The sequence below is a fragment of the Vigna angularis genome, chromosome 9, assembly GCF_016808095.1.
Source record: "Vigna angularis cultivar LongXiaoDou No.4 chromosome 9, ASM1680809v1, whole genome shotgun sequence".
Taxonomy (NCBI): Eukaryota; Viridiplantae; Streptophyta; class Magnoliopsida; order Fabales; family Fabaceae; genus Vigna; species Vigna angularis.
Window position 1 is genome coordinate 7478021 of NC_068978.1, and position 60494 is coordinate 7538514.

General features: G+C 30.4%; 2 protein-coding genes across 27 annotated transcripts; one reads left to right on the forward strand and one right to left on the reverse strand.

Moving 5' to 3' along the window:
- Positions 1–17931: 17931 nt before the first annotated feature.
- Positions 17932–40710, forward strand: LOC108346442 (uncharacterized). Of its 4 annotated transcripts, none has more exons than XM_052868972.1 (14): positions 17932–18066; positions 18182–18272; positions 20455–20575; positions 24955–28008; positions 28092–28340; positions 28471–29184; positions 31308–32120; positions 32957–33565; positions 33813–34616; positions 36353–36826; positions 37206–38018; positions 38798–39538; positions 39793–39985; positions 40344–40710. In XM_052868972.1, the coding sequence occupies exons 4-13, from the start codon at positions 24994–24996 to the stop codon at positions 39838–39840; spliced, it is 8280 nt and encodes a 2759-aa protein (XP_052724932.1). In that variant the 5' UTR covers positions 17932–18066; positions 18182–18272; positions 20455–20575; positions 24955–24993; the 3' UTR covers positions 39841–39985; positions 40344–40710. The 4 variants fall into 4 exon arrangements, with proteins under 4 accessions (XP_052724932.1, XP_052724930.1, XP_052724933.1 ...); XM_052868970.1 differs by having other exon boundaries at positions 39793–39890; XM_052868973.1 differs by having other exon boundaries at positions 36365–36826; positions 39793–39890.
- A 1644-nt stretch (positions 40711–42354) lies between these two features.
- On the reverse strand, positions 42355–47907 carry LOC108347023 (ERBB-3 BINDING PROTEIN 1). 23 transcript variants are annotated; one of them, XM_017586123.2, is made up of 7 exons: positions 47743–47904; positions 47530–47653; positions 47241–47336; positions 46802–46969; positions 45803–45969; positions 45530–45642; positions 42355–42535 (listed from the first exon to the last, which is right to left on the reverse strand). In XM_017586123.2, the coding sequence occupies exons 4-7, from the start codon at positions 46816–46818 to the stop codon at positions 42527–42529; spliced, it is 306 nt and encodes a 101-aa protein (XP_017441612.1). In that variant the 5' UTR covers positions 46819–46969; positions 47241–47336; positions 47530–47653; positions 47743–47904; the 3' UTR covers positions 42355–42526. The 23 variants fall into 23 exon arrangements, 14 of the variants coding, with proteins under 14 accessions (XP_017441612.1, XP_052724844.1, XP_017441613.1 ...); XM_052868884.1 differs by having other exon boundaries at positions 46802–46972; XR_008245436.1 differs by lacking the exon at positions 46802–46969 and having other exon boundaries at positions 45803–45911; positions 47743–47907.
- Positions 47908–60494: the final 12587 nt, after the last annotated feature.

Below are 60494 nucleotides of genomic sequence, written 5' to 3' on the forward strand. Positions count from 1 at the left end.
AAACACAAGATTATCACCTACTACTCATGAGATTAATCTTTCAAACTTGAGACCAAAAGTTCAGGGTGAATACCTCCTATCATTCTCTCCCCCCACCTCATTCATCTATATATGAGTTGAATGGTTGGTAGTATATAGGGATACTTCTTTTCTGAATTTCTGTCTGTCAAACATAAATGAATACTTCACCAAGACATAAAATCTCTATTTGGGATTTTATCTCATAATACACATCATTCATTATTACAATCATATTTACATCCCATAAACACCAACAATTCATAGTTAACACATGAAATTAATTTACATGAATCACTTTAAACAGTAAGAATCAGAAAATCACAAAAACACTTACATTGGCTTCATTCTAGGAAGCACTCAACGCCAAGGGTGGTGCATAGCGAATTAGAATTAAAATGGTTCTAGACTTGTAGTGAAAACTAATGATCAGTGGTACCTTGCTACCGTTCAATGCCAAAGCTTTTGCGAAATGACCACTTTGCACGACACCAACATTGCTCAACGACACATAAAAAACAAATACACTTCATTCAATGATTTTGAAGAAATAATGACTTCTCCGGATGACCAAATTGATATGCCTGAATTGAGGTTTAGTTTAAAAAAAATTCAATGTCAAATTTGGATACCAATGCTCAAAATCAAATCTCATTCCTTGAATTCAATATCGATTCAAACAATTACAATCCACATGCAACCAATTAAATCAACACAAAGTTAATAGGTGTAACCATCAATATCATAATTTCAATAAATGTTAGACAAACTAAATATGCAGTTCAAATTATCAAAGCATCAGAACTTAAAAGAAGATAATTAGCTTCCTTTACCTGACAGATGACAAAAATGTTATAGAAACCTTAAAACAGCTCTAAAACACACAAGAAGTTTTATCTACTCCTACAAACAACAAAAATACGATTAGGATAGACCATTAGAACCACTGATCAACAAAGACTCAAACTTGTCAGAAGCGGCTGCAGCGGAATGGTTAGCGTGGAATAACAAACCAAGAGGGTTTTTAATACTAACTTGTGCCTTTTAATTTCTACTCAAATAAACTTACTTAGCAATTAATAAAGACAAATAAAGCAAGAGTAAGGTTGAGAGAAATTTGCACAGATGATTTTATCCTGGTTCGGATCTTACCAATCCTACGTCCAGTCGTTTATCTCAAACAAGATAAACCTTTTCACTAACACAAAACAATTACAAATTACAATCACAAAGAAACAATTTGTAAGAGTTTAGAAAACACCTCTCTTGATACCACAAGAGATGAAACTACACCTCCTTTGAGTCTTCACAAAGGATGAACACCTCCTCCGAATACTTCACGAAGGATGATTCTCTTCCGAACACCTCCTTAGACACACCAAGGATGAACCGGCTATTTCCTCTGTCACCGTAGCAGCACTTCACCAGCTCCACAGACAAGAGTTTCACAAGCCGAACAAGAACACACAAGTCTCAAGAATTTCTAAGTATTTGAGCACAAGGGAAGAGTTTCTGTGTCTCTGGATCTTTTTCTTGAGAGGAAATGAGAGTCTATTTATAGACTCATCCAAAGACTCTTCCATTTTTCGTTTTCAGCCTTTCACACTGTGTTAATCGATTAGCTACAGTGGTTAATCGATTAGCACCCCAACGGATAGTCCAACGGCTCTTAAAACGGCTAGTTTTTCAAACGGCTCCTGTGTTAATCGATTAACAGCCCTTGTTAATCGATTAACGTTAATCGATTAACACCCCTTGTTAATCGATTAACAGCTCAATGCAGGGCTTCTTCATGGCGCACTGGAACAATCGATTAACACCCTCTGTTAATCGATTAGCACTGCACAGTTTTTGCTGTTTGGCTTATTTTTACATCTCTTTTGAATGCAAACATAAAACCACTCATAATCTAAGTCCTAGATGCTAAACTATAATTATTACAAAAGCTTTCCATAGCAATACAAGTCTTCATAATATCTTGAATCTTGATTTCTCTTGACTTGATTTGGACATCATCAAAACTTCATCTTCATCATTTTGCTAACAATCTCCCCCTTTTTGATGATGATCAAAACCTTCTTGATTTAAAGCTTTTGGTAATAATCTGTATTTAAAATATAACTAAAGGAAGAAACAGTTGTTAGTAAACTTAGAAATAAGTTTAAGACTTTAAATATTTCTCCCCCTTTTTGATCATTATTAAAAAGAGATGTATAATTGCTCCCCCTAAATTTATTAGAAAATATACTCCCCCTTAATAAAAGCATGTATGCATATTAAGGAAAAACAATATATATTTTATTGAATTTTTAAAGAGGTAAGCATGCAATGAAATATAAAGGGCATACACTAATAAAACATAGAAATATAAAGTACCCCTTTAGATATCCCTCTAATTTTGTAATGAGAATCCTCTAGGTTGTTTTCACATTTTGTTTAGATCTTCATCTTGAGGATTGACATCATTCTTCACTTCATTTGTTGTCTTCTTCATTATTGCCTGCAAATAATTTAAATGACTCAAGAGGTTTTGCCTCAAGGTCTACAATTTCATCAAAGACAACATGCACACATTTTTCTATTTCAATTGTTTTCCGTTTGAAAACTATATATGCTTTGTATAAAAAAAATTGTTCCATCTTCCTTGGAATAAAAATTAAATATTTAGAACAAAAACAATTTTTAAAACAAAAATTTCTCAAATATTGTTTTAAAGAAATTCTAAATTTTAAACAATAGGTACCCAACAATTTTGTATGGGTCCTTTGGGTTAGTTTGAAAATTTGAAATCATTTTACAACCCAAATATATCTACCACTTGGAACACCATAATGCTTAATTTTACATTTGTTATATGTATGACCCTTTTTCATACAATAAAAGCATGATACAACATTTGTGTTCCTATAAGTTGTTCCTTTTTCTACCCATGTTCTACGGGTTCTATTATTATGTTTATTTTTAATTTTAGGAACATACTTATTGTTAACAACCTTATTTTCATTATTTTTACTACATTCTCCTAAGGTTGTATGTTCTAGTAGTTTCTTAAAATTTTCACAAGAAGCACATTCATCACTACTAGTAAATTTACCCTTTTCAAGAAATAAAACTTTATTTTTCAAATCTTTATTTTCTTCAAAAATATTTTCAAAATTTAATTTTAAATTTTTATTTTCTTCAAGAATATTTTCAAAGTCTGATTTCAAATTTTTATTTTCTTCAGAAATATTTTCAAAATTTAATTTTAAATTTTTGAAATCCTTTTTCAATTTCTTATGAGCTTTATCTAATTTTTCAGATTCTACTATTAAAGCAGCATAAGTTTCATGCAATTCATCTTCACTAATTTGACTATAATTATCAGAATCGCTAGATGTACTTACTTGGCTTCCAGCGTCGTCGTTCACCACTAAACATATGTTTGCTTCTTCATTAGATTCGCTCAAATCGGAAATTGTTTCGTTGTCATCGTCCCATGCGATGTAGACTTTCTTTTTCTTTTGATTTGGGCAGTCTGCTTTTAAGTGCCCCCTTTCTCCACAACCATAACATTTATAGTGTGAGGAAGATCCTTGATTTTCTTTCTTTTCGAATTTTAATCTTCCTTTGTCTTTTGATTTCATGAACCTGTTGAGCCTTTTTATCATGAGTCTCAAATTTTCTTCATCTTCTAAATCTTCATCTTCCATTTTGCTCTTGCTCTTTTCTACCTCAGATTTCAAGGCTAGACTCTTTTTCTTAGTTTTTGCTTTTGCTTCTTCTTTATCTAGTCTTCCGAGGTCAAGTTCATGCTCTCTCAACTTTCCAAATAATGCCGCCATAGTCATTGTGTTGAGATTTTGTGACTCCGAGATTGCAGTCACCTTTGGTTGCCACGATCTGTCTAAAGACTTCAAGATTTTTATATTAAGCTCATCAGTATCGAAAGACTTACCTAGTCCAATAAGATGGTTTACAGTGTTGGTGAAGCGTTTCTGAACATCTACTATTGTTTCCCCTTGCTTCATCCTGAACATTTCGTATTCCTGGATTAATGTATTCTTTCTTGCTCTCTTAACATCATCTGTACCTTCGTGGGTTACTCTAAGTACTTCCCACATTTCTTGTGCAGTTTTACAAATAGAAATCCTGTAAAACTCATCAACAGTTAAAGCAGATGAAATAATATTACGAGCTTTTACATCATTACCAAATTTTCTCTTATCTTCAGCAGTCCATTGGTCACGGGGCTTTGGTTCCTGCATATTGTTAATTGGAACAAAAGAACCAGATACAACAGCATCCCAAATATCTATATCAATAGATTCCATAAAAATTTGCATTCTAACCTTCCAGAATGCGTAATTTTCACCTGTGAATAGTGGTGGTCTATTGATAGAAGCACCCTCTGCAAAGGTTTGATGTGATCCCGCCATTTGAATGACTATCAAAGCAAGCTCTGATACCAATTGTCAGAGGCGGCTGCAGCGGAATGGTTAGCGTGGAATAACAAACCAAGAGGGTTTTTAATACTAACTTGTGCCTTTTAATTTCTACTCAAATAAACTTACTTAGCAATTAATAAAGACAAATAAAGCAAGAGTAAGGTTGAGAGAAATTTGCACAGATGATTTTATCCTGGTTCGGATCTTACCAATCCTACGTCCAGTCGTTTATCTCAAACAAGATAAACCTTTTCACTAACACAAAACAATTACAAATTACAATCACAAAGAAACAATTTGTAAGAGTTTAGAAAACACCTCTCTTGATACCACAAGAGATGAAACTACACCTCCTTTGAGTCTTCACAAAGGATGAACACCTCCTCCGAATACTTCACGAAGGATGATTCTCTTCCGAACACCTCCTTAGACACACCAAGGATGAACCGGCTATTTCCTCTGTCACCGTAGCAACACTTCACCAGCTCCACAGACAAGAGTTTCACAAGCCGAACAAGAACACACAAGTCTCAAGAATTTCTAAGTATTTGAGCACAAGGGAAGAGTTTCTGTGTCTCTGGATCTTTTTCTTGAGAGGAAATGAGAGTCTATTTATAGACTCATCCAAAGACTCTTCCATTTTTCGTTTTCAGCCTTTCACACTGTGTTAATCGATTAGCTACAGTGGTTAATCGATTAGCACCCCAACGGATAGTCCAACGGCTCTTAAAACGGCTAGTTTTTCAAACGGCTCCTGTGTTAATCGATTAACAGCCCTTGTTAATCGATTAACGTTAATCGATTAACACCCCTTGTTAATCGATTAACAGCTCAATGCAGGGCTTCTTCATGGCGCACTGGAACAATCGATTAACACCCTCTGTTAATCGATTAGCACTGCACAGTTTTTGCTGTTTGGCTTATTTTTACATCTCTTTTGAATGCAAACATAAAACCACTCATAATCTAAGTCCTAGATGCTAAACTATAATTATTACAAAAGCTTTCCATAGCAATACAAGTCTTCATAATATCTTGAATCTTGATTTCTCTTGACTTGATTTGGACATCATCAAAACTTCATCTTCATCATTTTGCTAACAAAACTGATGACTCAAAAGACACATGTAAGCTAAGTGGGACCCACATGCAACAAATATAAGAAACAACCAAAGAAAAAGGATTAAAAATCAACTTACTCAAACAAAGAAACTTATTGGTCCAAATTGAAGATCTCATCACAAGGATAAATCCTATGATCCCAGTTCTTCAATCACACGAATAAAGGATAAGAACTCCTAGAGAAAAGTTAGAGAACTCTAGAAGTGGTTTCCAAAGAGATTATGTGTTTTAAAATAATGAAACATGTTCATAACGAAACTATTTATATTAAAAATATTTAAATATTAAAATAGTCGAGTCTCACTAATTGTAAACCACTACCACTTATAAAATTTCATTTTCTAGGTCTTTACATTCTCCCAAACAAGAAAATTTTTGTCCACGAAATGCACTCATTAGGTAGAAAAAAAAGTATGCTTTCCTCCTTTTTCTCTTATCACAAACACTTAAACTTGATCGAGATACCACCTCCAACACTTTAATTGATTGAAAACCTTGTCTTTGTGCTAACTGATCTAGTGTTAAATAGTGTATATTTGTTTAGCCACTACTCTCAAAGCAACTTCTCAACCTCCAAACCTAAGCTTTAATGATCCCTTTATGCTTAACCAACCAATTTGTATCTGCTAAACTGAACTAACCTCCCATATGTCTTCCACTACCTCTTTGTTAAGACTTCGACAATATATCGAATCGTATCAAATAATAATAAATGGTAAGACCAAGTATCGTTTTCCAAGAGACTCACGACACTAAACAGTTATGTGATTACTCAACTAATTAAGACTCTAAAGAACATATTTTGGGGTTTTTTAATGCAAATGCAATAAAATAAACATGAATGCAATTTGATCAATTGAGGCTAAACACAATAATGAATGAATGAAGTTGATGATATTGTTGTTGGGTTTTAGATTGTACCTAGTTTACTTTGATGAATATATGAATTCGTCTTCTTCATTACTGTGAATGTCACTTTCTAATTTACCTTAAACCCGATGTCTCAGTGAAGAAAGCCTAATCCTAATTACTACTTCACAATGTCTTGTCTCCTTAGCAATTAATCATGCATTACAATCGCATAGAAGCTTAAAGGCAACCAACCCTTCTATCCTTATGTCTAGGTAATATTGCTTTTAGGAGAATTTTCCCAGTTCTAGATTTACCTATATGTGTCCATATCGATAATATCAATGATCATGCAATTAAATTAGTTAAACAAAGCATGCATAGAGCGTAGAGGAATTAAATGACTCCATAGTGAGCATGCATTATCGAGATGTCTTCTCAAGTTAGAGATGAGTCTACCTAAAATTTCATTCAGATTTGTGTTTCTATTCTTTTCTTTTTATTATTTCTACTATGTGTGATTTCAATTTTGTAAATGGACTCTGTTTTAGAATTGTGAAGGAAAACATACAAATTTCTACATATGTTTTGGATGTAATATGACCCCGAAGTGGGCCTAGAATTTTAAGAGGTCTTCTTGAGATATGTTAAGCTTCATAATTGTTAGACTAATTCAAATTTCAGTCTTGTATTTTCGTTTCTTGTGAAATCGTGCATTTGCCTATGACAACAATTTTTCTTTTGAGATTGTTATCTTGCTTTTGATTAGTTAGAATTTAGGTACTGATATTGCTTTGTTTCAATTTTAAATTTTGTTCTCATTTGCTTTCTGATGATAGTTGGACTATGTTAGATTTAATTTTTGGTGCTAAATTACTTTCTCTCCAAGTTATGGATTTTACATTTTAATTACAATTGTGTTTTCAATTCAGATGTTATCATTTTGCTGTTTTACCTTAGGTTTGATGCATTTTTCAATTTCTAGTTTGCTATTACTATGTGTTAGGGTTTAGATTCCAATTTTTAATTCTAATTTCCATTCGTATATGTTTCTTTTGTTTTAGCATTTAATTTTACATTCTTGAATTGAGTTGTTGAATCCAGTTTTAGTGTAATAGATATTTTCATGTTATAGATATTTTCATGTTTCTAGCATGTAATTTTGTTTAAACTGTTAGGTAGTTGTTGCTAGGTATTTGTTTTGATCAGAGTAGGTTAGGTTATAGACGTGTATAATATTATAGACGTCAGGGCCCCTCCACAACGGATGTTTAAAAGGCTGAAACAATTAACTCTTCAACTATCCTGTCAGCCGCTTCCAGGTTTTGGCAAACCCTTCAGAGTGAGATGGGAAGCAGACTATAGATGAGCTCGGCTTATCATCCCCAAACGGATGGACAATCTGAGAGGACGATCCAGACATTGGAAGACTTACTTAGAACGTGTGTCTTGGATCACTTGGGAGCCTGGGATGAAGTGTTAGCACTAGTAGAGTTCACCTATAACAACAATTATCAGGCTAGCACCGGTATGGCACCATTTGAGGCATTGTATGGGAGACGTTGTAGGACGCCTCTATGTTGGTTTCAAGAGGGAGAAAGAGTGTTTACTGGGCCAGAGTTGATTCAACAGACTACTGACAAAGTGAAGCTCGTCCAGGAGAGATTGAAAGCCTCTTAGAGCAGGCAGAAATCTTATGCAGACCAGAGGCGCCGACTGTTAGAATTTGCAGTTGGGGATCACGTTTTCCTCCGAGTGACTCCTACTACTGGCGTAGGAAGATTCATTCGGGCTAGGAAGCTGTCCCTTAGGTATCTTGGCCCCTATCAGATCCTACGACGTATAGGGCCGGTAGCTTATGAGATAGCCATGCCACCCAGTTAACAAACTTGCATCCGGTGTTCCATGTATCTCAGTTGAGAAAATACGTGTCTGATCCTTCTCATGTGCTTGAAGTTGACGATGTTGTCAGTTGAAGTGCAACCAGTAAGGATTGAGGAGAGCCAGACCAAACAACCTAGAGGAAAGACTGTTAGACTAGTCAAAGTTATCTGGGACAGTAGAACGGGCGACTCTACCTGGGAGTTAAAGGACGAGATGAGAGAAACTTGCCCCCACTTGTTCTCTGGTAAGCGCAATTTTTGAGGAAGAAATTTGTGTTGGGGAGAACGTAAGGACTTAGAGAGAGAATCTCATTTTTTTCTAAAACCACTTTCCCTCTCTAAAAAGCCATATCCTCTCTCTAAAACTTCAACCCTAACTTTCTGTGTCTTCTCTCTACCAAATCTTGAAATTGAACCAGTGTATTGTCATTTAGGTGGTGATTTTGCGTTCCCGGAGTCGACAGCTTCGACTTGAACCGATCGGTTTTGCGTTCTATAGTTGGGTACTATAGCTGCGGGTCTTTGAGCTGAGCAAAGAAGTTTCAAGGTAAGGGGAGCTAGAGTTTGGTTAAAATTTGTTGTATGCTATGTATGATGTTTTGCAGGAATTACGCTTGTTGATGTAGGTTGCAAACTGGTTTGAGGGTTTTAAAGGATAGAAATGAAATTGGGCAACTTGTAGAAGTGAATTTGGATTTTTAAAGTGTCAAAAGTGGTTTGATACACATAGTCTTGGATCTAGTGATCAAATGGATGTTTGTTTTAACTTATAAACGTGTTTTTTCATCAATACAAATGTGTAAAGAACCCCTTTAGTCATTAAAACAGGTTCCAAGTGCATCAAATGTCAAATTTCATGGTTGCTGTCAACTGGTATGGGCTGGGCGCCCTTTGGTTCGCCCCCAACGCCCCCCGAGCGCCCCTGGGCGTACCAGCATGTTGTTGTCTTTATTTTTGATAGTTTTTGGGGTTCTGGATGTCCGTTTTAGACTTTCCTTAGGTCGTTTTGGGGGTTTTGGACCTGTCTGGAACTGTTGGTGATGGTTTCAAAGCCATTTTCTTTATCTAAGTATGAGTTACGGGGTTTGTGTTGTTTAGTGGTTTTCTTGAGACTGTTATTCTCTGGTAATGTGTATTGGATTGATTAATGTTGTTTGCTTAACAGATTGTCATGTACGGTTATGTATTTGAGTACGAATTGGACATCTCAGGGTGAGATGATTGGAAGTGGTTGTGGGGGTTTGTTGTTGTTCTGTATAACTGTATGAAGCTTTGAACTGGTATGTATATCCCTACACTCAAAGCACTGTTCATGCTCAAATAGAGAAGAACAGTGTGAGTGGTGAGAGTAGAGGGAGGTCATCGTCTATAGTCTTAGAGTTTAGACATAGACAGATTGGGGGATTTACCTTACATAGTGTTGGGGAGGGCCAGCTGAACTATGCAAGTGCAAAGACGACCAATAGTTCGACAGTTATACCAATCTGGATGAGTTGTGTTGAGTGTTTGAGTCATGGTTTAAAGGGTATGCTTTAATTGTTCTTTTATATGTAACTAAGCATGATGACAGCGATTGATTATACTATATGTTTATTGCTTGTCTATCTAGCTCATCCTTGCTTCTATGTTGTGTGTTGCTTGTGTATGTTTTCCTTTGCGATGATCATCCACTTGGATGGGAGCAGATGTTATTGAGGATGTTTCCTTGGAGCAAGAGTTGGAGGATGCTGATGTTGGAGTATAGTCTTTTTAGGATTTCTAAATTTAAGTTGGTGTTATTTTGAAATAATCTAAACTCTCTAAGTTTTAAGTTCTATCCTTTATGTGGATGAGTGTAGTATCAATGGAACTACTATTCTACCCTGTTTTCTTTATTGAAATGATGACGTCTTTATTATATAAGTTGTTATATATTTGAGGATGTCACATACTTGACTTTCTTTGATTAATTTAAATTTTTATAATTTGACTTATGAAATTATTAGAACTCCACGTGTAATTTATATAAAGACGAAACGAACTTTAAACTCATACAATAAATTCATTTATTTAATTTTAAACTCATAAAAAATATTTTAATTAGATTTATATTATGAATGATATTTATTAATGAAATTGATTAATTGTTGAAAACTGAAACTTCAAAAAGTTATTGAATATTTACAAGAAAATGCAATTGAATTTTGTTTCGTTTTATGAGAGTGAAAAGGTAGACGGGCAGAGGCTCCAATCCAACAAGTTACGTAGCTTTGAAATTGAATTTCCTGAAGCATTGGACAGTGACAACACGTGCTTCATTTATTATTATTAATTTTTTTCTGATGGCAATAATTGCAGCGATAGCATTGTTTGTTCCTCTTCACCATTATTGAGATTTTTTTACCCAAACAGCTATGACCCATTCAAATCCAACCACGTTCCCTCTTCATTGTTTGTTCTTTCTTTGCACGTTTTAAAAGTTTTGTTTTGTTAAATAAACCATGTACAATGTGATGACGATGTGACTAACTAACTATTTTACTTGTGAGGGTGAAAACGTACACAAAACATTGACTCCACAACCTTTCGCATTATATTCTCACCCAATTATGTACCTTGCAATTGAATTTTCTGAACCATTGGACACTAACACCACCTGTTTCAATAGTTACTTTCTTTTCACACACTCCTATAATAAATAAATAATACTTCAAGTGCATTTATTTAAATATAAAAACATTACAATTAAAATAAACGTAAGTTTAAAATTTTGAAATATATGTTTATCTAAATCTAATAATAATAAATATAACAACTAAAATATGAAAAACTTTAATTATTATCTTTAAAAATAAGTGTTTTGCGAAAAAAACATTTATGCATGTGATGAATTAAAAAATTTAATATTAAAATTTAAACATTTATAACAAACAAATAAAAATAGAAAATAAAATTATAAAATTTTATAACTGATAAAATGTAAAATTTTGATATATACATTTAAGTAATCAAAATGTTAGAAAGTGAATTCATATTTTAAAATTTTGTAAATAATAAAAATAATTAATAAAAATTAAATTATTTAATTACATATTTTAAATTTGGTAGCTTAAAAATAAATAATGAAAACAATTTAATTGATAAAACAAAATATTTTAAAATTAAAAAATAACATATGGTCTTAAACTATAAATATATAATATTAATAGAGTTATTTTAAAAAATAATTATACTAACAAAATATATATGAATCAATTATAGACAAATTATTAGACTAAGATCATGAAAAATTAATATTTTTCATAAAAAGACTTCAACACTTCTCTTTGTTCTCACTAATAAGATGATTATTTTAAAAGAAATAAACTAACATACAAGATATAACAAAAGAGATAACAAATAAATTTATGTTCAAAAAAGTTTTCATGAAGAATTAAATCCATATAAGATATAATCTAAACATGAATTAAATATAATAGATAATATAAATATACATAAATAACTCACATTATCCTCAATTATCCAGATACATGTTTTTGACATTGGCTTTCAATGTATGTGTCCACTTATGATAGTATTTATACTCTGCAAAGTCATAAATAAATGGATTATCACCCTATAAACTCATAAAAAAATGAGTTATCACCCTGCAGAGTCATAAACAAAGTGGTTGTCACCCTACATAGTCATAAACAAAGTGGTTATCACCCTACAAAATCATAAACAAAGGAGTTATCACCATACAAAGTTATAAACAAAAGAGTTATTATCCTACTATTCATCAAGTTAGTCCTCTTTGTGTCTAAGACCGAAACAACCCAATGACTAGGACCTCCTCCCATTCTCTTCCTCATCGCATTTCTCTATGTATGAGTTGAAAGGTTGATAGTATATTAGGATACATCCTTAAATAATCTCCAATGTCAATGCATACACAATCACATCATTACAAAAAATCTCTCCTTGAAATTCTCACAACATCGACACCACACATATTGAGAACCTTGTTTTCAATCCATAATACATATTAAACATATACATTATATCCATAGTAATGCATTTTAAGCAAATAAAAGCAAAATGAAAATCACAACATATACACCGAAGCTCAATAGTGATACTCAACGCAAGACATCTCATAAAAGAGAGCGCTTAACGATAGACTTTGCGTTCAGCACCAAACCTTTTGCAAAAGGTGACACTCAATGATAGTCCTGACACTCAACGTCATTTTTCTCACAAAATGTTTCGCTTACTAACACTATATGTTGCTCAATTACATGGAATTAACTTTTTTCATACCTATAGTGAAAAGTGACCTTTAGCAGTGCCTTGCTTCCGCTCAGTGCGAGAGCATTCACAAATATATGTGCTCAGCAGTACAAACATGACGCTCAACGGTCTGAAGCTAAAAATGCTCTCAGACCTGCATAAGGAACTATCACTCAGTGCCAACTCATCACTTCTTAACGTTATACCAGAAAATAACAGATTCAATTATGTGATTTGGGAAAAAGGGGACCTGATCAAATCAGTATTTCCTACTTAGTACTTGGTTCAAAAATAATTTTCAATGTTGGAATGCATACTAACTTGTTCAAATGATCAAATCCTAAGTGAAATTTAACAAAAATTCGTACAAAGTAAACAACACATAAACATTGTATCATATTCAAATTTCAACAACGCAACACCAAATAAGCAATTTAACATACTCACATAAACTAGAAATGCAATATACCATATTCATCACATTTATGACTTTTTAACAAAATAAGTAGTTTTTCTTACCTGACCAATATCTCATAAGATCCTAATCAACGAAATTCCTCCCAACTTGTAGGATGCATTATGTATCCATAAAATCATTACAAGAATGATAAGGATATATCATTATGGTCATGAGACATTGAATGACTCAAAAGACGAATGCAAGTAAAACAAGGCTTCACATAAAACAAAAAATAAAAAAGATCAAGGAAAATGGTTTAAATTTAACTTAAATAGATAAATTAATCTGTCCAAATTGAAGAACTCGTCGCAAGATCAATTCTATGATATTGATTATTCAATTAAACAAAGGATAAAAACCTCTAGAAAGATAATACGTTTTAAAATAATGAAACTAGTTCATAACAAAAAAAATATTTATATTAAAATATATTAATATTAAAATAATTAAGTTTTTTTTTTCTTTTTAAACTAATATCATTTTTAAAATACCAACTTTTAGTCTTTACAAAATACACTAAAAAAGCTAACAAATTCAGTTTACCATTTAGTTGGAATTAAGATTAGAATAAAATCTAAACGCAGTTAGAAAATTCGTAAATTTAAAGAAATAAAACATTTTTAAAAATTGAAAATAATTCCATTTTAGATTATACATAATGTTAACATCTTTAAAATTATTAAAAAAATTATTTTTTATGTACTCTGAACATAAAGCGCGTAAACATAAAAATCGTGCGATTATTAACTTAAAAAAAGTACAATGTTTATTTTTAGTAGTTTGTATTTTAGTGTTTTGTTTTGTTTTTCAATTTTCAATTTTATGTTTTCAAACAAAGAGAAAATTTGTTTGATTTTTTTCATTAAAACAGGTGTTGTAGGTTAACACTGATATGTTTACTAACTAGATTTTAAAAACTTAGTTTTAGTTCATGTTTTTAAAAAGGTTTATTTATGATACTTTATATTGTAAAATAATTCTTTGTGAATTTTTTTAACTAAAACTTTAAACAAGTTAAAAAAATTATCTACCAAACTGATATGTATAATATTAATAATGAATGTTATTTTAGGATACAAATGGTCTCATATAATTCAAGAATGAAAAGTAAAGATAATTTAAATATCAATTTTTCTTTATTATGAATGTTTTTTTTAAAAACGAATTATGATAAAGACAAACTATAAAATATATAATATTTCACAAGATACATGATTAACCTTAATAATATCATTTAACTCTATAATAAAACCAAACTCCAAAACATACAATATAATTACAATGTAATTTATTAGTAAAATTTAACAAAATAATATCATATTAAAACTAAAATTTAAACTATTTATAAAATTTATAAATAATAAAATATAAATTTAAATTAAATCAGGTATCCATAAAATTTAAACTTATTATTCAAAATTAACTATAATAATTCATTTTATTTATTTTGTATTATCTGCTTATTCAATCTAATTTCTTGAAATGCTCAAATTTACTTAGGCCCTGTTCTTTTGAGTGGATTTGAGAGGATGGATTTGAGGGGATTTGAGATGATTTGAAGATAATTTTTTTTGTCGTTTATTTGAGTGAATTTGGAGGTAAATGAAAGTGAATTTGGAAATAAAATTTGTGAGAATTAGTATAGAATTGTATGGACATGACAAATTAAAAAAAATTATTTTCAAATTCACTTTTATTTACCTTCAAATTCACTCAAATAAACGACATAAAAAATTATCTTCAAATCCCCTCAAATCCATCCTCTCAAATCCACTCAAAAGAACAGGGCCTTAATATTTTTCAATCGGATCCAATACCTTTTGTTCCCCTAATGATGACATGTGACCTTTTAAATTATATACAGCCAGTCAATTTTGTGAATATGTAGATTAAATCTACATAATTATTTTAATTTTTGTATTTCCATTTAATCTTTTTCTTTCATCATAAAATTTTTATAAATATTAATTTTTTTGTCAAAATTTCAGTTATATTAAATTCTAAGTTTTCGTAACTTCAATAATATATTACTTATTATATTTAAAGTATTTTTTAATTTTTATGAGTTTTAAAATTGATACATATTTGTTAAATTTTTTGTCAAAAACTATATAGATTTTACTTTCTTTGATTAACTTAAATTGTTATAATTTGACTTATGAACTGTAACATCTTATAATTCTCACACTTGGAAAATTTATAATTTATATATTGTAACATTACATTTACGGTAATATCCCGTAATCTCATACTTAAAAATTCATAGTTGATATATGTCTATACATATATTTTAGACTCAGATTTCAACTACAAAATTATGACTTGAGTTCTTCTATTTTATTTTTCTATCTTTCTCTTCATTGACAGTAAGTCAGACGACATTCCTTCATCTGCTCCCGTATAACGAATTATAGGATCATTGCACATACTCAAACACAAACACAAACAAGTAGGGTGACCTAACATGCAACCAATCATTTATAAAACATGCATATTCACTCAACAAACATCATATAATAATTATGTCACACACACTCATACCATGATACAACAATCGCATCATGGATACTCGTATGTTCCTTTGATACACTCAATAGACACTCCTTTCACAATACCCAATAGACACTCATTCCACGATACCCAATAGACACTTATACCGACGATATGTTGATGAGCGATCAACGGGAGGTTCTGCACTTGTGATGCCATTCTTAGTCCCCTCACTATGTCCAAAACCGGCACATAAACCAGAACATCCGGCCCTCCATACCATCCAAAAGGTTTGTCCCCTCACTATGTGCAAAATCGGCACATAGACCAGGACCTCTTGCCCCTCTTACCACATAATTCATCCTTCTCTACTTGAGACTGGATGATTATTAGAGTATCAAGATAACCTCCAACTTCATGACCCTCAACATCAACATATACACACATACCATAGCATTACAGAATCTCTTCGCGAGACTCATACCATGCTCACATTCCTCAACTCATATTATACCATTATGAAATCTCCCATAATCCTCATTTTATGTTCAGATGCATAAATTCAAATCCAATATAATAAATTACAATCATCATAGAAATCATACAAACTGAATATATCACAAAATAAATTAACAATATTAACATATCACCATAAATGGTCACCGGAGAAGAATCAAATGTTTGACGAATCAAACTCACCATAAACGCTAGTACATATGACTAGTCACAACTTATTGGATTGGACCAGGGCTGCTCTATGATCAGGGATGTATCAACTCCGGTTTTTAAGATTCCTCTATCCTACCATCACAATTATAATTCATAATTCCATATCTACCACATTAACATGAATCCATCCAACATTTTCATTCCAACGAGATATATTGCATAATAATTTAACAATACTCAATCTGTACAACAAGATTTAAGTTAAAAACATATCGAGTAGATTTCCAGGAAAGAGAGGTGTGTCACAATGGACAACTTAAGTACCAAGTCTTTCTTTAGCCAAAGTGTTCCTCAATTAGTTTTTAACAAATTTCTTATTTACATATTCAAAACAACAACATATAATATTAACACCGAAATTCAATATAGATAAATATACAGTAAGCATTAACAATATTCACACAAAATTTCAAGACATGAATAGTAATAAAACAATACTAAATCATAATATAAAAGCTTAGAAAGGTTAACTCCCCTACCTCTATTCCAGACTTCTCTTGCTCCGAATTTGTTGTCCCCGAAAACCCTCAAGAGCCTCTATTCTTCTTACAACTAAAAATTTCTTCCTAACTCTTTCTTCTCTATTTTTCAAGGTTTCTTACTTGATTTTTCCTCTCTTTGTGCAAAATAGTCTCCCCTCATGGCTATTTATAGTCCAAAAATTTTACTATTCATCCCTTTTTTTAATATTTTTTTTATATTAATTTCTTAATTACCACTTACATAATGGATCCATAATAAATTCATTATGGATTCCTCAAAAAATCTGAATGTTTTCTCTATTATAAATATTTTAATTTTTTTTTATTTTTTTTTTATTTTTTTTAAAAAAGGTAGAAAAGAGGTTGAACCCATGTTCTTGAAATCACCACAATTTTCTACTATTTAAGCTACCAAAATTTCTATATTTAACTTATTAATTATATTTTTTATTCACAAAGAAATTTATTACTACTAGTAATAAAATTTTAAGGTAAATATTTTTCATGGATGTTACTTAACATTATTAGAACTTCACATGTAATTTATATATAGAGAATAAACAAACTTTAAACTCAATAAATAAATTCATTTATTTAATTTTAAAGTCATAAAAAATATTTTAATTAGATTTAAATTATGAAAGATATTTATAAATTAAATTGATTAATTATTAAAAACGGAGTCATTACAAAATTATTGAATATTTGTAAGAATATTGAATTGAATTTTGTTTGGTTTTCGAAAAGGTACATGAGTTACAGGCCCCAACCAGTTATGTCCTTTGCAATTGAATTCCTGAACCATTGGACAGTGACAAGACGTGCTTCCGACACCAGAGAAAGATTAATCGGTTTTTACCCAATAACATATATTAGCTCTTATTTTTAATTTTTTTTCTGATAGCATTAATTACATCCAAATCCACTCTTCATTGTTTGTTCTTTCTTTCCACGTTTTAAATGCCACTTCAAATTTTGCTTTGTTTTGTTATTGTAAAAAGAAATCAATTAAATTAAATCTTATTCTCCTTTTTAAAAATCCAAGAATTTATTATAAAGAAAAGTAAATAATACAAAATTGTGGTGGGTAAAGTAAAATACTCTAGCTTGTGTTTTTCTTCTAACTCTACTGCTACACTACTGTATTATTTGGTTACAACAGTTCAAACTTTCAGAGAAAAGTGAATATATTTTTTCCGTGTATGCTTTCCCCATTTCCTTGTCCGTGTGCCATTTTCAGTTTTCTTCTTAGCTTTTCCTCTCTTCATAACTTTCAGTTTGTTGCTTACGATTTGGAATAGTGACGAAGTAAAGACATATCACAAATTCTGGATCATCCAATTCTAATAACACAGGTATATGTTTTCTTACTATATACCCTCTTTTTTGTTTCTTCCTCACTTGAGATTATTGTAAAAAAGTTTGTTGGAGGAAATATGTTTGCTGCAATAATAAAGTTGAACACTGCAGCAGCTTGGAAGAAGTAAAAAATGGAGTACTTGGTCTGGTGAAGACTAAGAACATAGCTCTCCTCATTCTCAGTTTCTGCTACACACTCAAGGTATGAGATCCTTAATTATAACACCCTTCCCAGTTGCTTCCACTGCTTTAATCACCCATTTCCTCAAATGAATACACAAAACAAATATATTTGATAGATGCTAACATTAGAAATAAGTACTGATGCACACTTCATTATACAACTTTTAGTTTTGAAGTCTATCGAAATAATATTTATAAAAAAAAATAACTTTTTAAATGTTATATATCTAAACCATATTCTAAACGCAATAAAAAAATAATAGATTTAATATCATCTTCGGTCTCTAATTTTGTTGGATTATATCAATTCAGTTTTTATTTTTAAAAGTGTTTAAAATATTTTTGATTAATAAAATTTGTGTCTAATTTGTCTCTTCCGTAACGGAATTAGTAGATAATCTGACACAAATTATTGGCAACGTGTTAATATATTGTTTTGTGCGTGCTCATGTTTATTAATTAAATTTTATAATATTACATTCAAAAATCATAACTCAAATTCATCTATCCAAGATCAAGGAAAATTGCTTCATTCTTTCATTTTCCTACCTCACACAACCGAAATTTATGTATGTATAATCAACTCAAAAACATCAAATTCATGCACAACAGAGGTTTGAGTCTCATTCTCATCTTAAATCAAAAGATCTTATATCATCAAATCATCAATAACTTCCAAAAAGAAGAAAGAATCAATTAATATGATCACACTTGCATCGGATCTTCCCCCTTCTCCTTGTTTGCACATTGAGCAGACTCAACTTCTACATCGCCGAGGCAAAGACCCTAAAGAACCTAGTTTGATCCTTGGTGATGCCTCCAGGAATGGTCTCATAACAGGGTCACTGTACAAATCCTAAATCAATTTTTTCCCAAATATAAAAACCTTATGTTTAAAAAACCTTGATATGGTGTTTTATTAACACGCCAACACGCACAAAACAATATATTGACACATTGCTAATAACTGGTGTCAGATTATCAACGTACTAACTTTGTTTGATTATATTTAACTGAAGGGACAAATGAGATGCAAATTTTAGTAACTGTAGAAATATTTCAAACACTTTTATAAATGGAGACTGAATTGATATTATATAACGAGAGTGAGACTAAAGAGGATATTAAACCAAAATAATATCCTAAACAGATTATCATAAACGTAAACCTTCCTAAATGCTATAAGTAAACAATCTAACTTTTTAAATATGAAGTGCGAATGTTCCTAAACTATTTTTTCTTAACACATAATTCTTGTTATATGACTATGAAGGTTCTGTCTTCGAAGTTATTTCACTACTCGGATTTGAGTTAATTGATTGGAAATTAACCTATAATGAACTCAGTGACAAATAATTACTTTCACTTAAATATTTATTGGGAACCAAGTGACGGATTTACGAAATTTTTGGATTCCTTCTCGATTGTGAACGGTTTTTTATCTTTTGTATTACGATGTTGTAGACATAGGCTCTCTCAATAATGATTATCTATTTATCAAAGAGACAATAAAATATTTACAGAAAAGAATATTGATGATGGAGATTGTCTAAAGGAGATTTATATAAATAAAATCGAAAAATCTAGAGTTATGACTAAATTTTAGACTTACATAGATAACAACATTTTATCACAGTAAAATTTGAACTGTTGAATTAGAATTTATTTAAAATTTATATTTTAAATCACAAAGGTTGATGAATTTGTAATACATCAACAAAATTAACATCAACATCAATTCAAGTAAATATTTAAACAATTATTATGATTTAGATTATAAATAATTTAAATAATTATTAAAAATAAATAAAACTAAAGTCAATTTACATTAACCTTAACTTCAATAATAGGCCTATTAAATATAAACAGGTCTTCTTAATTTAAATATATATATTAATACTAAAAACAAATGTCTAAATATTTACTAAATTAGTATTAGATAAGATATTCTAAACTTAAATAAATATAAATGTTAATACATATTGTTCCGGGAACCACTAATTTTAATGAATATTAAAATTAAATTACATTAAAGTTAACTATACAAATATTAGCTTAATAAAATTAAAAAGAAGTAAATGCTTTTTTAATTTCAGATTAAATTAAATAATTAGAAATATTAAAATTAAATAAAATCAATGCTAATTATAACAAAATTTTGACAAAATACATTTAATCCAATAAGTTTTACAATGTTGCAGGCTCTCGACTAGTAGAGTATAGAGAAAGAGTGTGACAGACGCAGGAGATGGAGCTTTTGGTAATGATCTAAGTATTTTCCTCAGTGCTAGTTTGTCTTATTGGTGAGAAGCAAGGAGAGAGGTAAGTCCGTTTTATATATGATTAGTAAAACTGAGCTTTTTATATATATTTTGTTATCATGTTTTCTTATTTTAATCAGATAAAGGTTTATTTATATTAATTTATAAAAGTTTAAATAACAGATAAAGGTTTATTTATATTAATTTATAAAAGTTTAAAGTTATTTAAGTATAATATTTGTATTATTGTTTTTTATATATGATATGCGTATGTGTAATTCGAATAAAAATAAGAGTAGATAACATGAAAGAAAAGAAAAAGAGAAAATATGTTTTCATAATGACTACAAACTCTACCACAAGTGTACGACATAAGTTGCAACGCAGAGAATTTCACCTCCAATATGTATGAGAAGCGTTTTATTAAAACAATATTTTATGAATTATATGAAGCTGCCAAGACTACTATCAGAGTATATGAGATGTACACACTTTTGGGATATTCCAACATGGGTGTGGAATATTCCACATAAATGTGTAACAGACCCACATTTCGTACGGATTGGAGGGACATTGATTTTTAAAATTTCATCATATACGTGAAAAGTTTATTAATAAATGTTTAGTTAGAGAATCTTTAGAAATGAGAAAATAATGTATGTATCATAGGATTTCGTTCCATTTTTTTACGGAAAATTTCTAGTTGATATGAATATCAATATGGATAACATTATATTTGATTTTTAATTAGATATGGGAACGAACAATATGTATATATTGGTTTCCGTCTTTATATTTGTGACAATATATTTCATCTCTATTTCATATTTTTTAAATTACTAAATTATTTATAATTATATATATATATATATATATATATTTTGATATTTCAAATTATTTGACTTATTTTATATCTATAAAATTGATATATACTTTTAAGGTATTTTTTTATTACAATCTTGATTATATTTATTTTTTTGAGATATTTTTAAATGATGTATTATAAATTTTAGTACTTTAAGTCTCACATTTAATTATTTTTATTTTTTTAATATTTTTATTTATTGTTTATATTTTTTTTACGAAAAAAAATTGATTTCCAATTTTAAGTATAAAATTGCCTAAATCATTCATTGATTTACTATGTAATATAAAAACTTACTTTTTTTTATTTATTTTCCTTAATCCTTAAGTTTTGTTTTATTTGAAAAGTTTTGTTTTATTTGAAAAGTTTTGTTTTGGTAAAACAAGTTTATCTATCAACTCTTCAACTATTTTTATATTTGGGAAGTTTTGATATATATATATATATATATAAGGAATTTTCCTTCTAATCATAAGTTTAATTATAATTTTTTTTTCTGCGATTTTATTTAATCATGTATTAAATAATTTTTTTCACATTCTTTTTAATATTTTCATTCATTGTTTATATTTATTTCGTAAAATTTTGTTTTGATAATTTTTATATAGTTACCTTTGTTATATAATTATTTCTCATAAGTGTAATTTTACCACCAATTCAATGAAAATAGTTTATTTATTATAATATAATAATTTAATGTTATTTTCATAATTTCTTTTACATTATTTAACATTTAACATGGAAGTTCAAAAAAGTTAAATATTCATGTTTACATTTAATTTTTTATTTGTTTAATATTTTTTCTCTATTAAATTTCGTTCAATATAATATTTACTGGTGAATCTGAAAAGATATTAGTAAAAATATTTATATTTATAATATTACTAGACTTAATATTTGTTCTTTTTTTATAATTTTAAAAAAATACTTTTTAACTTTATGCACATTCTTCCATTAGTATTTGCAAAATTTATAGGTGTTTTAGTTGTGAAATTTTATTTCTGTTAATTGTGTAATATTCTATATAATTAATTGGTATTCTGATTTTAAATTTATATTCTTATAATTTTCTTTTCTAAATTTTTATAATTTTTTTAAAATATTTGATATTGAAGATATTAAAATATGTCTTTTTGATATTAAATATTTGATAATAAAAGATTATTTTTACATGATTTTTATTTTTTTTATAAAATATAATTAATTGAGTAAGAAAGCGATAATGGTGACAAGTAAAGGATGTATCTGTTATCTACAAAAATCTTATATCTTATGATGATGATATGGTTGAACTTTTACATTTAAGATGACTACGAGATAATAAAACTTGTTTTTACCTCTTTGTATGTCATTCCTAGGAATCTTACTGTTTCCAAATGTGTTGTATGATAAGATAATTCAAATTATATGACTAAAAATAGGTCCATTGATTAGAAAAACCTTTCATGGATTGAGTGTTTTTTATTAGATAAAAAGCTAACTATTTTTTGCTAATATTTGATTTGATTGTGATTTGGTGTATCTAACATTTAGTATATGACAATTGATATTTCTCATAGGTCACACAAAAAATATTCTGTTGAAACTTATAATAAATTTTCTAATATTAATATTAGATTTTATGCTAAAAGTTATATCTGAGAGTTAGAACACGACACTTTATATTTAAGAACGTATTAACTAAGTATCATGCTTTACTCATAACATGATCCACTTAGTCTTGAGATAATATGCAACAAATTTAATGAAGATCAACTGAAAAATAATTATGGACTATATTGACAAATAAAAAATCTCAAAAATCTCAACTAAAAAATAATTAATATCAACTATGATTAAAAAGTTACATCGGTCAAAAATTAGTCTCATTAACATCAATAAAATAGACCTAGCTGATATTGCTTGAAAAATTGGCGTGCTAATGTTAATTTAATAAAATAATGATCGACGTTTTCTCGAGAAAATATTGATAATCCTTAATTGAGAAAATCTTGATTAAACATTGGCCGAAAACTAATTATGAGTTATGTTTGTATGAAAATATGTCGAAAGTACTTTAACGGCATCCATTGAAATAATTTATGTTGATACTAATAGAAATATTTTTGCTTAATATTAACAAATAAGATTAGGTTATATGGATAAAAAAAATCACTTTGACGACAATGACAAAAGAATAACTAGTTAACTAAGATAATTAGTAGCATCTGACAAAGTAAATGACATATTATAAAGTTGAAGTTCCACAACAACGAGAAGGTTTACACAATTGGAGGCCTTCATAGATTACATGTAAAACAATGCCAAATATACTATTTTTCTCGATAACAAACACGGAAACCAATTACCACACTAAACTATACCTAAACCAATATTAAGAAGAACATAATCTAGCCCCAAAAGGCCCATAGGTAAAAACTAACCAATAGTGTAAATAGACAACAACCCTTAGGTATTTATGGATAAATATTATTGCACATTTTTATTACTCCATTGTTGCTATCAAAACACTTATTTGAGCATTAGACTGTATCTGCAAACACAATACACCTTCTAGATTGTCTTGAGTTGATTAATCCAAGGGTCTTGTGAAAAACAAGAAAAACATAAAAAAGAGGAATGAACAGCTTTTTAGGCAATTTTTTGCAGTTATCATCTAAATGAGAGAAAACAAGCAATGGGTTTTGGTATGTAGAAAGGTTGACCTTATGTTTTTGCAAATAATTTGAAAAAAAAACTTCTTCCTCTTTTATTTAATGAAATAAATATTATATGCAATATACTAGATTAAGAGATAGATGATTACTCGTTATTTTTATGCTGACTTGACTGATAACATAGACTATTTCTACCTCTTAACAAACCAATCAAATTTCACTAAATATACTATTGTACGATTGTGTCTTTTTTGATACTATAACCTCTTGTGACTAACTCATAAATATTTTTTCTTATCGTAACCATTTCTGGTTGATTCGAGACCTTTTCAAATTTCATACAAAATTTTAATCTTTAAATCCTAAACATACTACTTTCACAAAAATAAACATAAACCAATTCTCTTACTCTACAATATTTCCTAAACCAAGATTAAGAGTAATATGAGCTTAACCTCAAAGACGCATAATATAAAAACTAATTAAGAGTTGTATAAATAGATAATAACTTTAAATATTTATGGACAAATTTATTTCATATTTATTATTATTTTATTGTTTCTAGTAGAATACGGACAACGTCAAAGTTCATTGTACACATATCATTCCATTTAAATTGTCTTGATAAGATTACTCGGAAGATAACTGAAAACTATTAGGATCAGGAAGACTAAATATAGAAGTGTATAAGGTAAATTTAGAAAGATCCTGTAAAATTCTTAATGGAATAATTTGACCTAACAAAATTTAGTAGTGAAACACAAGGTTAAAAAAATACCTTTTTTATTTTGTAAAACGTGATTGCTTGATTGAATATATGCAAATGTATTTGTGATTTTTATTTAATAAAATATTTTTATTTGTCTTTATTAGTGACTAGACTGATATATTTTTATTATGTGTTTTGTTGGCAAAAAGATGTAGTCGAGGAGGGTACAAGGAAAAGAAATTCGAAGTATGGATACTGTATTGAAAATATTTGAACCAGTAATCGAGTATGTGCGGGATCATGGTATTAACCAGGTGATCTACATTTTTCATTATACGAAAAATATTGAGGAATTAAATAAGACAGTTAAGCGTCTTGGAGAAGTAAAAGAGAGCTTAGATAGTCAATGTGATGAAGCTAAAAGAAAGGGTCACATAGTTAAACCCAGGGTTGAAGAATGGTTTGGGGAAGTGGGTGAATTTGAGAATAGGGTTGAGAACTACAGGAAAAATGCAGGTCACAAGAAGACACGGGGTCTCTATTATTTTCTTCCTTACTATAGGCACAAATTGGGTAGAAAAGCAAAAAAAATGGAAGTGGAGGCTTTGAAGCTAACAAATGAGTCCCCCAAGGTTGACGAAGTTTCCCATGCAGAGAAAATATCATCTTTTGACATCACTTCATCTAATTCTGGCTACATTGAATTTAATAGTAGAAAATCCATTATGGAAGACATAATGACAAAACTTAAAGATCCCAATATGAAAATTATTGGACTCCATGGATCACAAGGGATGGGTAAGAGCACTTTTATAAAAAAAGTTGCTAATAAAGCTAAAGATGAGGGGTTGTTTGAAAGGGTGGTTGAAATAGATGTAACTATCAGTCCCAATCCTCTTAAAATTCAGGAAGAAATTGCATATGTGTTAAACTTGCCATTAGCAGGGGAAAGTGAAAATGTAAGAGCTGATTATCTAAGGAGATGGTTAAAGTTTAAAAATGTGAGCATCCTTATAATCTTGAATGACGTTCATGAAAGATTAGACTTGAATAGGTTGGGGATTCCGGTTGAGAATGATTATGACTTAAGAAAGACAAATGAGTTAAGCATAAGGTCGAGACAAGATACAAGGGCAAGTAAACAAGATACAGCCGACAACACACGGGGTACTGACGAAAAAGTGCCAAAAAAAACAAATTTTCTTGGTAATTATAAGGGATACAAAGTTTTGCTTTCTTCATGTGATAAGAAAGTATTTCCTGATGAGGTTGATGCTGAGTCAAGTTTTTGTTTAAAGGAATTAGATGACAGTGATGCCTTGATGCTGTTTGAGAAGGTGACTGGAGGATGTAATAAAATGTCTATGCCTAAAGAAGAAATCCAAAACTATTGTAAAGGGTTGCCCATGAGAATAGTTAAATTTGCAATGGCATATAAAAACTGGAGTGAGTCAGAAAGTGAACCTACACTAGACAAATTTAAAAAGCAAGGTTTGGTTGAATGGAAGAAGTCTTCGGATATTCCTAATAAAATAAAATATGACCTTCCAAAAAATAAGGAACTCAAGTTCATTTTCTTGCTTTGTGCTCAAATGGGCCACCTACCTCTGGTTAATGACTTGGTGAAATATTGCTTTGGATTAGGTATATTTGAAGGGGTCTCTTCCCTTAGTGCAGCTCGTGAAAAAATAAATGAAGCGATCCAAGAGCTAAAAAATTTGAGTTTGGTGTCGTTCGAAAGTCCTAATATTCATTTCAGTATGTCTCATATGGTTCGAGATGATGCTTTAAGTAATGCTCTCACGGATAACAATGTTTTTGCTTTCAGAGATGGAGAACTAGATTATTGGCCCAATCTTGAAAAATGCATTTCAATTTCTATATGCAATAGTGACATTATAGATAGGTTTCCTCAAGTCATAAATTGTCCTCAACTTAACTTTTTGCAAATAGAAACTAACAATCCATCTTTGGAAATTCCTGACATTTTTTTTAGCAGCATGAAAAACTTGTTAGTTTTAATATTGACTGGTTTTCATCTATCAAGCTTACCATATTCAATTGAAGACCTATTGAACCTCAGAATGCTTTGTTTGGAGCGGTGCACTTTGGATTGCAATTTATCGATACTGAGAAAGTTTAAAAAATTAAGAATTCTTAGTTTTTCTGGATCTCAACTTAAAAAGTTGCCATTTGAGTTACGATTCTTGGATAAGTTGCGACTACTAGACATCAGCGATTGTTTCGAGTTGAAGATTATTCCATCTAATCTTTTATCAAGTTTGACATGTTTGGAAGAGTTGTACATAAGCAAAAGCTTGATCAAGATGTTGGTGGAAACAGATACAAATAAAGGTCAAAATTCATTTCTTTCTGAGTTAACGAATTTGCATCAGTTGAAAGTGGTAGACATAAGCATCCCATGTGTTTCATGTATTCCTAATCAATTGATCTTTGACAAGTTAACATATTACAAGATTGAGATTGGAGAATTTGAAATGATTTCTGTTGGAGAATTTTGGATGTCCAATAAATATGAAGAACTTAAAGTTTTGGCATTGCAATTGAAGAATGACACTGACATTCGTTCCAAAGAAGGCATTATGTTGTTGCTTAAAACAGCAGACCGTTTGATGTTAGGAGAGGCAAGTGTTCAAAGTGTTGTTAATGATTTGAATATGGATGGATTTCTGAATTTGAAACATTTATCCATCATAAATAACAAGGACATCAAATATGTCAATTCAACAAAGCTCTCTAATTGCGGGAATGTTTTTCCGAATTTGGAATATATATGCCTATACAATATGATGAACTTAAAGATGATATGTTACGGTGAAGTTACAGTTACATCATTTGCCAAATTAAAAACTATCAAGGTTAAGATGTGTTACCGGTTAGAGAACCTCTTCTCCTTTTACACAATTAAAATTTCTACTTGTGGAGAAGAAACTAGTGAGATTTCTGATTGTAATTCTTACATGAATGAATTTCTCGCTAGTCTAGAAATGATTGAGGTTTGTGAATGTGAATCTTTAAAGGAGATCCTTCGAATACCAGTGAATTATGATAAGGTTGAATTTCTTATGTTGCGCACTTTGACACTTCAATCATTGCCATCATTAACATGTTTTAGTACCAAAGTGGAGAGTTCTCGTGAGTCAAATTTGACACAGGCTCAAACTACAAATAGGGGTCACACAGAAATTTCTACTGAAGAAGATGACCATAGTGACATGGCGCCTCCTCTTTTTGGTGAACTAGTATGTCACTACATATTTTTCATATTTATTTTAAATAATTAGCTCAATTGTTGTAAACATATTAATTGTGTATGTGTTTACAGGTTGAAGTTCCAAACTTAGAGAACTTGAATTTATCCTCACTCAACATTCATAAGATATGGAGCAACCAACATTCGTCAAGTGTCTGCTTCCAAAACTTGATAAAATTAGTTGTTAAAGATTGTGATAAATTGACACATCTATGTTCATTACCTATGGCAAGCCATCTGAAGAAGTTGAAAAGCCTCGTCATAAGTGGATGTCCAATTATGGAAAAGATTTTTGAGACTGAAGGAATTAGTGCAGAAAATGTGTGTATTGTTATATGAGTATATGTTTTTAGTTGACTTAATATTATGTTTATGGTTCTTTATCACATTCTAATTTTTGTATTTTTTTTACCTTTATATATAATAATGGCTTGTTTTCTTTAAAATGCAGGTATATGTCTTCCCTAAGTTGGAGGAAATCCACCTTAGCAAAATGAATGGGTTAATTGATATCTGGCAAACTAAAGTGAGCGCCGATTCCTTTTCTAATCTCATTTTCGTGAGAATTGAAGAATGCAATCAACTGAACAAGATTTTTCCGAGTCAGATGCAAGGATGGTTTGAAAGTTTAATTAACTTGGAAGTTTCTGAGTGCAAGTCCGTGATTGAAATTTTTGAAATCAATGATTCTCATGAAATAAATGCTTCTGGAATAGACACAAACTTGCAAGTTATTCTTCTTGAAGGTCTTCCAAAGTTGAAGCAATTGTGGAGCAAAGATCCAGATGGAATTCTCAACTTTAAAAAATTGCAGTCTATAGATGTACGTAATTGTGATGAACTAACAAATTTGTTTCCAACTTCTGTAGCAAAAGATGTTTCAAAGCTTGAACGCATGTCAGTATTTTATTGTAAGAAGATGGTGGAAATTGTGGCAAGTAAAGATGCAGCAGAAGATATGAAGGATCCATTAAAGTTTCCTGAGCTAACTTATGTGAGACTATATGGGCTATCAAACATGAAGCAATTCTACGAGGGAAGACATCCTATAAAATGTCCAAAATTGAAGGAGCTGAGTATAGACAAGTGCGTGAAGCTTCAAACATTTCTCCAACAAAAGAGTGAAACGAGAAATGAAGAAAATTTCATTTTCTCAGCTGAAGAGGTAAGCAACATGCCATCTTTATCTTATTTAAAAAAAAAATAAAAATAAATTAGTTTTATGATATGCTTGATAGAGACTAAAAGAAATAAAAGAAAAATAGAGAAAAGAAAATATGTCAGAACCAAAAGACAAATAAAGATTGTGTAATTAAGAAAAAATGGAAGACAAATTAATGAAAAAAAATTGAATTTTAAGTATTTAATTTTAAAAGAAATAAAGGAATTAATGCTACTTTATTTTATTGTTAAATTTTTATTATGATTATTACTGTCATTAAAATTTCCTTTTTTAGTGTTATTAAACATATTTAATTTACTATTATTATAATGATGAAAAGTTTGTACTTTGACAAAAAAAAATATAGTCTTTCATATTTTTTCGCACGTTTCTATTTTTTTAAAGGTGAAATCAAAATTACTTCGGTTTCTTATCATTTATTAGCAAACTGGTACTCAGAATTGATGATTAATTATGGATTATTCTCATTGTTTAAAACAGATTTAAATACAAAATCCTGATTGATTTATATATATTTTTTAATTTTTAACTAGAATTTAGTGAATTTTTTTTATTAACTATAATTTTTATTTCCCGTAGAATAACCAAAGTGACATAAGAGTGAGTAAAAGAGGGTTAATGATGTTATGATAATGGTGTAATTTTTCACTCCATTTATGTAAATAGACAAAAAAAAATTAAATTTTACAAGTACGAACCTGTTATATCATGCCATACAATTTCAATAATAAGAAGCTCTGTCATGATAAATTTTTTATTTTTCAAAGTGAAGTGATGCTGATCTAATACGATTTCAGTATGATGCTTCGGTTTCATAAAAATCAAAACATAATCTACCAGTTAAAAATGTCATTTTTTACTAGTGAATAGAATTTAAAGTTAAAACTTACTAAAATTATGTCAAGCTTACAAAATTTTAGTTAAACTAAAAATTAAATGAGGATTATGTCTAATCAAAGTTGTGTTTTATATTACTTATATACTTGCACAAAGGTCTTGTTAGACAACTATAACTTCATTTTTTTGACCTGAAATCGTAATAGGTAAAAGTTTTAAATACAATCGTGTTATGTTGACATAACATATAGGTAAAAGTTTTAAAAATTTGCCCATTTTAGGTAATGTATATTTAAAATTAAATCATTTATGGCAATTTGCAATAAAAGAGAGTGTGACCTATTGAATCGTAGCTAATAGAGAGCTTAAAATATCTCTTGGCGAATGTCCAACATCAAGAAAAACAAAGTTTAGTGATAGCATATAAAATCTATATATACCTCACCAAAAAGTTTTATTTTTATTGTTTGTTTGACTTCTCATATTAATTATAGATAAAATTAATTTAAAGTATATAAATATAAATAATCCTCACTTTACAAACCTATAAACCTACTTTGTTAGGATAACTTAATGTTAAACTACTTAAATTCTATTGTAATAAAATTCGATGGCTTATAATGTCACTTTCTATCATGCCAGTGTCTCCATTCACAAAAGTCTAAATCCCACACATAAAGTGAAGGGAAATGGTCGATAGGAATGCCAAAAAATGTTATACGTTTATAAATATTTATGTGAACCAAATATAAAATATATATACTAAAGTTAAAATGAAATATTAGTATTTATATATGTAAGAAAAAACATTGCTGACCAAGTCCCCATCACTTTCAATGAAGTTTTGCTACAAAAAGAGAAAAATGTTGGAGATGTGGTATCCATTAGAAACAAAATTGATTTAGAATATATAAATAATTGTAATTATTACTTTTCAAATCAATTTTATGATATGAGAATTGACTTAAATTCCCTTCTTATAATAACATTATCTAGGATTGTGAATCTTTGGGATTTCTAAACTCAAATTACATCCATGACTTTAATATGATTAAATGAAATATTGAAAAGTATGATGTTCCTGTTGTAATTTATAATTTAAGATTTTTAAAAGTACAAACAAGCAAACAAAAACAAAAATGTTAGGCAATACTGATCATAAACAGTAACAATGAAATATGCCAACTACAATAACAAAAACAAATTTGAAGGGGTGGGGGAGGCATTTAATTCATTCTTCTTAATTAGTATTTATCTTTATTCTTTAGGTATTCCCTAACTTGGAGTATATGGAAATTCACTACGAAGCTCAAAAGTTATTATCCAAGTACCAAATGCAATGTTTAAAAGAGCTTATTATCTTGAGAGCAGTCAATTCTCCAGATCTTCTCTATTCGTTTATGTATAGAATGCCAAATCTAGAAAAGTTAAAGTTGACTTTTCCTCAATATGCTCGAAAGTCAGTGAAAAGTTCAAACATTGAGCCGCAAGAATTGGGAACCGTGTTAAAGCTGAAGCAATTGTATGTTTATTTCTCGGATATAACGGATCTAGGATTTGAACGATACCAAGTTCTACAAAGACTAGAGCTTTTGAGATTAAAAGGTTGCCACAACTTGAACACTTTAGCTCCTTCCTCTGTAATGTTGACTTATTTGACGTGTTTGAAACTGAAGAATTGTAACGGATTGAAGAATTTAATGGCATCCTCGACTGCCAAAAGTATGGTTCAACTCAAGACAATGAAGGTAATCAAATGTGATAAAATAGAGCAAATAATAAGCATGGAGGAAAGTGAAGAAGGCAAAGAGATGAAAATTGTATTCGGCAAATTGATTTCTATAGAACTTTTGGGGCTAAAGAAGCTTGCAAGTTTTTGCAGGCACAAGGAGTGTGAATTTGAATTCTCATCACTGGAAATGTTTATTGTAAGAGGATGTCCGAAAATGGAGAAATTTAGTGAAAAAAGGTCGATAGCACCAAAGTTGAAGAATATATTTGGTGTGAAAGGAAATGAAAAATCCAAATGGCAATGGGAAGGTCACTTGAATGCCACCATACAAAAAGTTTTCAATGATAAGGTACTTACTTTTTTTCTTTATTTAATACTATATTCTTATGTGGGAAAAAAATAAAAAATCATGATTGGAAATTACAAATACATACATGTTTTTGCCATGAAAGCCTTAAATAACATTGAGATTTTTTTAGGATTAAAACCTTTTATCTATTTATTAAATTAGATTTTTTTTTCTTCTATTTCTAAAGAATTAAATTCACTATTATTTTTCTGAAAAAGCATTCGGTGCTATAAATTTCCATTTAAACAAAAATACGCCCTGAACAACGTGTCATATTTTCACAGGTAAGTGATTTTCACACAAGATGTTTCAAAATTTTCATTATAATTAATTAATAGATTTTACATATTAAAATTTATTGTTTTAAAATAAAAATAACACAATCTGGCACGGTAATTAGTTAGTTATTTTAAATTTTAATTTTTTTAAAATAATTGTAATATAACACTTTTAATAATTTACTTATATATATTTTCGTTGTTATCACTACGAGTACTTTTAAATTAATAAACTTAATTTTAAATATATAACTATTATAGTAAATTTATAGTATTACATTATACTTGTCTAAAAATATATAAAAAATAGTATTGCTATTTATTTTAGTTTATATTAACAGTACTAATAAATATATTATAAATGAAAAAATATATTTTTACTTATTTTAAGGTTATAATTTTAAAATAAAAAATAGTAATTATTAAAGTGAGGGCTATAGTAAAAGTTTTTAACTTGAAATATGTAAATTTGTTTTTTCTTTAACTTCGTCGGGATAAAAAAAGTAAGATTATATTTTAAAGGTAGAGAAGTAATTTAATAATTTGTCTGATTTACAGGTCAGTTTCGCATATACTGAAATTCTGTGGCTTGACGATAATATTAAAAAGCAACTATGGGATGACACTCAGGTGCAGCAAAACAGCTTTGGGTATTTGAAAAGGTTGTGGGTATGGGATTGTCATACTCTAAAGCATATAATTCCATCTCATTTGCTTTCTTGCTTTCACAATTTGGAAGAGTTAAATGTACACCATTGCAGTAATGCAGAGGTGATATTTAATATGAATGATGAGAACAGGGTGATGACAAAACCTTCCGGAATATTCCGTCTGAAAATATTGTCTTTAGATTCGCTACCACAACTGAAGCATGTATGGGACAAGGATCCGGAGGGAGTCATGGGCCTTCAACTGCTAAAGGAAATGCGTGTTGAAAATTGTAAGAGTCTTAAAAGTTTGTTTCCAGCATCGGTAGTCAAAGATCTTACAAGACTCGAAGTGCTCGAGGTAACAAACTGTAAGAAATTGGTAGAAATCTTTTGGAAGGATGAAAAGGGTGGAGAAGGAGAAACAACAACACAAGAGTTTGTGTTTCGTGATCTCACCTCATTGACACCAAAAGAATTGCCAGCCCTCAAATACTCAATACACTGCTCCAAACAACAGGTAATTTTCAAAACTTTGCCTTTATGTGACCATTCAAAACAAATACGCCTATAGTTTGTGTTTGCGTGTTCCTAACAGTAATGCTGTTAAAGCCAGTTTTTTGCAATGGTGAATTCGCTTAATTACATTTGTTAAAGCCAATTTTTGCCAGCTGCACTCGGAAAATTCACTCCCCAAATTGTTAAAAGAGTTGTGTCTTTAACAGTCTTAACTAACTTTTGCTTGCTTTTTTTCGTGGTTGTTACAGTGCATGACAGTAGGAGAAAATGGAATGAAGATGATTTTGCGAGGAGAATTCGAGAGAAATCTCTTAGCGAGCTTAAAAACTCTTACTCTCTGCTTTGGTTCGGATGTATTTCCATGTAAAATTCTAGAAGTGGTTCCGAATATAGAGAAACTTGTGGTGTGTTATGGTTCCTTCAAGAAGATGTTCTGTTGTGAAAGTGGTAATAATGTGTTACAGCGGCTGAAAGTATTACGATTGAAGTTCCTTGGAGAGTTGGTTTCCATTGGGCTAGAGAACTCTTGGACTGATTCCTTAGTCAGAAATTTAGAAATCTTTGAAGTCGTTAGATGTAAGAGTTTAAAAAACTTGGTAGGATGCACAGTGTCTTTCTCCAATCTGAGGTGTTTGAAAGTAGAGGAATGCCATAGCTTATCATATTTGTTGACATCCTCAGCAGCCAAGCGTTTGGGTCAACTCAAAAGAATGGAGATAAGCTTTTGTCTTTCAATTGAAGAGATAGTGTATAAGGAAGATGGGGAGGAATCAGATGAGGATGAGATAATATTTCCGCAGCTCACTTGTTTGAATCTTGATACCTTATACGAGCTCAAAAGGTTCTACAGAGGGAGTTTAGGTTTCCCGTCTTTGGAAGAACTGTCAGTAACAAGGTGCGATGAGATGATAACTTTATGTGAAGGAAGTATAGAAGCAGGCAAGTTGTCTCAAGTTATTGATAAGTTGTCTCAATTTATTGATAAGTACTCTGATGCTATTCAATTGGAAACGGAGCTCAACTCTACTATGAGGAAGGAATATCTGACAAAGGTACGTGTTTAATTTTATTTTTTTTATTGAATATTAAGAGTTTGACTTTATGGCCTCCATGACAAACTTATTAGTAAGGAAGACAATAAAATAAAATATTCAAGATAAAAATTTTTGCAGAAAAGTTTAATTAAATTATTTTTAATTATAGGAAAGTTATTTATTTATCTCAACTTATGTTAAACACACTTTTTTTTTCTTTAATTTTAAAGTAATTAGCAAAATATATATTGTATCTTACAAATTTCCAATTTTTTTTATAAAATGCAACAAAAATACATTAATAAACAAACAAATAATTTATATGTTAACAAAATGTAAATTCTCTATCATTCAATTATAATTATTTTCAAATAATTTTCATAATAAATTACTTTAAAAATCATATTTGACAAAAATTATGATAAACTGATGGTTTGAAACATTGTCCCAATAACCCATACAAATTAAATTAAATTTAACTTAATTAACGTACTCGTAGTAAATGGTAAATTTATTAATTAAAATAACTTATAAATATAAAGAAATAGAAAAGAATCAAATATCTTTTATATGTCATTTTAACATTAATTTAGTATCTTTACTAATAAAATATGTTTTTAATTAATTTTAAATTTTTATAACTTTTATTTATTAATAAAAAATTTCATTATATTTATTTCATTTTTCATTGTTATATATTTATCATAAAGAATATTTATTTTTAATCTTCTACTATGTTTTATTATATTACACAAATTTTATATCATGTACAAATAACACATTTTTAAACAGATATATGATATTTAAAAGAAAATTAAAAATAGAGATAAAATGCATCATCTGTAATGCATAAATAAATAAAAATGAAAAGAATAAAATAAATCTACTATAGTCAATATTATTGGATTTTAAGTATAACCTACAAATTATAAAATAATAATAATAATAGCAAAAATAATTTGTTATCATTGTCATTATCTTATTTAGAAATTTATTAGAAACGGTAATTTTTTGTTACTGTAAAAAACTCAAAAATAATAAATACTTTATATAAAAGTAAAAAGAATACCTGATAATTGTTTTATAAGATAAATAGATATAAATATAAAAGGTTAACTAAAATAAAAAACCTCACTTCCAATAACATTTATAAAGTACTACAATTAAGTTGCTAAATTTGTTTTTCCTGGATATTAGTAATAGATTTTTAGAAAACATTAGAAAATAGTTTAAAAATAAAATCAAAGTAAAATTAAGGGAAGATGTAATTTACATCCTTATATTTGAATTCAGTCTCATTCTTCAAGCTTTTATTATTATGAAAGTTGAATTTTTAAATAATATTAATTTAGTTACATTCCTAAACTTCAACAAAACAAATTAGAAAAATTAGCAAAATAATAATTTGAAAACATTTAGAACTCAATCAAATCAATCACAAAGTTAACTAAAAAATAGTTAGAGATTTTGTTTATAATTAACTTCTATACTTAAATTGCCAAAGGAAATTGTTTTTTTTTTAATCAAAGTTCAGCGTAGAAACAATTTTCATTTTTATGAGAATTAAATAAAATTTTAAATGTAACTAAAATTTTACCAATTCTCAATGTCTCGAAATAGAATTGTGGAGGAAAAGAAAAAGTATTAAAATTTATATGTAGCAAAACTGTGAAGACTGAATTCTTGGTAATCCTTGTACAACATTAATTTCATTTTTTTTTATTTTTTTCATTTACATGTGCTGATTTCGAAAGTTTGCATCAAAGGAATGGAAAAAGAGTCTTGAATTGAGAGATAGGGCAGACCTACAAGAGATATGGCGTCTCTCACTGCAGATATCCGACTTTTGTTTCACTTACTTGGAAACCTTGATTGTGAATAAATGCAAAATTTCATCAGATGCAGTGCTACCTTTCACTCTACTTTCTTTATTACCTAAATTGGAAACATTGGAAGTTCATAACTGTGATTCTGTCAAAACCATATTTGATGTCAATTCTTCAACACAAGTCACAGTCACTCTTTCTCTAAAGAAATTAGTTTTACGGAAGCTTCCAAATCTGGAAACAGTTTGTAGTGAAGTTACAGAGGCTAATCCAGCTCATCCAGATGGAACAAATCCTACGCTTAGGTTTCCCTCTATGACGTCATTGGCACTATGTGATTTGCCCAACTTCAAGCATAATACTATATATTTCATTCATGATGATGCAGCACCAACATTTGAGGTTTGCGCTTCTTCTTTTTTCAATAACATACATTCTCACACATATCATATATATAATGCGTTAAAAGTTCTTAAATCTTGATAAACAATCTCCTACCAACCACTATTCATCTCATTTATCAAGCTTTTCATCTGAAAATTAATTTTAAATCAAAATGGTTGCCGCCTTGTGAGCAGCAACCTGGTTTGGCTAGTTCATTCTTTTTTTCTCTTTTAAATGGACTTGTTCACACTTTTTTTATTCTATCTTGAAATGTTTTAGTTTTTCACTGATTATCTGGCTTATTTTGGCATGAAACTTCACAATTTCAATTTTATACAGAGTTGAATCTATGACTGTACTGAGCTGCTTTTACATGGTTATTGGTTTCTCGTTGCAGCTAATCATACCCAACTTAGAGCATCTGACAGTGGGTAAAAATGAATTAAAGATGATTGTCAACGGAGAATTTCAGAGAAACCTTTTACACAAGTTAAAAGTTCTCGGTCTGTGCTTTGATATTGAGTGTGATGAATTTCCGGAGTATGGATTTCTACAAAAGTTGCCAAATGTAATGAAGCTTGTGGTGTGTGACAGTTCCTTCAAAGTGATTTTCTGCGATCAAATACCTAATAATAGTGAAATTCTTTTACGATTGAAAGAATTACGCTTGGAGTCCCTTCAAGAGTTGGTTTCCATTGGTTTAGAAAACTCATGGACTGAACCCTTTGTTAGAAATCTAGAAACCTTTGAAGTCATTAAGTGTTCAAATTTAAAAAACTTGGTAACATGCAGAGTGTCTTTTTCAAATCTGATACGTTTAAAAGTGGAAAATTGTGATAGCTTGTCATATTTGTTCACATCTTCGACAGCCAAAAGTTTGGGTAACCTCCAAAGAATGGAAATACAAGTGTGTGAATCAATTGAAGAAATAGTGTCTAAAGAAGGGAAAGAATCAGATGAGGATGAAATAATATTTCCGAAGCTCAATTGTTTGAGTCTTCAATATCTGAAAAATCTCCTAAGGTTTTACAAAGGGAGTTTAAGTTTTCCATTTTTGGAGGAATTGTCAATAAGAAGGTGCGACGAGATGGTAACTTTATGTCTAGGTACTCTAGAGGCAAGTAAGTTGTCTCAAGTTACACTTGAAGGATCAAACACTAGATTGGAAACTGGTCTCAACTCTACTATGAAGAAGGAATTTCTGAGAAAGGTATATATTTTATTATTGAACATTGTTAGGATTCTTGTGTATATAAAAAATACAGCCTCTGAGTGCTCATTGGTTATATATCTATAGCCCTTGTTAAAATATACAAGACGGTTTAGGACAACATGCTTGAAAATTATTATAATTTGTTCCTATAACTTTTGATTATAGGATGTAATTTTGATTATTACACTTTTTTTCCTATAACTTCTAACACTATGTCTATAATTTAAACTCAAAATTATAATATTTATTTACAAATTTAATTAATAACTATAACTGAATTTTTGGGAAAAAAATTTGAAAGTACTGTACTAAAATATTTTAAAATAAACAAAATATAAATAATAAAGAGTTCGTTATATATATATATATATATATTATTTTTCATTAAAAATAATAAATGTGAAGAAGAAGGAAAAAGAACATTGTTTAAAATAATTATAAATTTTATTATTCATAACAACAATTTTTATTTATTTATTTACTCGTCCCAAACATAGTACAACAATTTTTTAACTTTATGATAACTAAATAAAATTATAAATATCAATTCTTAACTTGGTTTTGCAAGTCTTGGAGTCAAGTAATGTGAATTAGAAAACGTGATTCAGTAGAAAATTTCTTTTAAATATAGTAAAGTGAATTTCTTTTCGTAATAAAAAATAATTAATAATAAAAATAGTGAGTATTTCATATTTGTAGAGTACTAATTTAAAAGATATCATTCATTCTGGTAAATAATTAGTTTCATATTTTTATTTATTGTTTTGCACGTGCAGATTTCAAAGCTTGACAAACTTGATCTGGAAAGTAGGCCAGGACTACAAGAGATATGGAATGGCTCCGACCTCTGTTTCAGTAAGTTGGCCAAATTGACTGTGAATGACTGCCAGTTTTTATCAGATGCAGTGCTACCCTTTCATTTACTTCCTTCATTACCCAAATTGGAGATATTAGAAGTTCGAAACTGCAATTATGTCAAAGTCATTTTTGATGTCAAACGTACAACAAAAGACACATCAATTACTTTTCGTCTGGAGAAATTGGTATTATCGAATCTTCCAAATGTGGAAAATGTTTGGAATGAAGATCCTCGTGGAATTCTAAGCATGCATCATCTAGAACATGTGTTCGTTGATAAATGCAAATGCCTTAAAAGAGTGTTTCCAGCATCAGTAGCCAGAGACCTTGAAAACCTTGAAGATCTAGTAGTGGAAGACTGTGAGGGATTGATGGCAATTGTTGCAGATGAATCTCATGAGAATGAAGAAATTATATTTAAGCGGCTTCAGGTTTTGGATCTTAAAAGATTAAAACAACTGACGTGCTTTTGCGCTGGCAACTTCACTTTAAATTTTCCATCTTTAGAGGAAGTTCACGTCATCAAGTGCTGCTCCATGAAAACTTTCAGCGGAGTCACCAAAATAGGTAATCCGACAAGGTGGTATTATTCAGAATATGCGAGACCTCGAAAGGAGACTGATCTTAATTCTGCTCTGCACAAAACTTGTGAAGAAGAGGTATCAATACTTTTACGTCTTAATCTTTGTTCCTGCTAATTTCTAACATTCTTCTTAATTTCTCTTTATCAACTGCTATGATTTATCATTTTCATTATAAATACTTTACATTTTCTTTCGGAAGAATTTATAAGAAAACCATAAACAAAGCAGTTATTGGCGCTTTGAATTGAGAACATTATTTTTAGCGTAATGTGTTTTTGAGTTGCATACTGCTTAAAAGTAACTTTTATATGGTCTTATGTTTTAAATAGGCTCCAGATGCTTCTACTAGTATCAACGTTTCAGTTCTTCAATACTGAAGATAGTGGACGTGGTACATCAAATATCAGTGAGAAAGCACTTTTTTAGGGTGAGTTTTACTGTCATTTTCTCTATGCGCATGCAGGTCATGATCAGTGAGAAAGCACTTTTTCACATGATAACATCATGATTACGTTTTATTACGTAAGTAATTTTATATTAGTGTCATTTTATGTTTTGTTCATATCTATTTAAGGCCAACTTGAGTGGATTTGAGAGACAATAATTAAGGAGATTTGAAAGAATTTAAAAATAAATATTTTTGTTGATTATTTGAATGAATTTAGAGGTAAATGAGATTGGATTTGGAAGTAAATTTTTTTAATCTGTGACGTCAATAAAATTCTACACTAATTATCACAAATTTTACTTTTATGAGTGATATTTCTTTCTCATGCTTTAGTTATGAGACTAGTGACTAGCTTGAAATTCACTTAATGCTACTTATACTTCTATAATTAAATTTATAACTTTCTGAGTAATGTTTTTATAATTCGTCTAGGTTGGGTCTATGTTGCCGACTCCAATATTGCAGTAATTAAGAGGAGATTGAAGGCGTTAAGAATGGATGAAGATTAATCTGTCTCGATTTTATTATGTGTGATTGTGTTTTAAAGAAAATGAAAAAAACGAAAAAAAAAAGTGTTGTTCTACCTAGTTGAAGATGAATGTGTTCCTATTTTATTAGGTATGATTGTGTTTTTTATTTAAAAAAAAAAAAAAAAAAAAAAACTGTGTTGTTCTACCTAGTTGAAGATGAAATACATTATTATTTGTACTATGTAATGTGTGAGATTAAAAGTGATGAACAGTCATGAATATTGATTAAAGGTGAAGTGATGAACTGTCACTAAATATTGTTAATTTTATTTTCATATTATCATAATGATTTTATCTAGTACTCAACTTTTATCATGGATCACTTTTGAGTCCTCTGTTGTCACATAGTTAACGTACACGCATATATTTGTTTATAAAAGAAAGTTGATGAGGGCATGAAGATTTTTGAGAAAATGTTTCGTACAACATTTTAATAGAAAGAGTTATTTCGTTGATGGAAGACATGAAGTAAAGGGGATTATATAAACTACTTAAAAAAGTAATTTCAAATTAAATATACATCATATATAGATTCTTGTTTAAAACATTCACATACATTTTTAACCGTAGTTTTATGAAATGGGTGAACTATATAAAAATTGGTACGGTTTGTCCAAGGTTGTTACGTTACTTTCAAACTTCACTTTGTTTACTTTGAACCCATTTTTAAAACACCAAACTTGAAATTATAAGCATACAATCGTTTTTTCGCCTATAGTGCCTATAAATGTATAATAGTTTCAAATTTTGTCTTCTAAGTTTTAATTACTTGTCAAAGGTTTCAATGAGTCCTTAATAGTTTATAGACACTTTTAATCGTTGTTTACATTACAGCCATTTATACAGCTCATTTTCAATTTTTTTTTCTGGGCAAAATTATTGAACATTATAATTAATAAGTATCTAAATGAAAATTTAGTAAAAATTGTGTCACTTATGTACACACCTTCAATCTGAACTAGAAACTAATATTAGATAAATATAAATAGAAAATAGATATAAACAGTTTCAATCTCGTAATAAATATCTCATTAAAATAAATGTGACATTCATAACAATAAAATTTACAAATTTTCAATGGTTAAAATAAGTGTAAAATCATGTCAAAATCAGTTTGCAACAAAAATATTTTAACTATTAATATTGTCGCCAGAAAAAACATAGTTCAAACAGATAAAAAAAGCTACAAAATTTACTCCTTTTATGTAATTTTTTCACATGGTAACAATTAAAAATCATCAGAAATATATTATACTTTACAATTATTTAATCCTTAATAAAATTTTAAAACCGTCACAAATAATTTAAAATATATTTTTATATTTTTATATTTTCAAATTATTAATAATTTTTCACTAATTTTACAATAAATAATTATATTTTCTATTTTATTTAAAATTATTTTTAAGATGATAAAGTTAGTATTATAATTAAATTTTAAAACATGATAATTCTTTTTATATAGCAAATATATAAATTAAAGAGTAAAAATGACAAACTATGATACTCATTCTCGAGAATTTTTTATAAGCACCTCCCAATACAAGAGTGGACTTGAGAAATTCATACATCAAAGTATGGAGGGAGATATAGAAAATTGAGCTCAGTTTCAGCTATATAATAAACCACAAAGTGATACCCTAAACAAGGACAAGGAACAGAAACAGTGACATTGCATCACATCTTTTTTCAAAGCCAATTTTCTTTCTTGAGGCTTTTTCAGTTTTGTTTGCAATTCTCGAACTACCCTGCATCATCTACCTTCTCATTCAATACAAAACAAGCCAAAATCCACCAAAGAAAAGAAAAAGACAAGAACAAATATCATATCAAATTCAAAGAGCTAACCGCAACTGAAACAATGGACTTTTGAACGAATATAAACAATATTTTTTTATATTCGTTATTGCAAGTTAAAATATAAATATTTATTATATTGAAAATAAATATAACTAATTACTTTTTCATAACACAAATATTAAATAGCAACATATTAAATGTTACAAAAGGAAAAACACTTGAGAACCCTTCAATAAGATCCTCTTTCATCATAATCCCAATTTAGCTTCAACTTCAGCCAATTCTTCAGCATCCCTGTCCATCAAATAAAATCATTAAGCAGAAGTCCAAGATTCAAGCTTATTGTCAATAGAAAAGGGTGAGCAAGCTGATGTGATGGATAAATAATAATCTTGTTCAAACAATGCCTCTTTCAAGGACCAAAGGCAAAACACCAAGAACATAATGGCATAGAAAATCAACAATTCTCTGTCAGTGTAACTATGAAAAAAGCAGGCTTCATTGGAGTTCATCCATAGCCTATGATTTCGTCATCATACAGAGAAAAATTAATCAAATTATGTTAGGGATGGAGAGTTTACGAGTGAAGGAATAAAACATTAAATGCCTAACTACCTTAACAGTTAGGAAGAGCGGGGTTATTGGTTGTATAAATAGCAAATAATCAATTGTAGTGGGGGTCGATTGTTTTGATTGTAGTCTAACAAGGTTTGTCATCCTGAGGAGGGAGGTTAGGCTCTCTAGAGGGAGGTTATGCTCCCAAACCCAGTCCTTGTAAAGAGATTGGTTTACGGTGAATAATAGCAAAACTCATTCTTTCATTTCTGTTTCTATCTTTTGAGTGTTTTCTTGTTAGGTTCCAAACCCAGGAATCTAACAATTGGTCTGACCTGCCGTTTCGAAGTGGGGGTGAAGGATCAAGAAACTACCGGATCCCAAATTGGGCACAAGAATGAGTTATGGAGAGAACGACGGAGGGAAGATTGGAGGCGTTGGAGATTACGATGGAAGGGGTGAAGGCTGAGTCCGCCGCTGTACGACGGGAACTGCAACAATTAATACGGATGATGGAGGCGCAGACTAATAACCATGACGGAGACTCGGATGGAAGTCAAACATCCGTAAATGATAATCTGGGGAGGCGCGATGAGGAGACTGGAGGAAGAGGGAGCGACGATCATCAAGGGGTGCAACATAACTGGAGGAAGAGGGTGGACTTACCCACGTTCGAAGGGCTGGAACCTCACAGTTGGATCAATCGGGCGGAATGATTTTTCGATATCCAGAAGGTAGCGGAGGAAGATAAGGCGGAACTCGCGTATATCAGCATGGAGGGCAGCGCGAGTTACTGGTTCAAGTTCTGGAAGCAAAAGGCCACCAATCGTTCATGGGAGGGCCTTAAGGCAACCATGATCGGCCGATTTTGGAGAGGATTTCGAGGGTCTGTATTCGAACGAATGGCGACGTTGCGGCAGGAGGGAACCGTGGAAGAGTACATTCGCGAATTTGAGGTGTTGGTAGGGCAAACCCGTGGCATACCGGAGGAGCAGGTGTTGGGTTATTTTCTTGCCGGGTTGCGCAAGGACATCAAGGGGCAGGTGCGCATTCAGGACCCCCAGGAGTTGACGGTGGCGATGAGAATCGCGAGAGACGTGGAGGACGCGGCACTCAGGACGAAAGGGGGAAGTTGGAATGCAACCAAGAGTTTGCAATCGTGGGAACGGGATCGGGGCAGACACAAGAAACGAGATTAATCACCCAAATCCGAGTCGATCGAGCGGGGCAGAAAGCGGATGATCGATGAGAAGAGAAGAAGTCGCAACGAGTAGTGTAATGAAACCGAAAGGTAAGGTGGGGCAACCGAACGGTATGGGCGGGAGCGACAATAGAGGCTGAACGGTGAGGAACCTGCCCTATCCTGAGTTCCTGAAGAGAAAAGAAGAGGGACGATGTTTTCGATGTGGAGGACCATTCGCGCCCAATCACCATTGTCCAGAAAGGAGCCTGCGGGTGGTACTCTTAGCAGAGGATGAGGAAGACGATGAAGAGGAGGATTTGCAACCACCCAAGCCTCCTGATCAAGCTGAACGGTAACGGATAACAAACCGAGCAGTTGTGATAACAGACCGAGCGGTTAATGGGTAGCGATAACAGACCGAGAGGTTAAGGGTTAGCGATAACAGACCGAGCGGCCGAACGGTATCAGCAGGAGAGACCAAGTGGACAAGTTTCCCGTTTCCAACCTTGAGGACAAGGTTGTTCGGCAGAGGGGTGTAATGTTAGGGATGGAGAGTTTACGAGTGAAGGAATAAAACATTAAATGCCTAACTGCCTTAACTGCCTTAGCAGTTAGGAAGAGCGGGGTTATTGGTTGTATAAATAGCAAATAATCAATTGTAGTGGGGGGTCGATTGTTTTGATTGTAGTCTAACAAGGTTTGTCATCCTGAGGAGGGAGGTTAGGCTCTCTAGAGGGAGGTTATGCTCCCAAACCCAGTCCTTGTAAAGAGATTCGTTTACGGTGAATAATAACAAAAGTCATTCTTTCATTTATGTTTCTATCTTTTGAGTGTTTTCTTGTTAGGTTCCAAACCCAGGAACCTAACAAATTACAATATAAAATAAACCACATTAGGATAGTTTTAAGAGAACATGGAAAACTGGAAAGAAATAAGAGATATAGAACAATTTCAATTAGAACTGTTAGATGTTAAGATGTGTGTTTCTATTATTTGGGCTCAGCCTATTCTGTATTAAGGGTATTGGCCCATATCTTACAATATAAATAAATTATCCTATGTGTATGCTACACACACAAGGGATATTTTCTCCCAATTTTCTCTATTTCTCACAAGAACAAAAATCAAATCAAGTCTTCGATGCAAATTCAAGACAAAATTCATCATGTAGAATGCACAACACACTACAGTCAAGATGAGTTCCAAAGATGAGCAATGTACTCAATTGGAAAGTCCATGGGAGAAAAACCATAAATGACCTCTATCAGTGTAACTATGACAATTAAGCTTCATCGGAGTTTATCCGTAGCTCATGACAGTTTGCATAATTTAGAGATCAAAATCAACAAGGCACATAACAGAGCAATGAAATTCCTTCAAATAATACACATGAAACAAACTAATTTCTCTCCAATTTTAATGCTTACATATCACTTGAATTTACAACTATCACTGAAAGGTACACACTCAAGAAAGGCAACATGTTGTAAAATCCAAATCAACCCATTACAAAGATGCAACTAGAATAAAAACTAGTTACAGTTGATTACCTTCTTTCCTGGCCTGACAAGCCTCAAGGCCACCTCTGCAGCAGTATTTGCAGCAGCAATGACATCTTCTGCCCTTCCTGTAATAGGACCTTCTTGAAGTACATGGGTGTGAGCTACAGAAGAAATAAAACCATCTATATGAGTAGCCCTATCACCACACCAACCAAAGAAACAACCATCAACTTCCAAACAATAACAAAATCCAAAGACTCAATTTTCCAACCACACATCACAAATTAATGCTCTAAAAAATTTACTTTTTCAATATATCACCTTTCAACACTGACTCGTCATTGTCTAGTGGAGAGAAATGGCAGACTACGTTGTTTACTGATATACATGTGGGACAAGCAACTCCTTTCTCAATCTTCCTGTTCACATTCTTGTAAACATTTTCAGTTTGCGTACACAGACAAGAAACAACACCTATTATTAAAACTCTGTAAATATAAATCAAATAAAAACAAAAAAATAAATAAATAAGAGATAACGTATACACATGCTAAAATATCAGACAATGCTCCATCTTATAGAAATAAATATAAGCTGATTTTCTCATTATGTTTATTTGATAATTGGTATATAATAATTGATATATAATATAAAGAAATAAAAAAACGCTGATTTATTTGATATGCTGCAAGAGGAGTACAATTTTAATTTGGCTACAACTCAATTAGTTTTACACTTTTACTAAATAAAATAAATAAATAAATCAACTACAACAGCATCTAACTAGTTTATCACACAATAACTTCAAATTGCAAAGTTCTAGTTCAAAACATGAAGCAGAGGCGCTTGGCCAAACATTCATATAATAGGAACCTTAATGACCAGTGACATTGTGAATATCATTATGGATGTCAACAATTAATTATTCTCTTGATAATGAGTTATCATAATCACAGGTTCACATATTCATCTTTCTATTTCTATATTTATTTGTCATACAAAGTAAATAATAGCATTTAACAAATTTTTACTATCCCTGAAAATGAAATAAATTCTAAAAAAAAAAAGTATAAAAACAAGGTTACAGAGTTTGAGTCATCAATGCATCTTTAAATCAAAGCAATAATTCTTGTGTGACTTTAGAACATTAGGAGAAATACCAAAGTTAATGGAAACCTTATTTGAGTATGTCAATACGACCACAAACTAACTAAAGAAGATAATTTGTGACATTGAGGATAAATATTGTTTAGAACTATGTATACATGTCAAAAAACAGCCAAACAGAGTATGATGGACTCGCTCAAGAAGTTGAACCACCTGATTTTCAGAAACATAAGGTAGGAGTGACTTCAAACTGTAGGAGTGACTTCAAACTTGGTTTTGTTATATCTGATGGCTTGAAAGACAAAATCATCTTTTGCAGCATACTTATCATCTTTATAACAGGGTCAACACATCATCATCAAGTATTTTGGGCACTCCATCCTACTATAACATAGATATATGAAAATATGTTTGGCTACATATTCTTTTCAATAAAAGTGCTTGCATAGGAAGCTAATAAAAGGCATTTCCTCCAAATAAGCTCACATATATTAAAGGAAAAACATAACCAATGAAGGATATGAAATACAAAATCTATTCCATGTAATTGTTGAGTCAACCATATTTAATTGGTGTACAATTATTTATTATAAAAGGAAAAATGAAACGAAAATGAAACATCAATTATAATAAACTAAAGCAGAGCTCTTACCTAAATTTCGTGATTGCGAAACTCATTATAATTATTTCCTAAAAGATGGACAAGAAGTCGTTTTTACGCTGCTTCTAATAGCTCATATTTCCCCCACTACACATGATAAATAATGTTACCCAACATATCAAAAATTAAAACCTAATAAAAAGCATTAGAGCATCGCCACCCAAAACTCGCCAATTCAATGAAAGTTGCTAATTTCTACAAACCATTTTTTTCCGTTCACTCAGGATTAATCATCTAGGTGCTTATTTTTGTTATACAAAGTCATTGTATGGTATCTTACTAATTGAAGATCAACAATTCTCTAAATATCCTGAATATCCTTGATCTATAAGATTCCAATTTCAGATCGGTCCTCTTCAACTCTTCCTCCAGCCAAAGCAAAATTTCAATTAAACTCAGAAACCCTAATGTTAAGAAGACGAAAACGAACACATCAAACTAATAGCTTAATCAATAGGTTTAGGATTATAGAAATAGAAAAGAGAAGTTGTACCTAGAGAATGCGAATCTCGTTGTTGAGAAGACGTGAAAATTTGACGACATCGTGGGTGTTCATATTAGTCAACTGATCATTTTAGGATCACACTCTGCCACACGCATTTCTCACCATAGTAGTTCTGGAACTGCAAATTTCGATTATTATGTTTAAGTTTTAAAAATTAACTTTCAAGTAATAAAGAATACTTAAACACTTAACATATCAGTACAAAAGTTTTAGGGGAAAAAATGTGGCGGTTAAAATAAATTAACAAAAATTAGTATATTTATAGTCATTTCCTTAACAGCTAAAAAGAAAACACTAATTAAAAATACTTTTTTTTTTAAGTGTCTCACTTTAATAAATAATAAATATAAGGATAAAATTCTTTGTGAGATTTAAATATTTATATTAATTATTTAATTTGTATTTTTTATTATATTTTTATCTATAAAAAAGATTTTTCTATTAATAATAAGATACAGAAAACTAATCTATGTTCTTTCTTATGCTTTTTTTTTCTCTTTCTTCTTTTCTCTAGTTGTTTTATAACACTTTCATTATCAACGTTACTTTATCATACTTTTTGTAAAGTCCAAAAAAAAAAATAATAAATAAATAAATAAAAATGTTATCTATTGTAATAAATCATAGCAATTATTTTTGTAGTAATTATTTTAATGGATAGAAAAATGTAAATTTTGGATATAAAATTATAGTAATTCTAGAAGGAGAGTTTCAAATTTTTGATAACTTATTTAGGATTTTTTTTTTTAGAAAATTGAATAGTAAAGTGAATAGTGAATAGTAAAGTGAATAGTGAATAGTAAAAAAAAAGTGAATAATAAAAAAAAAATAAATAGTGCCAAAGAGATAAGAAAGCCACGTTGGTGTAAAAAAGATCAGATAGAATTTGAATTAAAATAATATTTTTTTTAATAAAATAAGGAATAGTAAAAAAAAAAAAATAGTGCCAAAATTTTGGCCTATACATAGCAAACTTGGGAAATGAAATTTTTGCACCAAGAAGTAGAGAGAATTTTGAGAAAAGAAGAAATTAGGAAGTTTTTAGAGTAGGAAGAAATTTTAGAGTAGAGATTCTGAAGAGTTTTCGGGGAAACCAATTCGGATCAAGAGAAGTCTGGAATAGAGGTAAGGGAAGTTACATTTTGTTTGGTATTATTTTGAGTCTTGTATATGTTGGTTTTGGTTGATCTTAAATCTTGAGTGTGAAGTATTTTGTTTCTGTATGATTTTGAATTTTTGATGAGAACATGCTTCTGTGTTTAGATCCAAGTGTGATAGTTGTAAAATGTGATGTTGATTATGTTGTGCATATGTATGCTATTAATTGTTTATGGATGGATTGGAAGTTGTCTAACTGACTCTGCCAGATTCAACTTCTTGTTTCCCCATACTTTATATTGTTTTCCTTATTCGTTTTTATTTTTGGAACGATTAGAAGTTGTCTAACCGGCTCTGTCAGATTCAACTTCTTATTTCCCCAAACCTGTTATTATTCTTATTATTTAATTACGTTGTATTCCTGGAAGGATGAGAAGTTGTCTAACCGGCTCTGCCAGATTCAACTTCTTGTTTCTCCATACTTTATATTGTTTTCCTTATTCGTTTTTATTTTTGGAAGGATTAGAAGTTGTCTAACCGGCTCTGCCAGATTCAACTTCTTATTTCCCCAAACCTGTCATTATTCTTATTATTTAATTACGTTGTATTCCTGGAAGGATGAGAAGTTGTGTAACCGGCTCTGCCAGATTCAACTTCTTGTTTCCCCAAGAATTTTTATTAAGTTTATTTTAATGATTGTCAAACATTTGATTCTTCTCCGGTGACCATTTATAGTAACATTTTATTATTGATTTGTTTGTACTATATTTATCTTGTATGATTTCTGTGTTGAATGTATTTTATGATGTTGATATGAAATTATGAATCTGAACATGATATGAGTTTTATGAGGAGATTTTGTAATAGTATGACATGAGTTGAGGAAAATGAGCATGATATGAGTCTCATGGAGAGATTCTATATTGGTATGATATTAGTGTATATGTTGATGTTGAGGGTCCTGTTGTTGGTGGTTATCCTAAAACTCTAATAATTGTCCACTCTCAATTAGAGAAGGATGTGTTATATGGTGAGAGTATAGGAGGTCCTAGTCTATGTTCATATAGAGCAAAGCATCCCTTACCTTTGTCAAATTATTTTTTTTAAAATTTAAATTTTACACGTCATTTAACATCACACTGTCATTCAATGACATAAACTAGACACATCATTATGTTTTGTCCAGGGTGGCAGCTGCACCGTTAAAAATTTGACGCCGTAACCAAAAAGGATTAACTTGAACAGTTTTTTCACAAGTTAGGACCCTTTTTAACTTTTTAAAAAAATAGGACGAATTTGAACATTCCATCTCTTTCGAGGGACCAAAAGAGGTATTAAACCTAATAATAATTATTTAATTAAATAAAACAAATTAATTTACGTAATATGTTATAAAAAACAAAAAAATTTAAATAATATATAAATTAAATAAAATATAATATTTAAATAAACTAAAAATTAAAAAAAACTAACAAACGGATGTGGCACATATTTGAATATAATTAATTAAAAAATATTATAATTTAATTAAATTAATAATTATTATTTAATTAAATAAAATAAAATTAATTTTCGTAATAAATTATAAAAAAATAAAAAAATTTAAGTAATTTATAAATTAATTAAAATAAATATTTAAAAAACCTAAAAAAAACACTTAAACGAATGTGGTCGTTGAATATAATTAATTAAAAAAATATTATAATTTAGTTAAATTAATAATAATTTTTTAATAAAATAAATAAAATTAATTTTTGTAATATATTATCAAAAAATAAAATATGTAAGTATTTTATAAATTAATTAAAATATAATATTTAAAAAAATTAAAAAAAAAACAATTAAACGGTGTGGCCAGCTCTGAGCAGTAAGGTCAGTCTTTCAACCACGGGGTTCGTTTTGCCAAGCGGTGAAAATTCCAGTGTCAATGTACCCGTGAATTGGTTGGGTCGAATCTGGGGCCATACACTCTGCACCACCGACGAAAAATTCTCTTGTGCTACCGGAGACTGCAGTTCTGGTAAGATAGCATGTAATGGAAGTGGAGGCTCTCCACCGAATGTTGGGTATCAGTCATACAGCACAAGCACACACAACTAAAATAGAGAAGAGAAAAATATCGATGATAGACAAAATTGAATTTTTATACTAATGGAAGAAATTTACAACACCTCTCTATCTCGTATTTTGTTGTCATGGTTTTTAAGAACCGGCTTATGCACTTCTCACTATGAATAGTATTGTCTACTGGAACAGTATAGGTAGACCGTGAAGTAAAGCACCAAGAAGTTCCCAGGAAAGAGAGGTGGGTCACAAACGGACACTCTTAAGTACCAAGTCTTTCCTAGCCAGAACTTTCTCAGACAGCACTTTCACACTACCAAACGTTTCCAGTAATAACTCTTTTCTGATGTGGAAGATCGGATTAAATCGCAACCACAGAGCATACTCAGAATTTTACCAACACTATTCTAATGACAATTGCAGCGGAATACTAACCAATAGCTCTAATACCACTGTTGGGTATCAGTCATACAGCACAAGCACACACAACTAAAATAGAGAAGAGAAAAATACCGATGATAGACAAAATGGAATTTTTATACTAATGGAAGAAATTTACAACACCTCTCTCTTCCTATCAGAACTTCTCAAAATTATGAGAATACAAGAAAGGAGAGAACATGAGAGAATGGGATGATGTTACAAAGGGGGCAAGGGGTTTCTTTTATAACCACCTTGCCATACCACTTTAGAAGTTCCCACCAATGTGGGACTTCATTCTTCACAATTTTGACAACAATTTTGCGTTGTGGAAATTGAAGATGAAGGCAATTTTGAGAAAGGACAATTGCATAGCTGCAATTGAAGGAAAACCCGCAGAAATGACAGAGCAGAAGTGGAAAGAAATTGACAATAACGCCATCGCGAATTTGCACCTATCAATGGCAGATTCAGTGTTATCCAGTGTGGCGGAAAAAGAAACAGCAAGGGAGATTTGGGATGCCCTCATAAAATTATATGAGGTGAAGTCTCTCCACACAAGAATATTCATGAAGAGGAAACTCTACACTCTCCGGATGAGTGAGTCCACAACGGTGACGGACCACATCAACCATCTGAACACTTTGTTTGCCCAACTATCAGCGGCTGATTTCAACATAGTTGAAAATGAACGCGCGGAGCTTCTACTGCAGAGTTTACCCGACTCGTATGATCAACTCATCATGAATATTACGAATAATAATATTGAAGGTAGTCTGCACTTTGAGGATGTTGCCAGAGCAATTCTTGAAGAAGAATCCAGGTGAAGGAACAAAGAAGACATGCTGGAAAGTTCAAAGCAAACACAAGCTTTGGTGATGATGAGAGGAAAATCAACGAAATATGGGTCTAGTGGGAGTCAGTCCCATGATATATCTCAAAGTAAGAAGCATCTCAAATGCTACAATTGTGGTAAGAGGGGGCATGTCAAGAAAGAATGTTGGCACGGGAAGAGTGGAAGAAAGAACTCTGAGGCATCAACCTCACAAGGTTGTATGGCAAATACCTCAGAGGATGAAAATATTCTGTGAGAAAGAAGGGAGGTCTGGTAAGTCATAAAAGCTCAGAAGATCATGGCATATGCTTATGGGAGATACGTTGCAAAAGGCTAATGCAATGGTTACATCGACAAGTCAAGAAGAAGCGGTGTTGACGTGACATCGTACTTGGACAAATGTCAGAGTGAAGTTTGCAAGGCAGAACGTAATTTGTACCCAGGCTTAAACATAGATCGAGGTTTACTAGTTTGACTACCAGAAAAGAAAACACAAGAAGACTTGGTTCATTCTGATGTAAGGGAATCACCGGAGTTATTCCTAGGAGAAGCAAAGTTTATTCCAGAAGTTTGAGTGTATTACACCAAGAGGAAGTCAAATGTGTTGTTACCAGTTCAAGGACACTAAAGCACAAGCTTGAAACTGGGGAAAGAATTAAGTGCTTGGATATGCTAACAATGTGAAGGGGTATTGCCTGTGAGTTTCACCATTCACAAGGTTATTGTTAAGCAGGAATAAAATGATGCTCCAACCAGAAGGCTTTGAAGAACAAGAAAACTTGGTTTGTAGGTTGAACAATGGCTAGGGAGTTTGATATGAAGGACTTGGAACCGACAAACAAGATTTTAGGGATGCAAATTCACCGAGACAGAAAAAAGATAGGAAGATTTGGCTTTCTCAGAAGTAAAACTTACTGAAAGTCTTGCGGCGCTTCAACATGCAAGAGTGCAAGCCAGTTTTACCCCATCTCCTATCAATCATCCTCAAGTATGAGTCCTAACAATGAAGCGGAGAGGATGGAGAAGTCTCGAGTACCGTATGCATCAGTGGTGGACAGCCTTGTAATTGCTATGATGTGTACAAGACCCAGACATTGCACAAGCAGTGGGAGTGGTTAGTAGGTTCATAGCAGGTTTTGGTGGAGAGCAGTGAAATATTGATCGGGTGTTGCATTTCGTTTTGGAGATTCGATTCTACTGAAAGTTTAACGAGCAACATGAAGGCAAAAATGGTGTGAAGATTTGATTAGTTTCATCAAAATCTTCAAGTGGGAGATTGTGAAGAATGAAGTCCCACATTGGTGGGAACTTCTAAAGTGGTATGGCAAGGTGGTTATAAAAGAAACCCCTTGCCCCCTTTGTAACATCATCCCATTCTCTCATGTTCTCTCCTTTCTTGTATTCTCATAATTTTGAGAAGTTCTGATAGGAAGAGAGAGGTGTTGTAAATTTCTTCCATTAGTATAAAAATTCCATTTTGTCTATCATCGGTATTTTTCTCTTCTCTATTTTAGTTGTGTGTGCTTGTGTTGTATGACTGATACCCAACACCGAACACGCTGGTGGAGTTCAGTTTAGACGGCTTCAACGATATTGACTTTCATGATGTGAGCTTGGTGGATGGGTTCAACCTGCCCTTGATTGTTGTTCCTATAAGTGGTTCCGGCAGTAGCTGTAAGAGCACAGGGTGCATGGTGGATTTGAACGCAGTGTGTCCGGCGGAGCTAAAGAAAAGTGTTTCCAAATCCCTGATTCCCTTTTCAATTTTGTCATGTGATAATCCTTTCATTTAAATAAAAATTTCACATAATCAAATAATAATACATATAAGTATGAACACATCATCACAGTTTTAAAGTTGTTTGCCAAAACTTAACAAAAATGGTAAAATTGACTCAATTTTACAAATATATGAACCCAAATTTTATAGTTTAAAAAACGAGGACTCACTTGAGATTCTCTAACAAATACGAGGGTTTAAACTTATAGATTTAACTATTCAAGACTCCAATATTATAAATGGACATATGATACAAAAATTATTAATCTTAAAAACTTATTTGTTTGTTGTTTTTGGATTTATTTAGAATTGTTTTTGGAATTGAACATCATTTTAGAGTGAAATTTATTTAGATTTGAATTAAAAAAAATTGTAAATTTTTTATTTTAAAAAAAACTTATAATTAAGTGAGCCGGTGAGGCAACCCGTTTAACCCACCAACCCGTGATGGGTTGAGTCAGGTTCAAATTTTTTCAGCTTGTTAATAAATGAGCCAGGTTGGGTTGGCTCACTAAGTAACCAACCGGTGGTAGGTCGAGTTAGGTTGGGTCGGGTTATCCGTTTTGACATATCTAAATATATAGTTTAAGCCCCTACATTTCATGTATATTTATTCATTTGAAACAAATTAATTTATAGCAAAAAATTCTACTCTTTGAAATCACATGTAAACTCTAGAAAGAGAATGCTTGAATAGTTTAAAAATTTTCACAAATTTTAGTGCTAGATGTTATTGCAAAGGTTCAACAGTCTGCACATAGAGTTGAACAATTAAAGAATTTTTATATTGGTTCACTACAATGGAGTTATGTCTAATAATTTTTAAGCACTTTGTTAAACTTTTGGCAAGCGTACCAATAGTCAACTATAGTATAATGATTTTTTAAGTAAGAGTGTCGAACCCACGAGGAACAGTTTCGATTAAATAGATAAATTGTTATCTCAAACAATATATATACAAGGATGTTCAATTTGATTCATGATGGATGTTGATAAATAAAACTACTTTGCGTGAAAGTGAAATAATAACAACAAATAACTTAACGAAGATTAATATGAGAAGTTGGGATTGAATTCATCTATCTCACTCGTGTGCAATCTGGGTGAATACAAACATATAGCAACTGAAATTACCAACTTTGATGCAACACACCAAAGTCATTTATATCGATTCCTCGCATATAAAATTCATAAAAGCAGTTCCTTGAATATTGATTCCTCACATATCCAACAAACTGTCCAACATTATATTCAAGTGTTATAAGCAATTGATAAACTGAAATATATCCCTAGCATTGTAGAATATCAAGTATTCATGTTCATATCAGATTTTAGAAATACTTTCCAGTCAAAACTAAAATCCACATTCATGAAACTATTGATCAGGTAGAATCAAGCATTAAGAGCATAACAAAAATACCAATGTTGAATAAAAACAGAAATGCTATATATAAATATCACCAGATTACATCCGAGTTCGAATCGATTACATTCAATCCCAAGAGAAAAGATCAGCCACTCATGGTGGCCGTTGACATTCTAAGAGATGAAGAAGAAGATCCTACAACTAAAGTGGAAGAAAAACTCTTTGGGTCGCTCTGTGCTTCTTTCTCCGCGCTTTTCCCCCCTCCTTTCTTTCTTTCTGCTTCGTATGTATATAAACTGTCCGAATTCTCGCTTAAGCTAAACTATTCTCGCTTAAGCGAGAAGAAACTTTTTGGAGAAGATAATCATTTTCTCTTAAGCTAAAATATTCTCGCTTAAGCTAGAATGACTTTTAAGGTAATGGCTTCCTGGACAAGTCTAGCTTAAGCGAAATCATTCTAGCTTGGGCGAAATGTTGCAGGATTTGCTCTTCTCTCTTAGTTTACCTGAAATGTATACAAACTAGGGATCAAATGATTTCCTTTTACTTAACAACTCAGAGACATGTGATTACATTTCATCTTTCTTAGATTGGGGAAAATTGATACAAATGTACTCAATTCAAAACACAAGTGCTAAAATTTCATATGAAAATTAACTACATTTTTGCACTTATCACACTTTTAAAGGGTTTCACTAATCTTTGAAAATATTATAATAACAATTTAACCACTCATCGTTTACAATGAATTTAACCACTTCTCATTTACAACGAGTATAACTACTCTGGGTAAACAATAGTCTAACTGATTACATTTAACTCTCCCTGAGTTAAATAACCAAGTGTTTTAAATCATTATTGATTATACAAAATAGCAAAGTGTTTTTATAAGATAAGTACATATAAAATATCTCTTAGAAAGGATATATGAGCAATACAAAGTTTATCTGAAAGACTTGCTACAAAGAATTTTCATTTTCAAAGAACTTAGACGACACAGATGAAAGAGAGTTTTGACAGCATAAGAGTATATGCAATTCTTGTTTTCTTCTTCATGTGGTCTTTCTTATATAGGCAATTTCGAAAAAGATTTGTTACTTAGAAGCATTGATTTTTGAGTAGGTGATGTAGCCTTTAGCACTAGGTCAAATGCTACTATTCTTTCGTAAAGATGGACTGAGCAACTTGTATAGATTGATCAGACATAAAGCTTTGAAGAAACAGTCCTACAATATCTTCGTATCTCTTAACATTCTTTTGATCTATCATAGAACTTGAATAAAGCATTGTTCTTATGTGATCTGCACAAATAAAAAGAAACAACACAACAAGCAACAAGTATTATTCGTACATATGGATTTAAAACGTTAGACATTTTATTATACCATTTAGCCTGGTTCATGTACTATAGAGTTTATATTAGTCTGTTTATCAAAATGTTTGCATTTAGGATATTTGATTAAACATAGATAATGTTTAATGCGTTATCCTATACGGTCAATTTTTCTAAAAGCTATTATTTTAGATTTTTTTTGTTAAACTTCTAAATAAAGGGTTTATTAACGATCTTATCTTAAAATTCTCCATCTTAATGTTCATGAAAACTTGTGATTATTTTCTAATTTCATCTTAAAAACTAATTAAATTTGACAAAACCAAATACAATATATAAGATTCTTTTCGACTATGTTCACCTTCATTTGTAGTGCTTAGCAATAAGGGTTTCCTCTCATGGTAAGCTTTCTCTCATCTCAGCCCTTTATTCAACACTTGAATTTTCCTTTCTTCTGGGTTTTCGTGACAACTTGGTGCTTAGCAATAAGGGTTTTTTTATGTGGTTCAACACCATTTTGTTTCGCTCAATTAGAAGGCCAAAATTCATGTTCTTTCTTTCCTGCCTTCAATGCTCAATGCCAAGAGTTATGGTTATGGGTGGGAAAACAGAACCGAACTGCACTGTACTACTAAAATCTGTATTGAACTAAAAATTAATTTGTATAAACTGAACTGAGCTGTAAAACAGTTCAGACACACTGAATTGAACTGTTTTTTGTTTTATCAAACTGGACTGAACTGAACTATACTAAATTATACTAAACTACAATATAAACTAAACTGAACTACTAACTATACTAATTTTAAACTGAATTATACTAATTTTAAACTGAATTGTACTAGTTTCTAAACTGAATTTTACTAGTTTTTAACCTGAATTGTACTAGTTTTTAAACTTAATTGTACTAGTTTTTAAACTGAATAGTATAACAATACATTTTCTTTTTAATTGAAATTTATTTTAATTATTTTATTTACAAATTAACTTTTTAATTATTTGATATTATTATTTTCTATTTTATTTATATTTCTTTTATTATTATATGTGTATGGAAATTATTTTATTATTTATTTATTTTATTTTATTTTATTTTTTAATTTTTTATTTATACTTATTTTGTCATGAATATTATTTTACTTTTATATTTATTCTTTTAATTTTTTATTTATATTTTTTTGTTTTATATGTGTATATAATTTATTTTATCTTTTTATCTACTTATTTTATTTTAAAATAATTTTTTATTTATATTTATTTTGTTCCCTCGTAAAATTGTTTTATTAATCAATTATTTATTATTAATATTTTATTATGTAAAAGTTAAACTAATATTTATTAATTATTATAATATAATAAAAGATGATACTAGAAAAATTACTCTTAATAAACGTTTGTTAATTTTTTGTCATTTGATATTTCTATAGTATTAATTATTTTTGCTACATTATTATTTTTTTATGATATTTGGTTATATGTTCATTTAATAAAATTTAACGTTAAAAAATATATTTTAGTTTTAGTATGTAAAATACTATCATTTAAAAATAATAATATTGATATTTATTTTAAAGTAAGTTGATTTTTAAAATAAATAGTTATTTTAGTGTGTGCTCTTACACACATCTTAATATCACTAAAAGTTTTTTTAACATATTTTTACATATTTAATAATATGCTAAAAATATAATATATTTAAAGTATAATATTTTTTATATAGTCTTTTTTTTATGATTTATATTACTTAATCATTTAATAAAATTAAATTTAAAAAAATATATTTTACTTTTATTACTTAAAATAATATTATTTAAAAAGTAATATATGTTTATTGATGAAAAAATATAAAAATTTGTGATAAACAAATTTTGTCTTAAAAAATTCATTATTAATTTTTTATTTGAACGGTTTCTCTTATTAATATTTTATGGTTTAATGTCTCAATTGGTCCCTAATTTCGCCCAGAATTTCAAACAGGTCCCTTTATTTTTTGACGTCTCAATTGGGTCCTTATTTTTGTTAATTTGATGCAAATAAATCCTTTCCGTCAATTTCATCAAACGACGTTAATGAGTGTATGACGTGGCGACACTGCATTTTTAATACACGTGTCAATAAAAACGTGTGTGAATGCGATTTTTTAAAATTTAAAATTAAAGAATTAATTAAATATATTATAAATTTTGCTGGAATTAATTAAAGAAAGGGCAAAGATGGAAAATAATATTGTTCTTTTTTACTGAAACATCCATTGTCACTGCAAGTGAAAATCAAAATCAAATTGGGGGAATTTTGTATCTTAGGGCTCTTGTACCATAATTTTACGACAGAATCATAACTACGCTTTCCTGAATCATTAACTAAAACAATTTGCTGGGTATTGATATTTGAATCTTCAACTAATGTCCCTTGCAACTAATGTCTTTTCAAGTGTAAGACTACCTGAATACGAAGTTTTTTTGTTTCCCAGGGACTACACATCTTGAACATTTCCAAGCACACCAATGTGGAATTTAACCTTGCCAAACTTGTAATTTTCAGCTTCTCTAGAATCACCAAGCAACTTGACGCCGCAAAAGGGAGATTGAGGTCTTCGAGAGGGAGATATAACAATAGCAGCTACTCTTGAGTGACGGAAGGGAGAGAGTCTACCTGAAAGTAATTCACCAGAATAGGTAAATCTATTTGATACACTAGCCAATTTCTTTTTACCCTCTTGCTTGTCAGGTGACGGTGCCCAGGAGCTTGATTTGTTCCTGTGAATTGCATCCCAAGCCTGCAGAAAATATTCATGATTGTATGTAAATATGTCAAAAAAAACCACTTGAGCTTTCTGATTCAGGGTTGAAGGGTGAAAAATTGGTCCATTTTTCTCACCTTCTTTATAGCTGGAATTGGGCTAAAAGATCTAATATGAGAAGTTTTGTTAGGTTTCACAACCTCACTGGCTGAAGGCAAGGAAACCTGGTTTTTCATTTTCATCGCAACCACAGGATTCATTAAGCACAATGAGTTCCTGATATGTAATATACGTAACAACCCACAACCTTTAGCTGCAATATTAGAAGAGTTGTCATATTCGTTACCATCACCTTCGTCTTCACTTTCTTCCTCTTGATTTCCCAATAATGACAGAGAAAATGAATGTTTCAGAAAAAGAATAATATTATTTTCCATCTTTGCCCTTTCTTTAATTAATTTCAGCAAAAATTATAATATATTCACTTAATTCTTTAATTTTAAATTTTTAAAAATCGCATTCACACACGTTTTTATCGTGTATTAAAAATGCAGTGTCACCAGACCACGTCACACACTCATTAAGGTCGTTTGATGAAATTGACGGAAAGGATTTATTTGCATCAAATTAACAAAAATAAGAATTCAATTGAGACGTCAAAAAATAAAGTGACCTATCTGAAATTCTGAACAAAAATAGGGACCTATTGAAACATTAAACCATATTTTATTATTAAATAATGTTTTCTTAGCAAGACGAAGCAATTGAACGGAAACTAGAGAAAAGAAAAGAGTAGATACAGTTCTCATAGTTAACTGAACCGAAACTATTATAAGTTCAGTTTTTAAAAATTTAACCATAAAATAGTATACGGATCTTTTAATAAAAGTGGATCAGTTTTTTTAAGTATAATATAATATAGTTAACTATAGTACAGTACAGATAAATTATTTTTGCCCAACCCTAGTTATGGCTCATCTACATCATTGTTGTTTTCCTCCAGAATCACTACACTACATCAAGAAATCAATAAATTCACTAAATTCTAATTCTCCATGCCTCATGTCGTTACTTTGAGCTAAAAGGGTTGTTTACTTATAAAAT

Coding starts and splice junctions, on each gene's coding strand:
- LOC108347023 (XM_017586117.2), bottom strand. CDS start 47,792: ATGTCGTCAAATTTTCACGTCTTCTCAACAACGAGATTCGCATTCTCT. Junction 45,970..47,742: donor ACGAGATTCGCATTCTCTAG/GTACAACTTCTC, acceptor TTATATTTACAG/AGTTTTAATAATAGGTGTTG. Junction 45,643..45,802: donor TGACGAGTCAGTGTTGAAAG/GTGATATATTGA, acceptor TTTCTTCTGTAG/CTCACACCCATGTACTTCAA.
- LOC108346442 (XM_052868972.1), top strand. CDS start 24,994: ATGGATACTGTATTGAAAATATTTGAACCAGTAATCGAGTATGTGCGG. Junction 29,185..31,307: donor TCATTTTCTCAGCTGAAGAG/GTAAGCAACATG, acceptor TTTATTCTTTAG/GTATTCCCTAACTTGGAGTA. Junction 38,019..38,797: donor AGAAGGAATTTCTGAGAAAG/GTATATATTTTA, acceptor TTGCACGTGCAG/ATTTCAAAGCTTGACAAACT.